At 37.0% G+C, this 66,295-nt stretch overlaps 2 protein-coding genes and 1 pseudogene across 2 annotated transcripts; all 3 read right to left on the bottom strand.

The window, feature by feature from the left end:
* Window positions 1-5,581: 5,581 nt before the first annotated feature.
* LOC136283468 (uncharacterized) lies at window positions 5,582-7,518 on the bottom strand. The gene is made up of 3 exons (XM_066172425.1): window positions 7,498-7,518; window positions 6,693-7,072; window positions 5,582-6,033 (listed from the first exon to the last, which is right to left on the bottom strand). The coding sequence occupies exons 1-3, from the start codon at window positions 7,516-7,518 to the stop codon at window positions 5,826-5,828; spliced, it is 609 nt and encodes a 202-aa protein (XP_066028522.1). The 3' UTR covers window positions 5,582-5,825.
* Window positions 7,519-7,804: 286 nt separating this feature from the next.
* Window positions 7,805-55,177, bottom strand: LOC131773922 (protein ELYS). The gene is made up of 44 exons (XM_059089892.2): window positions 54,637-55,177; window positions 49,784-49,995; window positions 47,332-47,403; window positions 46,613-46,721; window positions 45,715-45,769; window positions 45,230-45,385; window positions 44,924-45,032; window positions 44,534-44,590; window positions 43,143-43,281; window positions 42,616-42,712; window positions 40,995-41,088; window positions 40,407-40,468; window positions 37,798-37,923; window positions 36,899-36,986; window positions 34,738-34,827; window positions 34,242-34,382; window positions 33,985-34,034; window positions 29,600-29,654; window positions 29,251-29,275; window positions 28,837-28,914; window positions 26,797-26,914; window positions 25,680-25,736; window positions 25,300-25,356; window positions 24,944-25,036; window positions 22,469-22,559; window positions 20,982-21,081; window positions 20,329-20,356; window positions 20,143-20,209; window positions 18,963-19,012; window positions 18,165-18,296; window positions 17,221-17,356; window positions 16,109-16,217; window positions 15,799-15,882; window positions 15,224-15,299; window positions 14,508-14,566; window positions 13,844-13,916; window positions 13,625-13,693; window positions 13,378-13,489; window positions 11,957-12,011; window positions 11,662-11,697; window positions 10,867-11,030; window positions 10,239-10,403; window positions 9,638-9,734; window positions 7,805-7,850 (listed from the first exon to the last, which is right to left on the bottom strand). Exons 1-44 carry the CDS (start codon window positions 55,089-55,091, stop codon window positions 7,805-7,807), a joined length of 4,344 nt encoding a protein of 1,447 aa, XP_058945875.2. The 5' UTR covers window positions 55,092-55,177.
* A 6,276-nt stretch (window positions 55,178-61,453) lies between these two features.
* LOC136283467 (uncharacterized) lies at window positions 61,454-62,001 on the bottom strand (annotated as a pseudogene).
* Window positions 62,002-66,295: the final 4,294 nt, after the last annotated feature.

Here is a 66,295-nt window from a genome sequence, read left to right as displayed (position 1 = left end):
GATCTATTTGAGCTCTAGAAAGACCTTCTTTTTACTGAGCACGAGAGAGCGAACATGTCGAAAGAAGATGTTATATTAAAAGATTCAAAATCGCAGAATTTGGCGAAGAAGATCGTATGCTTGATAAACAAGGAAATGCAAATGATGGATATGATGATAATGATGATGGAAATACAGCAACACCTTTTAAAGCTGAGTATAGTTCTACCCCAGGATTATCCGGAGAACAGATTGAAATAACAACAATGAATAGAGATGAAGAAAAAGGGTAAAAAACTGCTCAAACATCTTTCATTGAGGGTAATTCACCTGAAAAATCAAGGATAAGAACGGCCCCAATAACACTTGAGCATATTTATGATGGATATGGTAAAAACAGAAGGGTTATTACCTTAAATATTCCTTCAGAAGGAAGATACAAAGGGAAAGTTGTTAATTATGGTCCTCTAGGTGGAACTCCCCCCCTTATTTACATTACAAGGAGACATATATCCAGATCCTCCGAAAGCAACAAAGAAAGATTCAGGTGAAACAAAAGAACAGTTGTATGCTAAGAAAGGTAAAAAAGTTGAAAAGAAACAGACGACTCTTCAAGAAGATTACAGGATTGTCAATGATGAGAATAAAGACCTAGCTATAAGATTACGAGCAAGAGAAAGGTTAACTGAAAATAGACAACAGCTTGATGATCTTTAGAATGAGAGAGAAGAACTCGAAGAGGGCTCTCCACTCACAGAGAGAGAGAGAGAGAGAGTGAGAAACATCTACAAGAAGTATGGCTTCACAGTTTCAGCTGTTATCCTAGCAGTTCGTACTACGATTGGGGGGATTGTGAGGGCATTGAAAGAAGTCCTGAAGTCTGTTATCAAAGGAGTTGGAAATGGGTTTGAGGCTATTGGAAGTAAGATCGCGGAAATTATCCTAGGTCTTATCGGTTCAATAGTCGACTTCGTGTTCAAGACTGCTGGATCAGTGATTAGCTTTCTTGGTGGAAATTCATGGGTACTGATGATGGGAGTTGTATTTTTCATAGTTGAACAAACACGTAGCAAGTTTTAAAAACAGAAACGATGAATCATGAACGCTGAAAATGCTGCTAATAAAAACAATGCGAAGTTACCGTATTACTTGACTATAAGCCGATCCCAGCTATAGGTCGAGACCCCAAACTTCCAATTTGTAAACTCAGCGGCATCATCACGAAAAGTTAAACCAAAACATTCGGCTATAAGTCGAGAACTATTTTAGAACACAATGTTCATAAAAAGACAGACTTCAAAAGAAACACACTGATTGTCATGAACATTTAGAAGGATCGAAAAGTATAAGAAAGTAAGATTGCAAAGCGTTAACCGATAATTAATTAATATTGATTTCGGCTATTGAACTGAAAGCGACAAATCATAGTTAACATGAATTTAATGTGATCCTATCGAGTCAATAAAACTTAGTGCACGGCACTGAGTAAACAATCTGAGTTTAGAAACCTTTCTCAAACAATTCCGTGTTCGCAATCGTTCATCAAAGTCAATCCGTCAAAAGCTCGTCGTATATCGTACAACCTCTCGTTCAAGCTTAAAATTGTAGCAGGTATGCGGTATCTCCAACGCGCTCGACGGCACAGAAGATGACGCCATCTACGCAGAAGAATTCGCTAATGCGGGAGGATGAGGAAATGGATGATGAATTCGATAACGACAAGGAAGACGACGAGCAGTAAGAACAGATCGCTTCAATTACAAACAAACGGCTCCTTTAGGAGCCACCACAAAATAAAAAAGTTTATGACCAACATACTGTACCCTGAGTTTATTTTCTTTATTTTCGCTCGGCTCATACGCGAATACGTGCCCATTCATTATCGTTCTAATATGTCGAAAACGTTTGTTTTAGGAAAAATCTCGGCTATAAGCCGAACCCCCTTCTGTAGCTTAGATTTTACCAAATATTAGCGTGAATTTGTGTGAAAATCGCTCGGCTTATAGCCAAATAAATACGGTAGTAAATTTAATGATTAGTTTGAAGTTAATTCTTCCTTGTTGATTGTATTTGATGGGTGAGAAGTTGGCCCTTTGATCTTTGAAGGCCCTCCATTCATGTACCTGACTCCTACTGATCTTAACTCCAAATGTGCTGATTTATTCACTTCGAGTTTCATATTAGCAGCTGCCTTCTTCAAACTGTTTTTGTATCCAGCTGTACTCTCAGTGTTCAGAGGAAGATTTGAAGGCGTGAGCGAAGTAATAGGAGATATTGCGAGATCCAATATGACTTTTGCTTTATCGATCGCGATTTGATATCTCTGAACACTTTTCAAAATGTCCGGATTTCTGATTGTATCTTCAGCCAACACGAAGAGCTCACGCTGAGCCTCTTTCGCACTCCCTGATGAACACAAGATTGATGATCTGACATTTACTTGAGTACCAAGAACGCAATAGACGAATGCTTCACGACTGATTCACTCTCGCTTGATCAGCTTGTGTCAGACCTCCTAACTAATCTGTAATGAAGAGGTCAAACTGATTTTTAACCTTCACCTTGTCATTACGTATGAAATATATCAGATTGCCTTTGATAGCCTCCTCTCCTTCAACGCTGAACTTTTTACCTCCTCCTGGATATGAGATTGAGATCTATGCTCGCACAGATTTTTTTGAATGAAGGTTTATTTTAATTATAATTAATTTAACTGAAAGTTAAATCACCTGAAAGGGGCGATTCCGGCTCTGTATTTCTCCCATCTCAAATAGAATATTTCTGACGTTAAATAGAAATGAAACATCAGAAATGATTTCACTTGGTCATCAAGGATTTCGAATGTTTGGAGATATACCTCACCTACTCGTTTGACATCAGAAGGCAAAGTTGAGCTGCTAAGACCACTATTTTTTCATATTAAGTTTTGCAAGCCATATCTTTGATTCTGCTCCTGAAATGAATTTTCTTTTACTTTCTGCGAATATCCCTCTGAATAAAGCTTTGAAATCTTAAGATGGAGTGACGAAAATCTTGAGCTCCTCATTCAAGGATTTTCCGAAAGATTTGGAATTTTAATTAAATAAAACTTCTGGTACCTCCTTTTCGTTGGCACCCTGGTACTGAGTTAGTGCAATGGTCTTTCGCCTTGCTTTCTTGCCAACGTTATGCTTTCCGAGGCCCAGCGACACATCGCAGGATTTGAACAATTGTGATCATCAACAATAAAATCTAATTGTATTTATACATGCGAAAGAAGACAAAGGGTGACTTTATTTTGTTTAAAAACCACACGTAATCACATTGTTCTCAAGTTTGGTCCTAATCATTGTGTTAGCGCTATTGCGATCAGTTTCGAGCTGCTTGTCTCAAAATTACCTCCAACTGGAGACCAAACTAGTTTCTAGTTCTTAGGAAAAGGATGGCAAGGAATAGAACAGTTTAGAGCAAGTTTTTAAACCAAGCTTTTGATCAGCGATCGTACCATTCAAAGTAGAATACATGTCTATGTCTTTAGAACAACGTGAGTACAGTTTTCTCGACGTTGAACCGGCATCCAGTTTTTAAGATAGTGTAAGAGTAACCCAACTTTGCTAAATATCTAGGTGGATATCTTATACTATGTCCATCTTTTAAGGGAGGACCGAAAGGCCTCTTGCCGATTTTGTAGAAAAAAAAGCCGAAGGAAGTAAAAAGAGCAATGGAAGTAGTGTGGCTAAGAGGCTAGGTTGCTGGACTTGTTATCTGGTTGTCCCTGGTTAAAGCCCTTACCCTGCAACCCAGGGGATTTGTTCTTGATTGCCCCAAATTGACCTCCTCGGCTGCGCTTTGTTTGGCGAACTGTTCTGCCTCTCGCCTCGCCTCTCGCTATTGTTTAAAAAAACCGCGTCCTAAAGCTTAAAGGATATTTATATGATTAAATCCACCCTCTCACGGGAAAACCTGAGGCCAACTGAATGCATATGACCCAGGTTTGGTTTAGACCTCATGTAAATAACCGGCCTGTTGTGCTGTTGTTGTTTTTTTTTTTTAATCTTTGTTTCTAGAATGTTTGTATTGGCCTTGAAAAGCCCGGCCCATTGGAGGAGTGGTTCATAAAGAAAATTTATAATAAAGTTCGGATACAATGCGCGTTGTCTTTGAGTGAGGGAACGTGCTCTACCACAGTACAAAACACGGAACTGAGCTGAAGCTGTCACGCCATCTACCAATTTTTTTCTATGTCGGACCAATTTCCGAAACTCTCCCCAGCTTTTTCCCGTTAGTGAAATTTCGAAACAAGCGAGCTTGCAAGTGGAATAGGACAACCAAATTAAGGTTTGTGAACATGCCAAACGCCGTGATTGATGTTCTAACGTGAGCAGAGACGAAAATCCTTCAAGAGAAAAGAAAGCGAATAGTCCGAGTTATGAAAGTTTTCCCGCTTAGTTAGATTGTAAGCTTACGTACGGTAATAAGAATCAAACACTGCTAACACTTGTAAAGTATATATAGTTTCTTGTTCAAAAACAAAACAGTACAAAACAGGAATAATGAGAAATGTCACAAACCTGGCAGAACTGTTAAGAATTCATACAAATCATGCTAAGGTCCATCGCGGCTAGCTCATCCTGGTGATCTTCGGTCATCGCAGCGAAGCAAGCCTCAGAAATTACATCAGCCTCCCTTCTCGTGAACAACTAAGAACTTGCCTTTATATCCTTTCAGATGCATTGAGTGGGAAGGCCACAGCAGTCACAGCAGCTGGGTTCTACGGTGCCGTCATCCCGAGCAATCTTCGTTTTCTGTCGTTTATTCATTAAACACACGCCTTGAGCAGTTTTTTCTTTTTCTCATTGTAATGTTGAAAAACTTGACTGTTTACATGAGCCACATTTCGGCCGAATTTCACTGAACATTGCACTTTCAGAGTCTATTTACTAAGACTTCAGGCAACAGAGTTAAATCTGACCTGCTGAACTATTTCAGCTTTTGAACTATTGCAGATTGTAAACTATGGTGGTTTGACATTATTGTTGTCAATAAATCAGATTGTTTGAACCATTCTAACAAGGATTCTGATTAGCTAATTGTGCCGTGCTTTATGAGTATAGAGCATGCTGACGACACTGTTGTTCGCTTCGTAAACTATTTCAGAGTCTATTTATTAAGACTTCAGGCAACTGTGTTAAATCTGACCTGCTGAACTATTTCAGCTTGTGAAGTATTGTAGATTATTAACTTTGGTGGTTTGACATTATTGTTGTCAATAAATCAGATTATTCGAACCATTCTAACAAGGATTCTGATTGGCTAATTGTGCCGTGCTTTATGAGAGTATAGAACATGCTGACGACACTGTTGTTCGCTTCGTAAACAAAAATTTTTTTGGAAAATTGAAAGTGATAGGTGGGGAATTTAATGGATGCTTCATTATAAACAAATAGAGAAGCTCTGTTCTGTTGTAAAGCACGCAAGAAGCCCTGAAGAGGTGGGGAAAAACACCCGACTACGTCTCGTGTTCCTCCCTACACTTCTTTCGTGCTCCGGCCGCTTCCTTCGTGCGTTACAACAGAACAGAGCAGAGCATAGTCAAGGCTTCTCTATTTAATAAATTAATATTTTTATTATCATTATTCAAAAACTAACGCTAATTATTTTCAAATACGGTATATTTATTGCAAAATATCATATTACCCTACTAAAACGTCAAACACATCTTTGCATTGACAAACAAAAACTCTCAACAAAGTCATAACGGGGTAGGTTAGTTAATGCACTCTACAGTATTGACTTGCAAATGGGAGCTGGAACACGAAAAGTGTCTCCTAAAATGTACTTTCTATCATCAGCACTGCATGAGCCAATTACAAATTAGTGTGAGGTAGTTTTGCAGCTCGTGTTGGTCTTCCGGGACACTTTCTTGATCGCAGAGTCATGGAATGCATTGGCAAACGTACAATTTTTTTGCGAGAGCTGCGTGGCAAAGAACTTGGCTGGGTTACGGGTGAGACAAAAGAGATCGGACTGTTGGATGGAGACTGGTAAGGTGTATATTGTCCAGACACTTCTCTTCTGCAAATAGAGAAAACTGTTAGGGAAGCTTAAAACAAGCCACTGCTCAATGAATTATTGTTAATATAACTTTCTATTTTGTTTCTCGATGATGGTATGTTCCATTCCCCCCATGCCAAAAACATAACATCGATGTGGTGTCCTTAACACAACCTTAACTTTAGCTTTATGTACCTGTATCTTATCAGCTAGTTTAGTGACCACCATGTCTTAAACGACAATGAGTACATCAAGATCTAACTTTTTACGAAGCGGAGTACGTTCAGCGACTGAGAAGCAACTACACATAAGCGCTTGTATGTTTTTGAACTTTGTTCCTAAAATTTGGCTTCAATTGTTCATCACTACCACCCGCAATTAGCCTACAAATAGTCAGACCAACTAAACAGAGCTGGACCCCTCTCTGACAAGGTATTGAAAGGTTTTCGATTGCCAATTTGTTCAAGGAAACTATATCACTGTTTCATCATCTTCACCTCTATATATTAACTATTAATTTTTCAGACAGGGTGCATAACAGGTAATATTGAAGAAAAAACTCCAATGATAAAATTAGCAGTACGTGTTGTATTGGTAACAACATGATTTCGAGTGCAATTTGGTGTTAATAAGCACGAACAAATTTTTCAAAGACAACAAAACAGCACGATAAAACTCACCCTCCAGATAAGTCAGATAAGTCTGACGGGTTCATTCCAAAAGACCTGCGTTTCGCCATAGAGCGTGTCAGTGGTGGTGAAAATATGTACTCCAGTGAGGGTTTTGCAGGTGTCTGAGCTAACGTGGCATCTGATTCTCCTTGTGTTCCCAATGTTTGAATAAGAGCAGGAGGAGAAAAAGTGTATGATAATTCACTAGCTTCCACTGGTGTTTGATACATTGCTGTTTCTTCTTGGTGCGAAGTAAAAAGTAACTGTTCCTCTAGGGCTTCAGGTGGCTGTGGTGATGAGTTGGAACTGGTGGGGGGCACTGTACGGTTGCCCTGTATTTCTTGTATGGGACTCACGGGTACTACATGGGTCTCTGGAGGAGTTAGTGTCTGCAATGATACAAAAATAGAGTGACAACCTTTAAAAAAATTCCTTGAAATCATTGGTCTGTTTTCGTAGAGACTAGAATTGGCACCAAAGTACGGTGTGCATAAATCAGTGACACGCAGGACATGTGACAATAACATCTCTAAGAGGTCGTGAAAAGCCGACTCAAATGGAATTTTGATTTTGAGCTATTATCCTTGACGGAAAGCGCTGGATAAGATAAGGCAATATCCACATAAATTGTGCTCAGTGAGGTTGGGTGAATATTTCTTTAAACTTTTTAGTTAAACTCTTCCCTTCTTGAAGAGCCGCAGCGGATGTATTTTTCTGCTAGTGTTGTTCTTGGCCTGATTGTCCAACCACAGCTTTGTGTTTTGGTGCGAACTTCAGTAACTTTACAACTTCAGTACCATCTTTCACTTGTCACGCATTCACTAAGTTGCGCCATGTTTAAAAGTTAATTAGTTTGATGAAGTTTATTCAAAACCTCTACACAGAAACATAACTTCATACATAACTCCTAATTGCTCTTATTAAGGCCAAAAAAGTAATTGATCTGATTGAGAGAAGGAACACCACAAAGCCACATGCAGAAAAATAGTGTTTGAGTTTGTGATTGTTTGTGACTATTGTGACTCAAGTAATGCGACACATAAAACAACACATGACGCATGTCTACTATATCAACAAAGTAAGGAAGTGTTTCAGACTGTAAGTATCTTGAAATCTGAAACTTACCATTTTTTTGGAGGAGAGTGCCGGTCATTGTCAGAACCAAGTCTAACGATATGGAAACAAAACAAAAAAACAGATAAGATACTCGTTTCAATATCTTGCTCAAGGGTAGTTCTTTTGTGCGACAAAAGCATATAGCATAAATGTTTCTTTCCTTAACGCTAAATTTACTGCATCAGGAATATGAACGACCTGATTAATAGATATCCCTAGATTATATCGTTTAAGTAAGCTATAACTACAAACAAACTGAACTAAGATCAAGACTGCTCGAGCAGCCTTTTTAAAAGAGCTGAACAGTCACAACATTTTAGCGGAGCCAAGGCTATCTGGTAAAGGAAATAACACCTTCAAAGGAGGCGCTTTGCTAAGTTTTGGATAGATTTTTGGACAAAGATTCTAGAATCTTTGGAATTTCCACCGGAATCTAGAGAAATTAGGACTATCAGCTGCTGACCCTAGAATTAAATGAGCAAATGAACGCCTCAAACAAATAAAGATTGTGTATGCGATCAATGCGAAAAAAAACATGAAAACAAAACATTCTGGTGCTATGTGACCGATTGACCCAATCAAATCCTATGTCAGCCCACTTGAAATAAATATAAAAACAAACTAATTGCTTAAGAGAATATTGCCCAATGTTCATAAGTAAAAAGTGATGCCAGTTTTCCAACGCAAGCTTGGCCACATAGGTCATATAATACTATTTATTATATAAACTACGGTGTTATACAAGGATTTCCAGCCCTGAGAAAACCCGTAACCCGCATATTGTTGTTTTTGTTATCGTGTTTCAAAGCATTTTTCCATCACGAGCCTTAGCGCCAACGGAATGTTCGATTGACGATTCTGCAATTTATTTTTATTTATTAATGAACTCGGCTTTTCTTGTCACTAAGAGGCTATTGTGTTTATATGATAAACAAAATTTATATACGAAATTATTCATCTCGTGTTCAACTTGACATCTCACTCGTGAGCTATCAAGTTGAACACTCGAAGAGAAAATCCCATATCTACGTGCACCCATGTATTATTCTCTATTTATCCAAGTGTTTGATAGACTGAGTGTGTTGACTTTGACATTTAGCAAACTTGAGGTTTAGGAAAATATTTAATTTAAGTGTTAACTGTCTTAACAGGTATGAAGAAGAAAACACGTCAGCTGCACTTCTTGAAATTAGCCAACACAAAAGCATCCAAGTTAAGTCTCGTGAAAAAGTTTCGCAATCATGCAAACTATAAAAACAGCAATCACGGCCAAGCAAAAAGGCAGTCGCATGCTTATCATTAAGAATATACTTTCTCCTAACACAAAATCCTACAAAAGTCTACGGGAAACATCACCTTATTGTGTCAGTTATTGGCGGTGAAAATAGTCCATTATAATTAAAATAGAAACTTAACCTACAAATATATGTGAGGCGTGGGTGGCCCAGTGGTCAGAGCACTGGACTCTGGGTCGGACGGCCCGGGTTCGAGTCCTGGATGGGGCACTACGTTGTGGCCTTAAGCAAGTCGCTTCACTCACCTTGCTTCGTCTTCTCGGATAAGACGTTAAGCCGGAGGTCCCGTCTCCTGCAGGGTTTGGGGTAGGAGACGTTAATTTCCCACGCACGAGATTACTGTGTGATGGATGTCCTCCCCTGGGTTGGGTTGGGTGGGTTTGTAACTTTGAGGGCCACAAGTTTATTAGCTACGCTATTATGTGTTACCCTCGTAAAATAAAGTCTTTATTATTATTATTATATTATTATTATATAACAAAAATACAATGCGTAAAATTTTGATAAATACTGACAAAAAAATCTTTATAAATCTTAACTTACAGGGGAGGAGAATCTGCTGTTTCCTTCACCGTAACAGATGTTACTTTCGCATAGTGGACTGCAGAAGAACCACGCTCTGCACTTCCACTTTCACTCTCTGCATGTTAAAGAAGAATTCAATGTTCGATTTATCATGGGCTGGGAGGAGGCAAAAGTATAGGGAGGTGTTGCCCCTCATTTGGAGTACGCTAATAAGGATTTTAAATTTGACACAGGATCTGAGCAAACCCTGAAGATGAGGTGCAATGCCAATATGCCTGAGTCAATAACAAGGTCAGAAGTTAGCATCAACCGCAGTAACTCATGTAATAGAAAATGATTTGACGTCGTTAAATTGTTCAGAGGTTAATCTTCGATTAGAACTTACAAAGTAACCTCTCTCCTTCAATATTTGCTTAATACTTCACATGAAGAGTTTGGTAGAATAAAATGAAACTTAAGCTGCTCTTTGCTGGGCAATTTATGAAAAAGACGAAAGTAAGTAAAAAAGAAAAGGGCCGAAATATGAGTGTGGTAAACTAAGTGAAACGTAGTGTCGGTTATTGTCTAGGGGAAAGAGCTGTAATTCTCTCTTCCCAACTTTATAACAAAGTTTGTTTACCAAGTACTGCATCACTGTCATCCAGCTCGTAACTGCTATAGTCCTCGTCATGAGTTTCTGTTTCCTCAGTGTCACTGTCTCCAGTGAATTCCATTACAGCCGCAGTTATCTGAAGCTCAGCTTCTCCTTGTGCTTCGTTTCCCTCAATTTCTATTTCTACTTCATCTACGGATTTAATTGAGATACTGAGGTAAGGTAAACAGCTCTAATTAATATAATAAATTGCCTGCATCATGGCAACGCCAAGCGCAGATTGGATTTAAAGCGGAATCTGATAGCATAAATGCTTCAAATGGTGCAAATTCGTCCAATAGGCATCAGGTGACTGACTTGAAGAACCCAACCGAGAAAAATTACATTTAATTCAGTGTGACATGAATTTGATACCAACTTGACACATAAGGGCAAGAATGTCAAGCTAAGGAAAAACATATTACATCTTACTATGTTACTTGTATTTAAGAACTTAAGCAGCATATGGTGTGTGATGTATGATGCATGATGTACTTGAACGATTTTGGAAGTTAAAAGAGGCTAAACGGCAAGGACCGTCCTAAGTGTCTGCGACTTAGTATTTGATAGTGTGACATTAATTATAAGAACAGGTTGACCTTCATGTTGGCGATACCTTGTGTTTTTGACTGTGAATCAGATGGCTGGAGTGGTGTAAAGTTCTGGGACAAATCATCCACAGCAATATCCTCATCATGTGTCATGCCAATGACATTACTTTGAGACGAGTCTACGGTTTCTTTGTTTGAAGGAAAAGATGTTGAAACATGCTTCACAGGACTGAAAAAACAAAAGAGGGAGGTAGTTAACTATCAACATTATTTTACAATGGCAGCTGACTTCAAATGTTGTTTACATTAGAATGTGATATTTTCTCAAAAGATAATGGGCACTTGGGCACTTCAGACAAGAAAAAATAATTTGATATGATGAAAAAAAGAGAACCTAAAATATCTTCTGGTTTACCCCCCCCCCCTCCCCTATAGGACAACACCGCTAAAATTGCTGGTCCAGATTGGTAGGTTTGTTACTCATCACGTTATTCCGCTCCTTTGACGACATCCTGTAATCAATGAAAACAGTCCAGCGGAGATGCGTAATGCACCTGTTTACCATAGCTTAGTTCAGCTAGGATGAATGAATTAATGAAATGATCTAAATTCATGATTTCTATAGAAAATAGCAAGATGAGGAGTCTCTTTCTTGCATACTAAGCATAACAAAAACATCTTGCAAACTAAGCATAATCCTATTAGTTTATATCATGTGTAAATTGTTAACAATAACAGTTCTGTTATCATGCGTCTATGCAAATCATTTTACATAAGCCCGTATTATTGAGACTATCGTTTGGTAGATAAAAACCTGTTTATCATTACATTTATGTTCAAATACACGTGCATGTTTGTACCTTATGGAAGGAGATGAAGCATTTTCACTGGCAAATCTGAGGAAAACAGCGGAGATTATTGGCCAAAGACTACGATTATCTTATGTAACTCACTGAACAGAGGAAATAAAAGACTTTTTGCACGGTTTCCGGGTAAACATGTTTCTAAAATCAAAGAGTAGCTACAGCTGATGACTAAAGAAAAGATAAGAGGTAAAGGTTTTGACTACTTATTATCCCAAGCTGTTAATCTTAATAATAACGGCCTCTGGGTAAGACCGCCAACACAAAATTATTGAATCAGTATTTTACCAACCTTATACGTCTGTTTGGAGTTGTTAAATCGTCATTCTGAATGACACCGTCAATAGCTAGAATAAAGAATTACTTAATTATTTTCATTCCATTTCGGCTCCTTTACCGTTTTTTCTTCTATCTATTTATTTTTGGCGACATACAACTTACACTAAGGAAAAAAACACACTAAATATTGGACCAAAGTGAAGAAAAGCGGTGCAGTATACCCTGTCTACCATAACACCACATGCACAGGCATCACTTCAGTAACAAACGGATAATCTGAACTAATGTGGATTGTGTCATGTATTTATTAAACATCTACGGCGATTGTCCAATGAGGAAATGGTGAACGTCATCAGACAAACGGATCACATCTATCGATTAACTTAGTAATTTGCTCAATGTTCAACCTCCAGCCCAATCCTTTTCGCTAACTGACTTTGAACAACTAGTTTACTAACTCTGAATGGAACCTTCTGTCATAAGATGTATACAACTACTGGCAACGACATATTTAGATCAGACTGCGGTTGTTTCAATAACACTTTGTTTTGATACAAGTGGAAAAGATACAAACTGAAATTGATTTGATACATTAACAAAGCCAACTTGATACACTTAGAAAGCCGTTTCATTACAACTTCATGCATTTCAATACAAACTAGTGAAGGATAAATTTGTATGTTTTGAACTGTCTACCAGTCCATCGTTTTTCTTGGTAGTTGTATTCAATGATTGCGATTGAAGACAAGCGAACCGAATAATTGCACTGAACACCATGCACCCTTTTGATAGCCACCTAAGGATCAAGATGGTAGGTGGGATACAATACTTAATTTGTTTGGTCACTTATACCGTTGGTTTCATGTGAAAGTAAGTACGCTTTTCAGAAGTACAAGTAAAATTTAGATAACAAATAAAACAGGGAGACATCACTCCGAATAAGCCGTTATTCATGTTGTTCCCGGACGGATCATGGCGCACTTGTTACGGGAGTTGTGCGAGTGTAATTCGAAACTTGCATGACATGTATTCGCATAACTTGTGAGAAATGCACTCTACGCTGCTTCTTAAGGTTACTTTTGGTTTATCCTTCAGACATCTAAGACCATCATAGCAAAACTGACCGACCAGTTTCCTTAAACCAGGTTAAACAATCGACTGAAAAGACCCCCCTTGACTCTACTGAAAACTCCCAGTGAGGTTGTCGCAAAATCGGTCTGTCACCGACAACAATCTTTTCCAGAACTACTCTTATCCGGACTATCGGACCACATTTAAACATTTATATCTATAACAGCTGAAGCGAATATAACAAGTTTGCTAGAATATATATTAATAACTGCTTTAAGAAGTGACTAGCCGAGAATACATAGATAAGCAGATCCCTGGAAGTGCATATAAACAGACCAGTAAATGGTACAAAATGGGACCAACCTTGAGTTTCGACAGACTTTGATAGCAGTGGATCAGAGGAGCCACGCCTGGTTGTTGGAGGAGAGGATGTAGGGGAGGGTTGAGGGGAGGGGCGACGCAATACTCTTGTTATCTACATGAACAAAAAATAGTTTTCAGAAGAAAGTTACTTTAGAAGCTTACAAGTAACGGGAGAAAACAGTGCCAGCTTTGCAAAACAATATTTGATTCTGTTACTTTACTAACGTTCTCTAACCGCAGTTATTACCTTTAAAATAGACTGTGGGGTAGCAATACTAACTCCTTCCGGTTTTCCCAAAGATGATCTTGCAGACGTCTGGCAAAAAGTGAGACAAGAGCTTACACGTGCATTAACTCATTTCACAAAATTACTCAGAGTATAGCAGAACATGTTTAAAAATTCAAACGAGAAATACATTAAGTGAACATGCTAAATTCAAATTCATTAAAAAAATATATATCTCACCGGGTTTAATTTCACGACTGGAGGAGTGGCCAACAACGAAAGAGCTTCAGCACCAGAGAAAAACTGCCGCCGACTTAAAAAAGAAATTAAACAAAACAAACGTCTTGAGAACAATACTAGGGGAAACAAAAATTGTACTGAAATTAGTTTACAATTGGGATGGCCGGAATGATTAGGTTTCAAAAAACTTGCATTCAGGATTTGCCAGCGTTCTTTCAGATATGGTCTCATTTTCTTTGAGAGAGAGAAATTCCTCTAGCCTCTCGTCCATAGGCCAATACCAGTTCAAAGCTAAAGAAATTTAGCACCTACACTCTACACCACACCTGTCCTTTTTATGTTCTTTCGCATAATCTTTTCTAGTAGTTGGGGTAATTTATATTAATACTTTTCTTTCTTATTTTCGAATCTGGTGAAAGATCTAGATAAATGAAATGTTATCATTCAAAAAGAGAGAAGACTAACTATTTTAGAAGTTTATAACATGAATTGTCATCATGTTCCCAACGCAGTTGGAACTAATTCCCTGATTCGACTTATTTAGTCCTTTAGAAACAGGACAAACCAGAGAAGCAAACAAAACAAAGTAGAAAAAACAAAAACCAATGAAACCAACAAACTAACAGAAAAGCTAAATTCCTCGGTAAAGGAGTATATATCATACCTTCTCTTATCCAGAAATGTTGGTGAGGATACTTGTTTTAAATAGTTTCCATTCTCAGACTAAGAAACAAGTAGATAGATGGAATTAAAGATGATTAAGTTATGGTGATGGCTACTTGAGAGAAATTGTTGACAAGTCAGTCAAGGAAAATCCATTATTTGTAAGGCGTGAACAGCATTAAAAATTACCAAATAAGAGAGTTGCTGAAGGTAAACCCCGAGAGCCCCTCTCACTTATTATTACCAACCATTACAACTGCAACAAAGATGAAGAAGAGTAATCGAGAAAGGTATGGGTTATCTCTCATTGAAAGTACATGGTAGTCCACCTGAAATAGTGAGGTAATTTCAACCTCAAAGAATGAATTTATGCTACTGATGCAATTATTGAACAGTCGACATTTTGTTCAAGAGATCTGTTTTGATGACTGAACACATTGTTTTGGAACTCTCTTCTTCAGGTTTCAGAGAGGGTCAAATTTTGGTAATTCTTTAATGTCCCTGAACAAATGTATTTGAGCTACTATGAGCCTAAAGAACCGTTACTTTGCTGCATATCGCAAGATCAATCATGTTCAATAAGACATGAAAAATATTGAATCCTCTATTGGTCTGTTAGACACCACAGCGATGAATTTGAATTTTGTATTGTAGTTACTCCTTCAAAAAATGCTTCAGTCCAGCTAGTTTGCCCATACATTTAAGTTTGGGAATTACCTTGTTACTTGCCAATGTATCCTCCATAGGTTGTTTATTTTCTGACGCGTAAAGAACCCCCACCTTATTTGAATCACTAGGAAAAGACATGCTTATTCTTAACAACCTTTTACAAAGAGAAAGTGAAATTCAATTATGAATAACTACTAAGAAGTCCCCATCCCTCATGATGCTTCAACACTGAAAGAAACATAACGTTATAATGCTAGTTTTTGAGATTTACACCTGTGAGCAACAGACTTTGTTTTGGACGCTATAATATCGAGAAAATCAGCATTTTAAGACAACAGAACAACAAAGCAAACATCCTAAAGATGGACACGTTTATTCAAACCTGTATACCTACATACTTTTTAGACACAAAAATTAAATTTTTAGTTTTGAACACTATGAAGTAGTTCCATCATTATTCAGAAGTTCTCTCTGACATAATTTTAGCACCCTCCTATTGGATAGACTAGACTTAAGACCCTTGCTTATTTTATTGTCCTGGTAAACGTAAAGCTCAGTCTTGTTCAGTGCTTTTCTAAACAGCCGACAGGGTATTGTCTAATATACCACGATCTGGGTGTTACCTGAAGCTGCTTTTTGTTCTTGGAGTCACTGAAGTACAGATGAAAGGTTCTGCTTCTTTCTGGGATGCAAGCTGTTCTGCTGATCTGCAAAGAGTTAGATTAACCATTGCTATGACAGAACAATGTGGCTGATGTCATTCGCTTTGGGTAAAACCGTGTCACAAATCACAAAAATTGAAGTTTCCTGTGTGAGTGTAAGGCTATTGAAACTCTTTCTGATGTTATCTTCCATGTGTAAAATAGACTAAAATATTGTCAAAAAACATAAAAATATTAGCTCAACGTCATACATGATAAATATCAGTGTTACCTTAATTCCTGCAGTTTGTTCATAGCTGAGCTCAAAATTACAGCACGAGAGATCGGATTGCCTTTGTCTACTTTGTGTACAACAGTCGACAGAGGTTTGGGTCGTGGAACTGCAAATGGCCAAACAATTACGGTAGAATGAGCACCTGTAAGTGACTGTTGCTTACAGTGTAGGCATGTGACTTCTTCGTAAAATTTTTTTTGGCCTGAGTAATTTTGAGCAGATAACTTTTAAGCCATATTACAACCTTGCTCATGGGCTCATGTATCACAGGTGCGTCCATTTTGAGAAAGAGTAATAATAAGGCCCATGCAAAACCCACACAAACCGCATTTCAATCGCAATAAACGAGCTGCATTTGTGAACTTCTTTCTTTAACCATTGACAAAATGATAATATGAACTTAAAATACCTTAAAATACTTTATACAAGTTTAGTTTCTTTGCAGTAATAGCCCTGCCTATTTCGATCCACAAGCTAGGACACACTCATATCTGAGTTATTTCTCGAACCTTTAACAAGACTCTCCCTATTCAATGAATCCGCCGAGGAAAACAAACTAATCAATCGGAAAGATTGCACTATGCCGTTTCAGTGAAGAACAAAAATAAAGTACGATGATTTGTGTAATGATGTGGTGTCACTCACAATTTTTCAACTGCATACTGCCAGCCCCTCTGTAATTTACTGTTGAGCACGTACTGTCATAGATGCGACTCAAATAACATCATCAACTTGATGATGGAATTACTGAATGTAAATTTTATAAGCATGGATGACCACAATCACTAAATACAGTAAAGAGAAGGTTGTCTCTCACGGCAGACAGCCAAGGAAACCAATTGCCGAAATGGAGGTGACTGACAACAAAAAACAACTGACCATGTCACCAAAATCCAAGCGATTATCAAATACAGGTGACCAAGTCAACCTCACTCCAAATTAAAACTGGCAGCATGCAGTCTAAATGTTGCAATCTACAACACAAGTGGCCACACGGATCTAGCAACTTATCAATCCAATTAAGTCATAAGTCGGCGCAAGTCATAAGGAGAAATAAATTAAAATTTTCCATAACGTTTGACAAAATGTATACTGTATACTGTGCGTACTTTCAGTCAAGGTCACATGTTGTTGAGACAATGTCTTTTCAGGTCCAAAGATAAGTTTGCGTTGTACTCTTGGTAAACATCTCAAATAAGCGTCAGCCAGGGCATTTCTCACTTTAGCTCTCTCATCTTGCTCAACCTAAAAATTAATACATCAGTAGAGGTAGATCAGTACTAAATGTAGTATGACTGAAAGCCACATTCAATTCAAGGGTTAAGTAGCAAAGCTGTAGATTTTGCAAAACAAGAAACCAAAACAAGAAACCAAGACTTATCTAAAGATAAAAAAAAAATTATAATAGCTAGGTATTTACAGTTTGTTTCACAACGTTTCGACCGCGTGGTTTCCTTCGGGTGATGAAGTAGACTTGTCATATGTCACCATTGGAAGCATTACACTGTGCGGATTTCAGTAATCAGTTCTTTTAGCGTTTGGCCATCACTCTGCTCTTCTGTTGTTTGTTGTGTTTCTATATTGTTAGCAAACTTGCTTCTGGAATTTATATTCCCTGACTTCTTAGAATGGCCTGTTTTACCACCGATGTGTATTAGCGATAATCATGGTCAATAAACTGTTCCCTTGGTATGCATGCAAGTGACTAAGACGTCTATGGTATACTGAATATATTCCTTCATGGGTTTTCCGCTCTCACCGAAATAAACCCGGCCATAATTGCATGGGCTCCCGAATGCGGTCTACGCGTAGTCCCCAAGTTAAAAACAGCGCATATGTTGCAAATTTTTGCGGACACGTTTCTAGCGAAGGTTGTGTTGATGTCGCAATCCACACAAGAACTGACTATATCGTGAGATAAACGCTAAACCAGCTACCATTATCATGTGATAACTAACCAAAACCCTTCCAAGACAATTAAATTTAATACAGATATAATAATATCCCTCTAAAATGCAAGAACGCAACACAAAAAGCTCCTACTATAACAAACCAATTTATCCTTTTTGAGGAGTTCATTTAGCCTGATTCCTTCCACATAACGTCCTTTTTGAAAGTAGTACATCACGAGCAGTTCCTTGGAATGTGGAAATGATTCTTCTTGAAGAAAATTTGCCAAGAAATCCTTACAAAACGAAAATTATCGCATCAATAGTACATACGCATGAGCCTGAATAAATTGATGGCATTTGTACTCATACAAGGTATACAGCAAAAACCTTTTAAACTTAGCATTCAAAATGTTTAAAGGTGGAAGAAGTGCTACATTAAGCATACAATAAAAAATGCGAGTGCCTCCTCCATTTTGACTCAAAGACAAAAATACATGTTCTCCACTCAATTCAAGGTGGCTTCCCTTGATTTATCACAGGCATGAGTCATACAAGTTCTTCTCTGTCTCATCCAGGTTGGAATGATGCCTCACGAACTCAGTCAAAATTGCATACCTTTTCAAAAAGGTTACCGTAGGTGTTGGAAAGAGAAAAAATTGTGAAGGAAAAAACACCAAAATTTCATTCAGTCTTTCCATTCAAAGTCGGGGTGGTGCTCAACTGAGACATCAGTCCGAATCACAAGTAAATGTTCTCTTAATTTGTTTACTGTGATGGAGACCTCTTCAGAGCTTTAACTAATTATTTATGGCTTTGGAGGTTGTTAAATTTGTTATCTCGGGAGTACATCTAAACTCCCGGCAAATCTCTGAGAATTTTCCACTCCCTATTATCATGAACAATCTCAATAAACTTGCACTCGTTTAAGCAGTGTAATATTGTACAAGCCATAAACAAACCTCCTCGGTAAACTCTAGAGGGAGCTGTAGGAGTCTGGTCATGTTTTGAGCTATTTAGAAAAAAATTTCAAAAAAGCAGATAACAATCACTTAAATGATATGACTCTAATTGTCAGGAATTATTTCCTTTTCAAAGTCAACTATTACTGTAAAAGGAAACCTGATGGAACTCTTTTCGACGGATCAAAGGGGTAAAAACAAAAACAGTTTTTATTGCGAACTAGGGATGATAGACTAGGAGTCCACGAACCAATCAGAATTCTGATCGGTTCCATCAATAGTCTTTAAGCTAATATTATCTTCATACAAGGACAACAGTTTAACAAGGGGAAACATTTTCTTTTCCGTAAAATATTTTGAAATCCTCTCATTTCAGAACGGTGCATGCTATTATCACTGTGCACATGGGCTGCGCATCATGGGTTCGCGCGTGGGTTAAAAAACTAAGCTCCTGCAATGATCACGCAAGAAACCAACATTTCCCATATTTGTAGCAATTCATTTGCCAGTGAAAAGCTTTGTCCTCTTTATTTTACAAGTCGAACTGGTCCTATCGTGACGCCTTTGGTCTAAACCAAACAATAAAACGTAGTGGACAATATGTCCCCATGAACATTTACAAAGGAAAGCTAAAACAAGGTATGACGACAAATTAAATGTCCTAAAATAGCTTAGAAAAACGAGCAGTTTACCCTATTTCTGATGACAACACACACAATTAATTTTGTACTCAGTTAAAAACTATTCAGACAGTAGGTTTGGTTGTGCAAGTGAGAGTAATCAGGGTTAAAACTTTCCCTAATTCAATTGTTAATTTAAAGCTGATTTTGTTGAAACAAATAGTCGATTCCAATAGAATTGGCTGGGAAATTTAATTTTCCTTCCCTTTCTTCAAATGTAACATCGGCACTATTTTCAGGTTTTAAACTTATTCATTGCGGAATGTCGTGTGGCTATCCCAAATTTTCTTTTTTGATTTTGATTTTGATAGTCCTTGATAAGATTTATTTTGTCTGCACAGTTACTGACATGGCAAGGTATTGACTTTACCTTATTTATGCCTATTTTACATTTAAATAATTGACCATTCCAGAGGGTGGTTCTAACACACATCAGCTGCTTAATAATCCCATCATTTACTTCATGTCAGAGGCTAAAAGAAAACAATTAGTATACTCACTCTGCTGACAGCTACTGAAGAAATGATAGAGCAACTCTTTGCACCTTCTCGCATTTTGATGACATTTCTGGAAATCAGCAAGCCAGATGTTAAAGGACACAATACGGAAATTTCTGTTCTGCACGATGATGTGCTCTTTTAAAAAGCATATACAAGGATCAAAATGAGTGTTACATGTAGTCTTACCTGAAAGTGATATGCCTCTATTACTTTTCTAAAAAAGGAAAAAAAGACGTCAACCTCATCCCATTGTGCTTTGTGAATAAGGTTCATTAGGCTCAACTTGGTTCATATATAAGTTGCCTTTGTCAAAACTACTGTTAATTTAAAGTGCATGTCACCCGCAGATTTTTTTATCTGGTTGAGAGTCAATTGTTCATGATATCGAGCCCCGTGTGAAACTTCTTAAGAGGACTTGGAAGGTTTTTCCGTTCGTATTTATGGCCCGAGGTTCCTTATGTTTCAGTAAGGACTGAAAAAAACGAGGTTAGTCAGTTACTTACATGTTTATTATATCACTGGTTCAATAAGAGGGAGAAGACTACAATTCAAACAAACTTTTGCATTTTGTGAGAGGCGCGGTCAAATACGGCCTGCCAAATCGACAAAACACGGCGCACATACTATTTGAGATACATGATAAAATATTAAAAATATGCAACATAGGCCACATATAATAAACATATATTGTAAAAAATTAAATATTCAATATATTAATTAATTAAATATATATATTAATATAATTTTAAAAAAGGCCATAATTCTGTCTCCCACTCAGACCCTCTCTCACTCTACATGAAGATTAAATCAATGTACCAAAAAATAACTGGAGATCTTACCCATTGGTCAATAATGCAGTGATATATAACATGACGTCACTGAACTCCTGAATAGTGGGAAATGTGACCTTCATGTAGTGCAATGCTTTTTGAGGCTCCCCTGAACATAAAGTCACAAAAACTTTAAAATTAAAGTACATGTATTAACTTGTTTAAAATTCCTCAAAACACCATTCCAGTAAAAGATTAATAAGCACACGTGTAAGAACACAAATTGTCAATTTTTCCTACAGAAATCCTTTCCCCCCCCCCCCCCCCACAAAATTGGCATAATTCTGTACATTACCAAAAATTTACTCTCTGTGCCTTGATAACGTATGAGTTCTCATTAACTACTGTAGTTGTGGGGCATGTGATTGAAAAGGTCCTAGAGTCACATCACCACAAGAAGAAAATTAAGAACACAGATTTGGCCTTTGTCTCCCAGTCAAATAGTCATGCATCGTGTTTCCTTTTAATCTATGACCAAGCTTAATATATAGATTTAGCCAAGCCTAAAAGCGGAGCTCGCATTTTTTTCCCGCAAGGGCACAACGCCTTGCCCCGGCCAGGACTAGAACCGGGTCGTCCGACTCGGAGCCCAGTACACTGACCACTGGACTACTGGACAAAGCCGTGGCGTTGGCGTGCCCGCGGTACAGTTGACCACGCATGTTTAAAGTAGCACCTTGTACAGTCGTACGGTCGTACATCCTAATTTTTTCGGCTAGATTTTGTATAATTAAGGGGCTACGCTCTGCGAGCTCCGCTATAATTAAGCATTTACAAAGAGTTCCCCCCATTACCATCCAAAGAAAAACAGAGAATGACACAAATGCACAAGCACAGTGATAGGACGTGCTAGTCAAAATGAAGTGAGTAAAATTACACTGTAGCTTCCAAAGGGTGTATCTGATGATATGCCTGGTTAAATCTTTTTCAGTCCGGTAGAAAAAAAAATTTTTTTAGTTCACAATGGCATGCACTTAATTTACTTGAATTGTCCTGTGTTGTCCACCTAGCCACCTCAAAGTCAACCGAAATGCCAGAGAGTTTTTTGACAAAACTCTTACATGTTGCTTTCTTGTTTGAGACAAAGTGCCTCTTCATTCAGGGGACAACAATGATTAATAACAAAAAAAAGAAAATAAAACTTGATAACTTGAAACCTGAGGAAGTGGTTTTGTAGCCTCATTTTTTTGTTTCCACAAATTTGCCTTTAGTTTGTTTCAGTTGCCTCATTCATTTCCATTATTACATTTTGGGTGATTAAACAATTTTGTTCATTTCAGGTTTTTGAGCATGCAGATCCAATTGAATAAAATAATGTATTTTCTAACTGTACTGGATGTATATCTCATGCATAGTCCGAGGTAATTCATTAGATATGGCTAAAAACAAAACTCCTAAGTTTGAAATTTTACATGTACTTTAGGACACTTTCTCAGATAACTTAACATGCATTATTGCGGTTGCCCTGTAATTGTCACAGCATTGCAATTTTTTACCTTGTGCAAGTAGAGTCCTGATAATAAAACTTCTCTGCCAGGGACCAAGTTCAGTTACTATTACTGGATCAAGTAAGGTTGTCACTGCAGCCTACAATTACAATAATTGCACTTGGTAAGTTGTTGCTCTGGTTAGAGGCTAAAGGATGTCCCAATATGATCAGTACATAACACCAAGGAAATGCTATTTCTGACGAATGAGCTTGGGTAGAAGGCTGAAATAAACATTTTGTCAGCACGAGACACTGCACGGCCTGGGTACCAGGCCAGTGCATCACGAGGTAGGAAACTAAAGGTATATAAGAAAGCGTAAGCATGTGATAGTCATCTGGGTCTCTTAATCAACCTTGGAGTCAGAGCTCCATTTAGTTCAATTTTAATGTTATAGTCAGCTAGTTTTGTTCTTGTCAAGCCTCCGTAGGCCTCTGGTCTACACAGATTTCCTGCTTTTTCTGGCCTCTGTTCTAATCATTCTTACATTGTTACTGGTTTCTCAGCTACATCTACTAGATGTATCCAATGTTTCTTTGTTTTGTTTTGTTTCTATACATGTCTTTAACTTAGGCTGTTTCATATAAGGTGCTTTTCAGTGGTTCTACTTCGGTGACATGTAGATTGGTACCATTGCTCTTAACTATAGACTCCTTACATCATGTTATTTGCATTTCCTTGGTAGCCTTGTTATTTTTTTTTTGGGCAGTTTTTTTAAGCCTAATTGGCATGTTTCGTTTGTATACCTTTACAAGAGGGGACTTTTTGGTTCAAATAGGGGACTCTCCATCCTAACTAGCATTTGTACGCCAGGTTTACTGGCATGTATGATTTGAACATATGAGAATTCTGTAGTGTACTTCTCAGCCTAACTGACAGTCTTATGAAAAACTTGTTGAATTGAAAGTTTGTTAGCCTATCTGGCCTGTACGATTTGTACATGTGTACATATTTGGGATTTTGGTTCAAAGTGGTGGACTTCCCAGCCTAACTAGTAGTCTTATGCAAAGCTTGTTGGAATTGTAAGTTTGTTAGCCTATCTGGCCTTACGATTTGTACATGTGTACATATTTGGGATTTTGGTTCAAAGTAGTGGACTTCCCAGCCTAACTGGCAGTCTTATGCAAAGCCTGTTGGATTGCAAGTTTATTAGCCTATCTGACCTTACGATTTATACATGTGTACAGATTTCGGATTTTGGTTCAAAGTAGTGGACTTCCCAGCCTAACTGGCAGTTTTATGCTAAGTTTGTTGGAATTGTAAGTTTGTTACTCTAATGGCATGTGTGATTAGTACACGTGAGTATATGAGAGATTTTGGTCCAAAGTAACGGCCTTCCAAGCCTAACTGATAGTTTTACGTTAAGTTTGTTTCATTTTCAATCAATCATGCCTACCTGGCATGATTGATTGTACTTGTAGTTTTAGTTTTAGATTTTAGTTCACAGTGGTGGATTTCTCAGCTTAGCTGGCAGTCGTATGGAAAGATTGTGCAGATAACAGCCAGTTTTGCATGGACATCATGTTAGTAGCTGTGGTAGCATGTTCTACCTCTTTAGGACGAACTGTCAAAGTTCACTCTCGACAATTTACTTTACCTTGTTCACATAAGCTCTTGCTGACATTGTAATGTCATACAGGCCTTCCCCAAATAAACTTATTTGTCAACAAGCTTTGCTGTTTACGTGCTGTTTAGTGGAGACTAAATTTAGATATACAGTGGAACTTCGTTGATATGATCACCAATGGGCCAAAACAAATTGACCCTATTAATGGGGTGGCTGTGTATCACCAGGGCAGGGTGAAATTTCTAAATTGCTTTGCAAGTTACCTTAGCGGATGTTAGTGTCAAGATTCATTCCCTTTGTCAGGGTTTTGATGAAAAAGGGAGGAGTTTTGTATACTTATTTTAAAAAAACCGGCTTTTTGAGTAAAAAATGACGGAGTTTGATAAAATCAACATGTCATGGTTGGTTTGGTTTTCGAGATTTAACACTAGTATGCGTATCAAAAGGGTGAAATTATAAAGAACTGTACTGTTTGGGATTTTAAAATGTGGCCGTTGGCCATGTTAATGGTGACCGAATTAACAAGATTTTTTTCAGCACGAAAATGTACAGGCCACTTTGCAGGGCCATAAAAGTGTCTGTAATTAAAAGGTGACTGCATTGCTGAATTGGCCGTAAGGCAGGGTTCCACTGTACAGTGTCATGTCAAATTTTTTTTCTCAGCTCCAAAACTTCCAAGAAGATGATTATTTAATTATTTTTTAAAAGGTCACCAGGAATTTTCATTAGGCTTGATAAACTTCTTAACTGAATTGAGATTGATTTTCCAATGACAAAAATCGTGCTTTCCAGAATAGTTTTTACTTGCCTGACAACCCACTGCATGTGGATCAGACAATCTCTCATTGATATTGTCAAATTTAAAAATCAACACTTATGTGTCCACTGCAAAGAAGCAGAACGAGATAAATCTTTACCTCAAAGTCTTGGTGATCAAGAAGCCAAAATCCTTGAATGAGTTTGATCAAATCCTCTGACATGCTGAATGCTTTGGCAAATTTGGTGGCCACCTGATACCCATACAAAAAAGAAAAAAATGTTTTATTGATAACATACGATCACTGTTATCATTCTATAAGGACCCTCATCGTGCTGACATGGCATTGCAAATAATTATGATTACATTCACTAAATCTGTAAACCAGAATAGCATCAAACCATGTCAAAAATAGTTATATCCAAGTATTTACAAACAAAGGGCATACAGTGTACGTATAATTCTATGGTAAAGAAAATCTTCAAATGCAAAAAAACAAAAAACAAAAAATTGTACCTCGTTACTTTGCAGTTCAGTATCCAGAAAACATAAGTCAAGCAACAGATAGAATACCTAAAAGCAGTTAAAGAATTACATACATTCATGTACAGATTAACTGTTGTAACAAATGTACAGTGCAGCCAAAATAACTACTTATTAACTAAAACATTTACAGTATAATCATAACATTATTATATAAACCAAGATTCCTCACAAATAGGAGCGTTTCATGTCCTAGTATATACGAGAAATTGCTTGATAATAGCAAGGTGCTGCTGCTGCAAATACAGAAAAAAATGAGGCTGAATCAAATAAACAAGTGATTGATTCATTTTCCACAGCCAAAAGTGATTTAAGTTAAGGAAAGTCATTTCCAAGTTATACATGAAGGATACAATGGCATGTTTCCATTTAGGATGCACCTTTTCAAGAAGGTAAAGACTGCACAGACTCTAAAAAGAAAATTTTTCAAAACTCTAACATAACTGCAGGTAAGAAAATAAATACAAAAATCAAACTAAGGAACGTAAAAAGACCCATTTAACAGTAAAAGTAGGCTTATCATTGTTGCACAGAAATTTTCAGCCATCTTTTGGTGACTTTTTGGTTGCTCTGCCTAATACAGTATTAGGCAACAGGTGTATGTGTAACTTTGTACCCTGTAGTTTTCCCAAATGAATAACAAGTTCAAAACAGATTTCGTTGCTTAACACCATGATAAGGGCTCATAATAGATGTTTACTTATTTTAAGTTTCAAGTTTCAAGACAATTGTTCCTACAAACTAAAAAACTGACATCTGCAAACACATCATTAAATCTTGAATGGGAGAATTCTTGACACCAAATCACATCAAGCTTAGAAAAGATTTTAGCCACAGAAAAGTGAACATTTAGAGTTAAAGGTATGTGCCTCTTCCCAAAATGCCTTCAATGTCAGACATATATAAATAGTGTTTATACTTTAACATATATATCACTTGTATACAGATTAAGAAATGAATATGAAAGCAATATTCAAAGTAATGAACACTACTTAAGCAGCAATGAAAATAAGGCCTGAAAAAAATCAAGGCCTGTACAGGATTTGAACTTATGACTTCTGCAATACTGGTGGGGTGCTCTGCCACCTAGGAGCTGGTCGTTATGTTGGTTTGCAATTTGTCATTATGAACCAACATAATGACCAGCTCCCACTTGGCTTGTTAGCTCAGTTGGTAGAGCAATGCATCGGTATTGCAGAGGTCATGGGTTCAAATCTCATACAGGCCTGAATTTTTTTCAGGCCTTGTTTTCAGTACTGCTTGAGTAGTGTTCATTACTGCCAAGATCTCTTTCTTACTCAGTAGAATTTCTGGAGCATACTTCTCTTTTAATGACCAATCATGCTCTATTGATTACCAAAAGTGCCCATGATAAAGAAAATGATGCCTTCTGTCAAGGCCACTCGGCAAACAGAAATTTTGCCCCAAATTCAGACAAAGATATGTACACTTTCTATGATAGGAACATACATGTAAACTGCTAGGTGGGTACTGCTGGCTACCTCCCTTAGATATCCACTGGCTCACTCCTTGACAGCCAAGTTGGTTAATGACTTTGTCTACCATCAAGCCGGCTGAGCCAGGGTGACTATGACATAATAGCAAAATTATTCTGACAGAATAACAAGAATGAGGTATAGAAGCTGAAAAGGAACAATTAAAAAATATTTTGCAAATCTGAAAACATTGCTTTTAAAAAGTTTGTCAAATCAAGAAATAAATTTCAAAGCCTGGTTTAATTCATAGATCCACAAATAACTTTCATGAAAATCAAAAATGGTTTACCATGCCAAAAATCTTTCAAAAATCCAGAAAATTTTTGCAAATTGAGAAAAATATTTTGTCACGTAACACTAGTGCCAGTAGTCAGCACTTTGTCAAAATACAGCACAGAGAAAAAAATTTCTCCTTGCTATTGCCTGAGGGAATATTTCTATTAACAAAAACAATTATATTTACAAATACTTATACTCCAGTATGTTGTTGTTTTATTTTTTTAATTGTTTTCTTGTGTAAAGCTGCAATTTTTAAAAACTGGATCATTGGATAATGCAAATCAAGAGATTTTGTTGACTTAGCCATCATAGGTTATGAGCTATTATACCAATCATGGTAACGGTTTTATTATTTTGGGGTGTTTGTAATAAAAGAATAATTCCATTTTTTCTTGTTGGATATGAGATGATTATCATCTCACATGCAATGCTGGCTTGTGGAATAATTGTTTAACCCTTTAACTCCCATGAGTGACTAAGGCAGAATTTCTCCTAATAATATCAATACAATATCAATCAGATAAGTGAAGAGAATAAAAAAATATATAAACTTGAGAATAATTAGTTGATCCAATACTAAATTCTTAGAACTAACATTCTAAGAATTTTATAGTTGATAGTAAGGAGAATTACAAATTTGAACTGGGAGTTAAAGGGTTAATAACTAACCATTAGCTCACAATAATTGTTTAGAGTTGAACATGGTAGCAGGAATTATCAAGCTGACATTTGTAGTTATTTACATTTATGCAAAATCTTTTGGTGGAAAACACAAGCAGAACCCTAAACTGTGCTATCAAGCAGAAGCTGTTTCCAAAATCCTACACTTACTATGTGCTTAGAAGTAAATGTCTGTATATTGACTGTGTCACATCACTGCTCTATGAGTGCTGGCACATGTCACCTTTTAAGTGTTCTGTACATAACTCCACATGGAGGTCTTTGTTTCAGTCCATTTCAATCACACATAAAGGATATACTGTGTTTATCCTCTTATAAGCTAAGCTTGGCTATGAGGTGAGACCCTCAAACTTGCAAGACTTAGTGATGGACTAAGCTCATTGACTAAAATCCTGAAAACTCTCAAATATAAGTCAAGACCCAACTTTCTTGTCTCATGTCAATTCCAATGAAAATTCAGCAGAGATTCAGTTTCAATTCTTTAATCATTGAAATTGACATAAAGTCCTATCTTCACCAGAGTTTCTTTGTTCATCTGTGCAAGCCAAAGCATTTTAGAGTCACAGGAATTAGGGGATGTATGCTTTTCTAAAACTGATCTGGTCATAAGTAAGAGATGTCTGTGAGGATTTTTAATTTCCTAGAGATTATTTTGAGAAAAACTATCAAAACCTTTCAGCTCATTCCTTGTAGGAAAAAAAGAGTTAAAAAACAGCTCAGCTTGTACAGTGTAGGCAAACAAACATGGTTGTCGTTGTGTAAATACTTGTCTAAAAGTATTTGGTAATGTAAACAGTTCATGTCTGTTAAAATTTTTGGCATTCTTGTAACCGTTCACAAAAAGGCTACTTTTACTAACTTGAAATTCCAGTATTAAGAAATAAGATAATGTTTTCTGGAAAGACTACAGAGACTTAACATTGAATCCACAAAGGTATCTCAGAAATTGCTGCAAACTAGTTCCTGAGTTGAATATAAATTCAAACATTCTCAGAGACTACTGTGTAAAAAAAGTGTAGTTACTGTTTAACCCAGTGATGAAAGATGTACGTACCTACTACAAAGGTTTTCCAAGTCTTTACGTCTGCTTTCACATGCTCTAGAAAGAGGCACAGCAGGGTAACAGTGTCCTCTGTATAAAAGTGATAATAATCTTTTACTATCTGTAAAGCTCCAAACCAAGTATGTGAGCCATCAAACCTTTCCAGTCTATTCTACCACTCCACAAATTGGCTTTCCTACATTACATGAGATCATCTATCTTCAAAAAAAAGGCTATCCTTATTCTAGTTCAGAAGGTTCTTTAACCTGCATGCATGTTTCCGTTAAAAAACTTAAAATCACTTTCTTGTAGAGATAGATCTCACAGTGAAAATGCACTGAAGTCACAACCTTCTAACAAATATACAACATCACAGCCTATTATGTAACCAACAACTAATTAAGGGAAATTGTCTATTTTCTGCACCTTTTACTTCCTGTAATTGAACCCTCTAAAAAGGAAGAAAAAAAACAACATAAACAAAAGACAAGAGGAAGATAAAATAAAGTCTAGTTAATTCAAACTTTAGGTCTTTAACTCTGAAATAGCAATCAAAGCATGTGGCCCATATGTAGTAGGCAATCATTTAATCGCAATTGTTCTATAACTTCATCTTCCAGTAGAAAGACTGTATCAAAAACATCAGCTGGTGACAAAATCTTAACAATGATTGAAAGCTTATCAAAACAGCCAGTCACCAGACAAATATCTGTGCTGTAGTCAATTAATCAATGGTTTTCTTCTTTAGCCACCACCCTAGTCTAAATATTCTGACCTGATTGTTCAGGTAATAAGCCTTGTCCAATGAGCCAAAGGACAACTTTAAGATACTGAAATAAATATAAAAAATTTAAGCCAACATATAAATAACAGCCTTGTGAAATATAAGGGAGTTTTTCAAAATTTATAAAAGGTGACTTACCATAATTACCTTTAAAAGACAATAATCACTTTGATTCATAATTATTAAACCCTGTATCTTCAGGTTAGAACAGGTGCTAGATAAGTTTATCTTTTAAAATCTTCTTAAAAGTTTGATGATGGGATGATGATGATAATGATAATGATAATGATAATGACAATGGTTCATTAGCATATCCATCAGAGGGGTGGCTCTTCTATGCTACAAACTAACTACCAACTAGTTAAAAATCTATCACTATTACAAAATTGTGCATACTGCATAATTAATTTTATATATAAGAATTATCTAAGGCTTCTATTTAAGGATTAACTTACATATTTACAAAGTGACTATGACTAACTAATATAATTATATACAAATACTAGCTAAGGCATTTAACAGTGACCATCAGCTTTTGTACTTAATGTGGCTGATTATTCTTGCAGGTGTATTGCCACTTTTGCTTGTGAAAGTTGTGGTGTGAAAGTTGTGTTGTGGTGTGGTGTTCACATGTGAAAGTTGTGGTGTACCATGGTATAACTAAATTGAGTACTGATGAGGATCACAAAGTGTGCTGGTGAACACACACCTCCAAGGGGAGATATAGAGGCTATTTTTCATGATTAATTCCATTTGCATTGAGATGCAACTGATAATCCTGGAGACTGTGAACACTGGCAAGCTTTTCAGTTGAGAACATTATTACTTTCATTTTTGTTGAGGTTTAGGCTCAGGTTGGATTCAGCTGACCAGGTAGAAAGCATGTCAAGGGCACATGGGAGTTGCTTTTCACAGGACATCAAGTCAGAGGGTCTTGCATGGTTATATATGGTAGTGTCATCTGTGTACTGGTATGATTTCACAGGTCTAAGGCAGTCAGATAAATCATTAATGTACAGATTGAATAGCACCAGCACCAGTCAAGTAGCTGGTTATCCTCTTAAATAGGACTTGGAGAATCCAAGATTATGGTGCTTCATAAGAACTGTCTCATACCAGACTGTGTCAAATGCCTTTGAAAAGTTGGCTAGGACGGCCATAGTAACCTTGCCCCTCTTCAAAGCTTTCACAATGTCATCCCTCATAGCCAGAAGTACAGTGGTGGTATTGTGTCCCTTTTTGTACCCACTCAAAGTGTCTTTAAGGACTGCCATGTTGTGACGGAAAATTTGTCATCTGATGTAAGACAAGACATTCGTAGACTTTTGATGACAACAGTAAGATAGGCCTGAGGTAGTTGTTTGATTTCCACTCCTTTGTCTTTGGAATGGCAGTGAACTTCTATTGCAATAGCTTATTGTATGGTACTTCAGAATATCAAATTAACAAATTGCAACGTGTTCAACACATGTGTGCTAGATTAATATGCAATGAAAGTAAATATTGTCACATTATTCCTTTGTTGATGGGGTTGCACTGGTTACCTATTAAGTTAAGAATTGAATTTAAGATCATATTAATTGTTTTTAAGATTTTTAATGGTTTAGCACAGTCTTATCTAAGTTATTTAATTACACGCAAGCCCAAGTCAAGATATAATTTAAGGAATTCCAGTGATAAGACCGTAGTCAGTTATCCTAGTTTTAAGTCTAAGGCAACACTTGGTGACTGGGCATTTATGTTTGCAGCACCTAAGCTATGGAATAATTTACCAAGGGATATAAGAGAATCTAGTTCTATTAATAGTTTTAAATCGAAGCTAAAGACATTTCTTTTCAAGAAAGCACTTTATAATTGATAAAGTTTTTATAGTTATTTATTCATTGATAGAGTTTTAAATAGAACATTTTAAGTAATAACTAGTTATATGTTATATATCTTATTTATTATGAGTCGCATTTAATTGTTATTTTGTACTCCAATTATCATCATCATTATTATTTTTATTTCATCATTAGTTTATTGTAATTATTATGTTACGGTGCATTTGAATATATATACATAGAATTTGCACCTTAGAAGTCAATAAATTATTATTATTATTATTATTATTATTAGTTCAAATCTGTCATTGTATGGCAATATGAGGTCAGAACAATAAATGGCTCCAAGCAAAACTCTGCTGTGTCTGTTGCTCCCCAGGATCTCCATCCACAGGTATTCCAGATTAGGGTATCACTTTTCCAGATCAGTATGTCTGTTGAACTTGTTGATTCCTTGATATATATGCCGATGCCCCCTCTCCTGGTGTTGTCCCTGCTCTTAAAGGCATGAATGAAGTTGAGGATGGTAACGTGTTGGAACAACAACTTGCTGTTTTTAAGCCAAGTCTCACTCATTGTGATAACATTAAGGGGGTAATGGTTGACAGTTAACAGCAGGTTGTTGAATATAGTCCCTTCACTGAGTACTGATGTGCATGACTCGTGAATTCTTACTGTTGTTCTTTAAAGTGTTGAGGTGCAGGTTTTCTATAGCCTCAGTGTCATCACTAAATGTCTCTGATATGTCTAATATATTTAAGCTGTAGTAGGGTGATGCTGAAATAAGGTACTTGGAACATATCCATTCATTTGGCAGAGATGAAATGAGGTGTTTAGTGTTACCCACTCCAGCACAGTGGGTGTGAGTGAGATCCATCCATTTGATGCAAAATAAATGTTTTTGATTTCTTTGAACGCACTTATTACACTGTAGACAGACAAGTGCTTTAGTACAAGGATGTGTCCATTCACTCTTGACTGTTGGCCCAGGATTCTCAGATATATCTCCAGCTCTCAATCAAAGTTGAAAAGTGGCAATGCTGTTTGAATAATATGGGATTTGTGACTTGGTTCTGTGGTGTTTACATGTATTTTTCAGACACTTCAACTTCAGTTTGGTTATGCAGATGATAGTAATAAAGTCACTCAAGTGTCAGTCTTGACATCAACTACTGTGATTTCGAAGTTCAGTTCTTCTGAGGGGCGGCCTTCCATTAGAGCAGATAACATGTATATGCAAAAACAATGTGGAATAGTTACTGCTTCTGACAGAAAGGAGCGATTCATTATAAAAAGGTGTAGTACTTGTAGCTTTTGTCAAGACCCTGGGTATGATTAGATTGACCATTATTCCAAAGCAGCATCCAACACATTCTTACAAGGTGTTAAGGTTGAAAAGATACTTGTTAACTCTCCAGGGATGTGTTGATCAAGCAGCATTCCTATGCAATTGCCCAAATGAACTTGATATTCAAAAGCAAATCCAAACCTATTTTCAGCCTGATAAAGTCCAGCATTGTCGAAATCCAGAGATTGCTTCTTGTGTTAGTCTGACCTCTTATGCATGTGTGTTTGCTGTTCTTCATGGTTAAGTGACAATCAAAACAGACAAAAATGACCAAGAACAAAGAGCACAGAGTCCCCCTGCCTCATGTCATGACTCACATCAGCAATTCCTGGATACACCATATTTCAGCAAACTGATTATTGCACAAACTATTTTCATTTCAAACAATATGTTATCAATGAAAACAATTTTGACAGTCAACTCAATTTGCAGCCTATCAGAGTCTGCCAGGGAAGTGGTATCAGAGTCTGCCAGGAAGTGATCAACAAGCAGTCACACTAGTACGAGAACAGTGGCCACTGTAATGTTGTCTCACTTTTGCAGCCTGCTTCTGATTGGCAAAAAATTAGGAACTGACATTGTGCAGGTGGCATGGGTTTGATCAGCAGGCTTCAAAATACTCCAGCATTCCTGCAAATTCACTTTATTGAAGCAAACCCATGGAGTCAGGTTTGGTGCTTCCACCACCAAGATTAAGAACAGTTTGAAGCCTATTTGTGATTACATTCTATTACCTATGTTGCACTCTGATTGGCTGCCCTACTGGCTATCTTTTCAGTAATAGATAGTGAGTGGCTAAGTATTGTGTGGTTGTGAACAAAATAAAATGAAAACATGAGCCTGACTTGTTGTTAAGTTTTGATTATCTAATAGACATTTTTTCTCAGACAATTAGATAAATCACCTGAATTGAATTATGTGATAGTTGATTTGGACTTCTCCCTTGTCAACCAATAGGCAATTGAAAACTCAACTTCAGAATTTATTTGTGAAATATCAGACAGTAGAAAATTGGAGAAAAGCTCTTCAATACAATCACAGTGCTGTGTTGGTATCTGAAAATCATTATTAGTTTGTAGTATATGGGTGGAGACCATACAGTCATGAAAACTTCCAGATGGTAAAATTGGACTTCAAGGGCACTTTTTCCCTATCTAATGTACCATTGTAAATGCACAACTGTGGGTGTAGTATGGAATACTTACCAGTGCAAGAGTTCCAACAACACTGTATCTTGCTTCCAAGTCCTTCAAACCTTCAATAACAAAGTATGGAGTTCCAAGTGTAATTAAAAGATTAAAATTAGAGCCAATTTATTGTCCAATCAATAAAGAAAGACACTTCTTTTCACTAGTGGTTCCTGAACTCCTCTATCAAACAACTTCCACTTCACCACTCAGAAAGGAATCTACAGTATGCTGTCACTTGGCAACATGTTCTTACAGAAGTTAAGAATCCTTACCCTGATAGGTAGTTGGAGCTGACTTGATTATCAGAGCCTGGAATACAGTTGTTAAATGGGCCAGCTGCACCTTCTGATTGTCTAACATTAAAAGCATCTGCTCATCAGGTGTGCCACCTCCTCCATCAAACAGTGGAACACCTTCAACAAAGTAACTTCACTGTTAGTTATTACATTAACTAACTTGGTGTTATTAGTTGATCAGTTGTCAAGGGCTATTGTCAGTAGGAGTATTTGACCATTCAGCTTCCATTTGCTTGCACCCTTTTACACACTTTAGTAATCCACTCAAAATTTTCATTAAGCAGATTCCTTTAGTTAGCAAAAGATCAAGCCTGACTTCTGACCACTAATTAAAAATTACCTACATGTATTACTTGGTTCAAACAAGACAAGATGAATTTTTTTTTCAAACAAATAGCATAAGGGTAAACTACAAAAAATCTGGACAACTTTCCCAATTTTTCCTAATAAAAGGGAAATTCACTATTCTTACAAAGCTGATCTAACTGGTCCTTTATGTCCACAACACGGTCCCATGCCCAATCCAGTATCAACTTCAAACTGCAGCCTGCATGAGTCACATCTGAAATCAATTCAAATAAGGCACCTAGTTTTTTTAAGAAAAAAAATTTTTTAATACAAACAAAGTGTGTCAGGCTTTAAACTGAAAAAATTGCTACTTGGTGAGTGAAATATCATGTTGGCTACTGAATGAAATGGCACAGCATTGAGTGTAATAATGGCAAGCAAGTGTCTCAAATTTTGGTTATTCATAAGTGGAATAAAGAGCTACAAAGTAAATAAATGAAGAGATCAAGGCAATGAAGTTCATGGCTATGAAGTTGCAGGATAAGCAAGCAGAATGGTTGACATGTGAGTGCAATGTTGTAAGATGGGAAGAAAGCCTAGAAGTATCCAACTACATTCACCATCTTAACAGAAGTAAAAAAGACTTGTTAAAAAAGACTGGTTCTTAGTGCTGCATTCCTTGAAAATCTTTCTGTTGCCATAAAGTTGAAAAATTTGGGGATAAAAAAGGCCTTTCTAAGATCAGATAAAGCAGCTTGCCACCACAATAGAAAGATAGTGCCCACCCTGCAAGGGCTCAGACATTGAAAGGGAACTGAACTCATGAGGTATGATTACTCTAAGACCCAGGCTGGAGAAGATATGCATGAGAGATTTCTTTGTTGTTTAAAAACGTCAAACAGAAGATACTGCACTGAAGGTCATGTTGTTGTTTGGTTCTGAAATATATATATATATATTATGTGGATTCCTGATGACTATGAACTCTACAAATCCTGCTAGAAAACAAGAAAGCATACTGAAAAGTGTGGAGCTCTCTTCTGAACATTTCCCTGGTCACTTTTGAAATCCTAAACACCATTAGAAGGCAAAATGTGAATAAATGTGAATGAATGTGAATGAGATGACCAATATTTATATGTACCGTAATTTCCGGTTGTTTACCTGCATGGCCAATTATTGCATACAGTGAAAAAAAGAGATAACAGATTACCCGCACTGATGGATAACCCGCACGTTATGTTATTCAACTTTTTTGGTGGCAAAAACGTGACATTAAGGTGATACATTTCAGTCTTTCAATTCAGACATGCGCACAATTCTTTGTCAATATTAGCTTATACTTTATTGATAAAATTATACAGTAAAAAACACTGGCGGCCCATACCCAAATCTTAACATTTCATACTTGACAGAATGTGAGTTCGTGGCCACATTTTGTGCAAGCGATTGTTCAGCACCATGTTGATTTGTCGAAAGAAAGCTGGGGCAAGTGTTAAAACTTGAATGATAAGTAAGTTCTGTTCAAAATCCATTAAAATCTTCATCCTCTGTGTCACTATTAAATAAGTCCATTAACTGCGCATCGAGTGCAGAATCCAGAATTGGAGTAGATGTTATTTGTTTGTCGTCACTGATGTTGGATGTCTGAGATGCATCATCGTCAGTGCCACTTGTTATTCCTGCTTTTCTAAAACCATTTTTGATGGACAAAAATTTTACTGCTTCCAAGCTCGCACAACCCAGTTGCAGACTTTGGCATGGGTGGCCCTCCTCATTTTTCTTGTTTCAGTAAAGGTATGGATTCCCTCTGACATCCACTTGCCACGTGCCAATAAAAATTTGTTTGTCATGCAACTAATTATGCGTGAAATAAACTCAAGTTGGCATCAGGTTTTCGTGCCGCTTTGTGGCACTTTTATTACAATAAAATTCATTTGAGAGGTGGAAACACAGGTAGGGGAGAAATTTTTTCAATTCAACTTCCAGAAGAATTTAAAATTGTCATGAAACCCGCACCTCCCTATTACCCGCAGTGGTGCACGTTTAATGCAAAATCAACAGATTACCTGCGGGTTAATGACTGGAAATTATGGTAGTAAGGGATACATTGAGAATCCAATATTATGCAATATTATTGAAGTAAATGACTGATTACAGCTTGATGTCACCCAAGAGGATGATAGTGACAGTGTTAGATTTTCATGACTAGGAATCACTGAGACAAATTTTGTCTCGCAGTTTCAGTGATTCAGTGATTATTATAATAACCACAGGTTTGGAGTATTTCATAGCCCTTATTTCTTCATGCCAAGAAATGAACTTAAATCAGTTATTCAACTTACTTCCTGTCCCCAGTTTCTGAATGCATAATGTGATGAAAGTCACCAAGCCATGCTCTAAGGCAACTGAAAGAAGAGCCTCGTAGTGAAACTGAAAAAAATCAACCAACATATGTAAATGTGCCAAGCTCTACACACCCTTGAGCTTCTCTACCAAACCTTCAAATATGACTCCATAGAACCTTTGGGAAAGAAACCCATCATGCCAAAAAATTAGTCCATAGGCTTATTTGATTGTTTTAATGCTATGCCACTCTTAACCTTGGAAAATGGCTTCTTTTAATTTCAGGCTCAAATTGATACCCCCTACCCCCTGAAACTTAGGAACTGAATTACAGGAAATATAGTTAGAGTATGTTGAGAAGTACAGTGACTGAGATCAACAGTCACCATCATCAGAGTCAAGTAACTGATGATGACCTAACTAATGTTTGCACATCAAGTGATCTGGTTTTATGTGGGATGCCTGTGGCAGACCATGTTAAAACTTTTGCTTGAAATCATGGAAATTAGCCACATACTTGTGCTGCCCAATAAATTTGAGCCCTGTTTACTGGTGTTAGAACTTGGATAGGCTATCACAAATAATATTTCATATTGTTGACTTTTTTTTTGCATTGTCTTCATTTTATGATTTCAGTGGAAACCCCACAAACTTGAACTCCCAAAGGGAAACAAAAAAAATAGTTAGAGTTAGCTGATGGTAAATGACTGAGAAATGGGTTCAAGGGAAATCAGATCTTGCTTGAGTTACTAAGGGGGTGGGGGTGTTAAGTTCACTGAGTTCAAGTTAGCAGGGTGCTACTGTATTTCCCATGTAAAACCAGATTGACAGTAGATAACAACCAGAAAACCCATGAAGTACAAAAACCATCATAATTATCGAACTAAATAATGCTTACAGTCTTGTCCTGTGGCTTGGAAAGGTCAAAATTTCTTGGGAGAAGACCAGCAACATAGCATGTATTGAAGTACTCATGAGCATCAGAGAGGCAACTGAATCCCTGCTTGCTTATGTTAGCAAGAATCTAAACAAAAATATATAGAGTGCATGAGAACTTTAGATTGGAATTTCAGCAAAAATAGGATTTGCCAAAGAGGATGTTACAAACACCATGATTTTCATTTTTTCTGTTTTTTTTTCTTTTCTTCACACTTATACATGTGTTGAAATATCTGTGGGAGTAGCCACTGTTTATGCATTGTGAGTTGTGGGCACCAGGTTGTGGGTAGCACTAGATTGGCAATGAGTTCTTAGTGAGGCAACAATGAGCTCTGATCTGAGTTAAACTATTTTATACCATTTACAACAGTTGAAACTTTGTTCCTCAGCAATTGCTAGCTGCATCTGTTTTACCCTGAGAGATCAATTGGTTTCTCCTATGCTAAACAAGAGGGACCTGGTGTAGGAGAACTTGACCAAGAGGCTTACAGGGTAGTTGCCTTTCAGCGTCATAGAAAAATTGTCAAATGTGAATTGACATTTAATTCTGTGCTTGAGATTGTGATCAGTTTTTCTTTAATAACCTCAATGAGCGGTATCCAGTCAAGTCGCCAACAGTTTGACCCACCAACACCAACTTGCTGACATATGAAATGGAGTAGAGACGTCTGTGAGTTGGTCTTCAATCCAGTACAACTAGTTAGAAGTTAAACATATATAAAAGTAAAAGATCTTTAGTGAAAAACAATTTCTTTTCTTCCAAAAAAGTTTATAAGGATCTCATGACAAATAAAGCAAGGTGAACATGGCCAATGACTGTGAAAGCTTCAGACGTGAACAAGTTATTGTGTGACAACACTGTAAAGAATCATCATGTCAATTGGTCAGATTTTTGAAAAAAAACTTGGCTTTCTAGATAAGATCTTCAGCAAAAAAAAATATCTTTATTTCCAACAAAGTTTATAAGGATCTCAAGGTGATTAAAGCAAGGTGAACATCACTTATGACCAAAAAAGCTTTAAATGCAAATGTGTTATTGTGTGACAACAACACTGTAAAGATTCATCATGTCAATCAGTCAGATTTTTTAAAAAAAACTTGGCTTTCTTGACAAGATCTTTAGTATTGTTTTTTATCAAAGATCTTGTCAAGAAAGCCAAGTATTTTTTTAAGAAATCCGACCGATTGACATGATGATTCTTTACAGTGTTGTTCTCACACAATAGGGCATTTGCATCTATAGCTTATTTGATCATTAGCGATGTTCACCTTGATTTATTCGCCTTGAGATCCCTATAAACTTTGTTGGATATAAAAAGAATTTTTTCTACCAAAGATCTTGTCTAGAAAGCCAAGTTTTTTCCAAGAAATCTGACCAATTGACATGATGATTCTTTACAGTGTTGTTGTCACACAATAACTCGTTCGTGTCTAAAGCTTTTTTGGTCATTGGTGATGTTTACTTTGCTCTATTCCCCTTGAGATCCTTATAAACTTTGTTGGAAGAAAAAAAATTGTTTTTTTACTAAAGATCTTTCACTTTTCTATATGTTTAACTTCTAATAAGTTGTACTGGATTGAAGACCAACACACCTATGCCTCTACTCGATTTTATACGTCGGCAAGTTGGTATTGGCTAGTTGAACCATCGGTGACTTGACTGCAATTCTGATGAGCAATCTACATTTTGAACCAATGACAACACAAGACCTAGTGCCACAAACCACAGCCAACAACCTGATACCCACAACCCACAAACAACAGCTACAGTACTCTCAACTTGCTTCCATGATTGTTCAGAATTTGTAATCTTAGAAAGAGGAAATCAATATACACTCTTTCATATAAAAGCACTTTCTCCTTTATGTGCTGAATCTATAGTACCTATATAATACACACTACAGTACCTTTTTTTTTCAATAAAAATAATAAGAGCTAATAACCTTCCATACAACTGCAGAAACACTAGGACAATTTGTAGCTAATACAATAGCAAAAATAAAACCTCCATGAAGGTTGCACAGGATAGAGTTCACACCAAAAGTAAAAGGAATTTTAAAAAATAGGACACCTGTTGGAAGACTACTTCATAGATGCCCTCAACAATCTCCCAACCATCAGTTACAGAGTCTGCCCTAAAGGAAGTTACTCCAAACAAATATGAAATCATTAAAGCCATGAAAGAAAAGGTAAAGCTCCACACCAAAACAACTTAAGAGCAGAGATTTCTAAAGGTGACTCTAAGCTTTCAAAAAAGATTCTGCAGACCTGCTTACAATGGTGATGGTGGCAGTGGAAGAACCAATTAAATTACTAGGAATAAAGATAAGGACATAACCAGCCACCAGAAAGGAAAATGGTTCCATTACCAAGACAGCAATACATTTGAAACCCAAAGGTTGGCACAAGCATGGTAGGACTACCTCTAATTAGCATTTTTTGACAGCTGAAATAAAACCCATAATCTGGCCAGTGGCAGACAGCAGTGGAAGACCATTGTTGCTGCCTCAAATGCCAGTAATGCCAATGGGAAAAATGAGCATCGAGTGAGTCAATACATCTTCTCACCTGACGTTGAACTCCCAGGAATTTGGAGTGCACAAGTCCTGTCTCCAACAAACAACAAGTGTCTGAAATAATAATACAAAAATCAAAAATTGTTTGGGATATTAGGAAACAAATAAGAGTTTTGAAAAGAAAAACAAAAACAAATTGTATACTAAATTGCATGAAAAATCAGCTAATGGAAGAAAGCATAGCAAGAAATAGGATATGTATCATCATTACTCCTGGTTAGGCCAACCCTATATTGTTTGATAAGTGTGTAATTCACTACATCAACATGTTCAAGAATTCCTCATTTCAATTGTTCATGTGTGTAAACAGAATTAACCATAGAAAGATGCAAGAATTTGACAAGGGTATGGAAAATGAAAAAGAAGTTTTTTGTCTTGTTGTGAGTCCTATGAGGAGTTGGACCTCAGACCTTTGAAATTAGCACTTCAATGCTCTACCACTGAGCCACAGAAACTCTTTGGTAAGCAAGGTCATCACAGGGTCCATATGTATTCTCATTTGCAGTTCACTGCAAGGTTGTCACTAAGTAGTTTTAGTGCATGAAAAATACCAGAACACCAAACAAAAGAAACTCCTAACCAAATTTTAGAGATGCTGGCCACATGTGCTCCTCAAGTGTTGATCCTGCAGTTGATACAAAGCTGCCCATGGACTTAGCATTTACAAACACATCCTTAAACACAAAAAAAGAAAACAAAAAAAAATGAACTGGGAGAGGTAATTAGCCTGAAGTAATGTAGTAATCTGGCAAACCTCACCCACTACCCTCTATTATTATCCTACCTGCACATAAAACACAAGAACCCGGCACTAAAAGGGATCAAGTGCCTTATACCCAGTACAGATGAGAATATTAAACAAATTCTCTTGCCATCTGCTGGTAAGTTAACCAGTTTTTGCATTGCAGTACAATTCAGAATAAGAAAGAAAGCAATTTGGCTATATTTAAGAAATCTTAGTCTAAAGATCTATCACAAAGTTACTTCCCACCTTCGCAGCTGTCCTTCGGGAAAAAATTTGTACATGCACTAGTTTCACTAAAAAACCTAGCACACTACATATCAGAAGAAAGCTTAATAACTGTAGATTACGATTAAAAAATGTAATATAAGAACCTTTCCTTTTAAGGAAGTGTCAGGAGCCGGTAAGGCATGAAAGGGCCAAAGGTTCTTCTATTAAATTCATTGGGTATTGCATGCTGCAGCATAAGCAAAATGGCTGTACAATCTTATTCAAAAGGCATCAATTGACGAAAGAGTGTCAGGCTTTTCAATATTCTGATTGGTTGTTGAGATATTGGCATCTAAAGTTGGAGTAGCTAAAAACATGCAAGGCATGTTGTGTCTGGACACCAAGGGACAAATATGTGAAAAATCAAAATTTCCTGACACACTTTCATTTTTCATTATTCCTGGAATGTTTTGGCAAAACTTGATGAAAATTGGTCAAATCTATATACCCTACAAATTTGCTCAAAGTGTTTGTATTCTTCTCAAAATCAAATGTGAGACTTTAGCTCATAAAGGTTTGCAAACAACTTGCACCACTCCAGGAGACTATCTTGCCTCCTGAAACTGCAAACCAATGGGACAACTGGACCTCCTCGAGTCAATGATGATGGATCTTGATTTCTCGGGAAGAGTAACCCATTGCAGACACATTTCTTTTTATCTCGATCACTCAGTAGAGCGTTGAGGTGGACGACACAATAATGAGCAAAGTTGCTAAAGGCAAAGGCAAAACCCATGACAAAAATGGAAAAATTATTTGAAAATACATTTTTCTAACTAACTAGGGTGCTTTGAAAGATTTCAGAATTTTTTATGGAAAGATTTGGTGGAATGCTATAATTCAGATTAGTCAAATAAAAGAAATATCAATTTTTTTCTGCCTCTGAAGGTGGGAAGTAACCTTAAAGGGATGCAGAAACTTTAATATCTACCATGATTAGCCTATAGCCTTTTCATGGAGCACATAATAGTTGTACAATACATTTATTTTGTTTTAAAGGATTAAAGGATTAAGTTGAGGGATCATTCATTACACTGCATGACAGATCAAAATTTTTAATAACAAAATGTTTAACCCCTTCTTCTTTCCATCTCATCCAAAATGAATGCCATAGCAAAGAGATGATAGAGACAACTCTGGGATTCAGAATGGTTCATTTGATAAGTCAAGTAGTGAATCAGTAACATACCACAATACCATCCGGTGATGCAGCATCTAAGATGTCAGCCAGCGAAAAGAAAGCAAAAAATGGACATGTTGGATCCTTACTACCAAACATAGCATCTCTGACCACAAGGAAATGAAATAGAAAGAAGCATTTATGATTTCAATGGAATAAATAAACATTCATAATACTTCTGTAACTTTGTAACACTTATAGAATCAAACTATATTTCACACTCATGATGACACTTTTTAAAGACCTAAAAAGAATTGAACTGTTCAATAAGGGCCTGGAAGTACTGTAAGCTGCAAAAATGCCTCTAAGAAGAAAATCAAGTGGATTCAAAGTTTGCATAAGCTTGTTTCCTGCTGAATGGCAGTAACCATATAAGTCTTAATTTCAGAAAAAGATCAAAAGATTTCAATTCCCTTCTTGTTGATAACATACAATGTACATAACAAGCCATGGGGTACTCCTATTTCATTTGTCCACCTCATGCCAGGTGGCTGTTCTACTAATCTTAAGCTGTAACCATATCAGATAACTCTAACCTAATGGACGGGGGCATTTGTGAATGGTACCAACAATTAATATCAAAGATCCCCAAATGACATGTGGGCCTGGATTGTGGATCCTGTGCAGGAGCTTCCCAAACACATACAGCCAGAGTAAGATCCCTGAAATGTTCCACTGAAACAAAGATATAATACAACTAACTCAGCCACCCCAAATTAAGCTAAAAAACACTTAATAATTGAGTGCACAGTAGTTTTACTCTTGAACCCATTCTACCTAGTCTAGTACCCCATTCACACCAGCAAAACATGTTTTGTTAAACTGGTTTTCATTGAATGAAAATTATAAACAGAGAACTGAAAAACTTGATTTTCCATTGGATTCAAGTACTTGCTAACTTGCATTTCCAATGTGCTACATTCAAGTCAAAAATATTCGGTTAAATAGTTTCTATGAAGAAAAAAAAAATTAAACTGTGTTTAACAAAACAACTTTTAAACATGTTTAAGCTTTGGTGTGAATGGGGCATAGGATTACATCTTAACTCACTCTAAAAAAAAGCTGGAAGTTTCATTTTTAATTAAGGCATTTGTGAGCTTGAGCTTGAGCTTGACATTTATGGCAAATAAAAAATTAATTTAAAATGTTCAGGTTTTAACCTGGTTTTCTTCTCTTTCGCTAATGCATATTCTCTAAATCAACCCAGTATCCTAGCACACTGAATGCCCTTTATCTGTCACAAAAAGAGTACAACAGTACTTAATTGACAACCCACTGGAACACTTACAAAAGGATCATATTCAAGACAGCTGTAACAAGAAATAAAAATGTTGCTGGCATTCTTAACATGTATCTTGATTTCAAAGGAACAACATTGGGAAAGAGAGAAAAGGTGGGAGGAGGGCTGGGTGAAGGAGAAAGCTGGTGCTTCATTTGGCAACAAACATACAACTGGGTAACATGATCAAGTCTGTTATCCTAACTCGAGCCCCCTATTCAGTGTGTGAGAACCTCCTTTCCTTTCCCTTTTGTAACCTCAGCTGGCTAGCAAAAGTTAAAATTGTTCCAAACAGTTCAGTGAAATTTTTGTATTTCAAGAATGCAAAGAAACTCAAACGTGTTGTAAAAGCAAAATGATTGCATAAAATAAACTTAGTTTTTTTAGGTGTGATTTATTTCCCTGGATAATTTGGTAGAAGATCAGAGGTTATGTAAGAACAGTTTATCATTATCTTCATGGTTAGGTAAATCTAGAAGTTTCCTCACTGTGAAAGTTATACTACAACTATGCCTGACTACCTCTCTCCAATTGATCTTAAAACTGTCTCCTTGACTCTTGTTTTACTTGAACACCTTTGTACATACATCAGTGAGAATAAAACCTCTACAAGTATTTCAAGAAAGCAAAAGACTAGGAAGATCTTACTCTCAGCACCTGCACTCTCATCCACCCTCAGACTGTCCAATGCACTGGAACCTTTTTCTAAAATAGAAAGAGAACTATTAAACATGTGACAATCATAAATGTCCAGTATATGTAGAAATGTGAAATTAAAATGCAAGAGTGCCATTAGATCAGTGGGAAAGTGTTATAACTTAGGGTTTATTCTATTGCCTTGGAATTGATTATTACCATGGTTTGGTAAATGTTGTGGCTCAAATTTGTCTTGATTCAAAATGTTTCATACAAGTTTAACTTGTCTTTCCTTTTGTTTCAGACGGTGATCATGAATACAAGACACAGGAAAATAGAAATCAAACTGGTATGAAAAATGTCACTCATAAAAGAAAGTAAAACTTGGAAGTCTCTCCCTACCTAAAGTGTAACAGCACACAATTTTACTTCCCACCGATGTAGCATCAGCAAGATGATGAACATCAGAAGTAAGCTGATGTTCAAATCTCCGACCAACACCACCAAGTTCCTAATGGGAAACAATTACACAGAATTCACTATCTTGTAAAGACACATTCTAGTGAAAAAAAATCATACTCTGTTACCCTCCAACTGATACACCAATCATCAGTGACAAATCAAACCTACCTAAAGAGTGACCATCATGATTGTCACCAGTCATCAAATCTTACTAAAGTTCTAAGGAAACTCTTGGACTGTACGTACCTTGTAGATCACCCCATAACCTGTCAGTATATCTCTTGAGGCAAAAACCAATTGATATAAAGTCAGTGTTGCTGGAGTCTCTGGACAGTTTTCTAATACAAGTGGACCACGAGCTACCCATAAGTAACAGCAATAACGTGGATCATTTTCTGGCTCCTATTGGTGGCAAATTAAAAAGAAAATAAACAAAAACAAAAAAAAACAAACACAAATAGAAAACTCAATTACAGGCCTTTTGCATCACATTGTGACAAGACATCCTTTTCATAAACATAAAAAACATAAACAGATCTAGGAAAAGAAAAAGCATGTCACCCTGTATTTCTATATCTGAGGAAATTCACATGTTTAAAAAACATATTTTAAGGCAATCTGGGATGAGTGAATCAAATAACAAATTGTACTTTCCCCTATTGACGTTATTTTGTTTATGAAAAATTAAAAAAATAAAATAAAATAAAATCTAACATCACTAGATAATGCACCTGGTACATGAAGTGTGTGACAGCTGAATAATACTGCCCAACCTGGCTACTGTAACTAGAACCAAAACAAAAACGAACAATTTCACAACAAAGACCACTAAATACTGCAAGAAGCTAAATAATGTAACAGATTACTTACTTCAAGTTCATTAAAAACACAGTGAAAACAGGCATCAGTTAGAACCTGGAATAAATGACTATTCCAGTGAAGTAAGGCTGCAAGCTCAACATTATTCAAAGTTTCCAATAAGTTGCCTAAAACCATAACTTTGTCACCAGTATTAAAATTTAACTACCATAAAAAAACCAAAAATCAATCTGAAAGAATGTTAAATCAATGGAAAATTTTTATAAATCAAACTTTGTCTTTTTTGTTTTACTTTATTTTGTTTTTAAAAGCCTTGAATTTCTTTACTCCTCCTTTTTCTTCCTTCAGCAGATTTCATTGAACTCCTCACCTTCATATTTTTTGCATGACAGGGGTTGCATCATATTTTCCTTGGAAATTTTGTGCTGGACATTGGAGTGTAACTGCCTAAAATTGATTCATTTGCCCAAGGTATGCATTTACAGCTGTGATCAGTCACATGGCTTTTGGATATTTGTGCAACAACCAAAATTAGTTATAAGAAAAAGACAAAAGGGGAGTAATTGTATGAAAAGGTTTATTTCACATTTAGTTCAGACCATTAGTTGCACTATGCTGCACAATTGTCACACAAAATCTGACAAATGGTTAATTTGTTAACAGCAAATTTCATTCAATTTCTGATAGTCAAAATAGAAAGATTGGTCATGAGAGGTCAGTTGGAGCAGTTAAGAACTAGTACTTAAGTTATACTTACCATGTACAGTATATAGCATAATTAGAGAAAAATCATAGAACAACTTAGCTTACACATGTGATAGAGTTTCCATATTCCACATTTGAAAGCAGCCAAAGTTGAATCCCACAACCAAGGTGCTTGTTTGTCTTACATACTTGACTGCTGTCACAAACACATCACCTGACCCAAACAAAACATCAATACTTCAATAATATTTATTCATATTTTCTACCTTTTTTTGTTTTGTTACAGCCAATTGGACTCATCAGGGCATTCTAAGATGTACGTTTCTTTTTACAGGATTGTATATAAATTCACTGTTCATAATCTGGGAAATTCTAACAGAAAGCTCAAAATACCATAAATGGTTCTAACAGAAAGCTCGCTATTTTTGCCAATTACTGCCAATGATTGCAACTGAAGAAAGTTAAAAGTTTGTCAAAAATGTTTGAAAGTAAACACCGCCAGGAAGAAATGATCCCCTGGGGTACAATTATGATCAACAAAGACCAAAGGCCATTCAACCTTGTTTGTACTTAAATAGATACAAAGATATTTCTTCTAAACAGCTGTTAAATGACATTTTAAAAAAATGTGCTTTTAAACATATTTTTTGTTAAATTCATGTTTATGTTACTTGCCCACTCTGAAGAAGTTTCTTTCAAGAAATGTTTCACTTTATTTAATAGGTAACACATGTAGGAGGGAAATGGTGCATGTTTGACTATTAGGATGGCAATAGTACCTATTGAAAGAAAGCTTCACTTTTTTCTAGCCCATTTTAACATACCTGAAAACAAGCTTTTTAACTCAGTAAAGTCACAACTCACATATGAAAATCTTCCAAAGGTGTGGCAACAACCTGAGATGAAATGAAAGTTAAGTCATGATAGAGCAATAAAATAACCATCATCTTTGCTATGAACTATGTGTAGTAATCTAATGCAGGCAAGGTGAACTAGTGAGTAAGATACATGCCTACATTGAAACATGTGTCAGGAGAGTCCACTTACAAGTAACATATCAATATGGGTCAGGCAGATTGAGCTGAAAAAGTCAATGAGTTACTCCTAAATGCAATAGAGTGAAAAATTAGAAACCTCTTAAATGAAGCTGTTTTGGGTAGATAGAATAAGACCAAAATATATTAAAGTTAACATAGCAACCAGCTAGATAATCACACATGGTTTGATGCTACTCTGGTTTACAGATTTAATGAATGTAACCAAAGAAGTTACAATTCATTGACCCAACATTGCGACACTCCTGTCTAGTGCCTTCATCAGGGGTGATCTAAACGCTGCAACAAGAGGTCCTTTTATATGATCACTATTTAGCTGCCTTTTTTCTGACGAGGTGTAAAATAGGCTTCAGGAAGTAAGCCACCATCATCACGATTTAAAGGAGCATGGGTGGAGTTAATATGCCAAGCTTCCAAACAAAGGCACTGGTGATAATTTTAGACTTATCCCACTCAATTATATGGTTAGTTAAGCATGTGTGCTCTGATAGAGCTGAATTTTCTTTTTTGCCAAAGAAAACTGCTTTTTGATGCTCTTTCAAACGTGTAGCAAATTTACGTTTGGTCTGTCTGATGTATTCGTTGTCACAGTCATTACAAGGAATAGAATAAGTGGGGTTGGTTCATTGTTCTTTAATGACAGGATCCTTAGGTTTGGCAAAAATTTGCCCCAAAGTCTGAAAAGGTTTTTGAGCAACTTTAACATTATGGCTATTAAAAATTCTCTTGATGGGTTCCATAACACCCTGAATGTAGGGAATAACAACACAACCAGTCGCTGGTTTACCTAGAAGCACTCCTGTACCAGTAGCACTCCTGATGAAAGGGAACCAGCGACTGGTTGTGTTGTTATTCCCTACATTCAGGGTGTTATGGAACCATCAAGAGAATTTTGAATACCCACAATGTTAAAGTTGCTCAAAACCCTTTTCAGACTTTGGGGCAAATTTTTGCCAAACCAAACTGCTCTGTAATCTCCCTGAAAGCTACATGCATGATTCTGCTTTACTTGAAGCACTTGCTGACTAAAAAAACATTTTTAAGTAGATAGTGGAAAGGGGACAAGAAATTTGAGACTTGGGCCCGTGTCTACTTCATGCTGAATGACTGCTTAATGAAAGGTCTGCGTATGACAGCATTTCCTTGAACTGCATCACACTTAATGGACCTTTTGTCCTTAAAGTTTACCAGTTCAGAGCTCATGACAATCTCTAAAGAACAGTTCTCATACAAGATGTTATTTTTCATTGCCAGTATGGAATAAAGAACAGGGATTTGAACCCATGCTGTTTGACCCATGGATTAGGTTCTGATGTTTCAACACTCTTGAATATGGATGTTTTTCCCATGTCACAAACATGGGAAAAATAAGACCATATACTAAACTTCACCTGAGAAGTCCCCTGCATAGTATTATGATCAACAAAGACCACATATTGAACATATAAACAGTCATACTAATAAAAGAAATGGTAACTTTAGAGCTTCACATTGAAACAAGAAAGGTATTTACTAATTAGTTCTTTGAATCCATCCTCACCTTTAGCACACAAATTTTCATCATAGAACTAATTTTTCAAAGTTTATTCCAAACATTGTTAACAGAAAAAAAAGGACAGCTAATTAGTGAATGTATAAAAGGACCTCTTGATGCAGCATTTAGATCACCCCTGATGAAGGCACTAGACAGGAGTGTCAAAAGGTTGGGTCTATGAATTGTAACTTCTCAGTCACATTCATTAAATCTTTAAACCAGAGTAGCATCAAACTATGTCCAAAAAAAATCAATTTTTAGTCACAAACCCAACACTATTGAGAATTGTTTCAATTGTTTACTAGATCTGATGTGAAAAGCCAGCCATAGGAGCAGTCAAAGATCATTGACCGAGTGTTTTAATCAGATAACCAGTGCCTGTGTAGAAATGCTGGTGAGAGAGATGACAAAACATGACTGAATTTTAAACTGAGGCTTTTGAACAGTAAGCCCAAATAATGGTACAGCCCACTGAGCACAGTAACTTAACAAAAATTTCACTTGTCTCACATACAAGAGGCAGTTAAGGTTATTTACTTATTTATTACTGGGGGAAAAATACTGATTAGCTATTTTTACATTCTAATGAACTCTAGCTTTACGACATACCTATACATGTTTCAAGGCTACAATGCATATGCATTTGGTTTCAAAATGTACAACAACTTGTCCAATAGTTTGACATACCTCCCACTTCAATTCCTAAATGGCTTTCATTGGTCCTGGCAGTATTTCTGAGTTGAGCCAAATCACATGCTAAAGGATCAACTACTTCAATAGGGCTTGTGCGCCACTCATCAAACTGTTCATCTTCGTCATCAAGGCGAAGATCCACTAAATAACAGTGCCCTTGTTCAGTACCAACAGCTGCAATACCAAACAGCAGCCTCAACTGGGGACTGAAATTATAGCAAGAAGTTTAAATGATGAATCCCAAATCTATACATTACCAAAAAGAGCCCTGCCAAATGCAGAAACATTGACTTCTTGTTGGCATGTTGGCCACATGTTAATTTGCCCTCATCATTTTCAAGCACTTAGATTTTAGAAAAAAGAAGAGACACACCATGGTACTTATTAAGTAACAGTTTTGTGCTCTTCATAATTTGCATAATCTGTAATTATTCCATAGGGATTACAGCTGCATAATGTTCTGCTATGATCTTGCACCTAAAGAACTCATTATATTGGCCACAAGGCTGACTGGCATATAATACTGACACAATTATTCTTGCATCTTCTGACTTAAGTGGATGATTTAGGATAATCTTGGTGTATTTACAGGGTAAGATGAAAATAATGCAAGCTACATGTATTTTTCAGGTTTACTGACAACTATTCTTTCTTGGGAATCACCTTAAGGAGGTTCCATATGGTTTTTTGACTGCTCGGGATCTGGGTGCAAACATAGCATGAGTTTTAAGAGTGTTAACATGCAAAAAAACATGGCAGCTCGATACAATTGTACTATTGTTATCTGAAAAGATGTCTTAAAAACAGTTTAACACAATACACTTTTTGTGTGATGGAATCTAGGGTTTCCAGCAACTACACCTGTAATATTCATGGGCCTTCTATGCCTGAAAGAGAGGTCAAACAAGAAGAAACACCATGGGAAAAATTGCCAAAAGGTGACAGATTGTGACAAATTGTAAAGTTTACACACACTCAGATATACATCTTGGCGAAGTTCTATCCATAACATAATATTTTGAGACAAAGAAAATAGGGATCTTTCAAGCAAGATTCATTGTGTTTCCCTTCAGTGGAAAGTCCCAAGATTTGCTAGACCATTAAACATATTTGTGCCCTTGCTGGTGCCCATTGACAAACAAATTCATCAGGCCAAATTTGAGGTGGAAGAAAATACAAAATTGCAAATAGCGAGGAAACTGCCTTTATAACCCCAATTTTTTCAGGTCTTAAATGATTGGCAGGACAAGATTTCACTGAAGAAAATTGAAGAAAATCAAAGCTGAGCCAAATTACCACTGGCAAGTGCCTCCCCTAGTGGAGTCTTAGCTTAATAACAAAAATCATTTTGATAATATTTACTACGGCAAACAATAGCCTGAACCTTGCTCATTACCCTCTTAATGGCTTTTAGTGACCAAGAAAAGCAAAACATAAAAATTTTCTAGACAAACATAATGCTGGTGGGCATGCCAACATTAAGCAAAAACCCTATGGAGCCACCTTAATGACAAAGCATAATAAGGTCCCTAAAACAGTTGAACCTCAATTATCCAGACCTCTTTTTTAATTTTTTTTTCTGTTATCTGGACTCACTTCTCTGGTTCCATTTTTTCATGAATATTAGTTAGTCTCATTCGAGATCTGTACCCAACTTTTCCCATCAAACAAAGCACATGAACTGAAACAATGTTGATGCCATTCATTAATGCAGCTTCCAAGAATAATAGAACTATCATTGTGAACATGTTGATGCAGCTTCAAATAAACTGATTAATGTCAGCATTTTAGATAGTTATATGTTGTTGCCATAAAACATTTTTGTAAATACTTTGACAAATTTTGGCAATGATGTTAAATGATTTAGAATATACTTTAATTCAAGCGTAATATTCATTAAATGATACCTAGTGTTATTTTTGGCACATTAATATTCATATTTAGAACTATTCACCAAAGTGGAGGTGGCTTGTGATGGATATTTACAAAGAAGCAAAGCATAAATATCCATTGCTGACTGCCTTCACTCATGTGAATAGTTGTTTTAGTTTATACTAGACAGTGAGAAAATATGGCAGAAAAAGATGATTTTAAATAATTCATTCCTGCAATGAATACAAATTTTGGGGTGCAAATCCTGCGCAAATCAGCTTTCAAATAGCCAATCAGAGTGCCCTTGATGCCATCCATTGTTTAAGTATAGACCAATTTCGACTGCCATTTTTGCATGTGTATAGGCTGCCCTTTTTTCTCATATAAATTTTGCACAAAATTGGGGGTGTGGCTTATACACGGTATAACTTAAATCTTTATGTTTAAATGGAAACCCCTTTTAAAGTTTTCACGTAATTTTTCATGTATAGCCAGAACACGTTTGCACGCAAAGAAGTACACTGAGGTAGCAATTGCATGTCCCATGTGCTAATTGTTTGAATTCGATTTGAGATTCACAATGAAAGCAAAATCTAAGGACATCAAACACTGCATAGAAAACGCAACATAAACTTTCATATGTGATAAAGTTGAGTCTGCCGCTATCTTTGATTCATTCAGTAATCTTAGCAACCTATAACAATCCACATGTAAGAGGCCACATGCCACCATTTATTTCTCTGCGTGTGCAAGTCGTGTTCATTTTATATGTTTCCTGAGAGGTCCCACTTAATGCTAATATATAAATGGAGGGATAATAGAAATAAACAACCAATTAAAACAATTATCTTTGTTCTAAATGGTAATCTTGATCCTAGTCTGTGCATCAAAGACACCTTGTTAACAAGGTTTTTTACTCTGATCATTGATCACATTACAAAATGTCTGAAAAAGGATCACCTCATGTTTCCTACACTGCTGGCTTTAAGTTGAAGGTTGTGTTGTTTACAAAACAAAATGGGAATAGTGCTGCTGGAAGGAGTTTTTCAGTCAATGAAAAGTGTGTGTGGAGATGGAGGTCACAGAAGGAGAACCTCAAGAAAATGCCTTGCAGTAAACGAGCCAGGTGGGGAAAAGTGCCCAATTTCCTGAACTTGAAGAAGACCTTGCTGCATGGATTACTTCAAAGAGACAAGAAGGAGTTGCAGTATCTACAACTGTAATCTGATTAAAAGCCAAGGCCCTGCCTGTGAAAAAGATATTGCAGCTGACACATTCAAGACATCACAAAGCTGGTGTTACAAGTTTCTTGCCCGCAACAGCTTCTCTATTCGCTGTAGGACCACAGTGGCCCAGAAACTTCATGAGAACTTTGAAGACAAGCTCATCAACTTCCAACAGTTCATTTTATGAAAGCGGCAATGCTATGACTATGATCTAAGCATGACTGGAAATGCAGATCAAATATCACTAACATTTGACATTACATCAAACATGCCAGTTTCTTCCAGCGGAATCAAGTCCATGCCGATTATCAGCACAGGACACAAGAAGGACCCTTTCACCATGATGTTAGCTTGTAGAGGAGATGGCTCTAAACTCCCCCTTATGTTGTTTTCAAGAGGAAGACCCTGCCAAAGAAACTCAAGTTCCCTGATGGTGTGCTTGTAAGAGGAAGACCCTGCCAAAGAAAGTCAAGTTCCCTGATGGTATGCTTGTAAGATACCACAAAAAGGGTTGGATGGACAAGGCCAAAGACTGGTTGACCTCTATTTGGGCTAAAGTTGGAGGTCTCTCAAAGCATAGGTCCCTCCTTGTGGGAGGGCGCTAATTATGACCAAAGTGGTGGGAATGGATATTGTCTGAGGAGCACACATTGACAGCCAGTAGCAGAAAGCAGAAGGTTGAGCTGGATGTGATCTGCACATGGATCAAAGAAGCTTGGGATGAGATACCTTAGCAACTGATTAGGAAGTCCTTCCTAAAATGCAGCATCACGAATGCCCTGGATGGCAGCGAGGAAGATTTCTTGTGACAAGATGAAGAGGAGGATGCTGTGGACAGTGAACTACTACCTGAGGATGACAGCAAACTTTACTATGCTGACAAAAATGAAGTGGCTGAAGCGGAGATTGATGAAGCTTCCTATCTGGCATTGTTTGGCAAGAGTGACGATGAAAATGACTTTTGAAGGATTTTAAAGCTGGTGAACATTGAACTGAACTTTACCTTTTTCTAACTTTAAGACCATTTTAAAGATATGAATAGCCATTGTTGTTTGCATTTGTAATTTTTGTTCCATCGATGGCATGCTATGTTAGATTATTCATTATGATGAAGTTTGTGATATAAACAAATATATCTTGGTGGTATGTAGCACTTGCCAGGTCTTTTGTCCTTTCAAGAAAACATGAAATTTTTTTTTTTTTCAAGAAAACATGGTCAAAAGTTGGGCTGCAGTTTATACATGAGTGTGGCCTATACACATGCGAATACGGTATTTGGACTTTTGATCATTCAGACAATTCTGCTCAGTCATCACCGGTCCGGATAATCAAGGTTTGACTGTAACAGGAACAATCCTTGGCTAACCGGCAGAATACCCTGCAGAATTCTTCCAATCCTTAGACAGTTAACATCCAGACAGGAAAAACATTAGAGTTAATAATCGATAATAAAAAGAAACCTTGCGATCGATTTCCATCATTTTATTTGTCGATTGATTAAACTCGATTTCAATCGACATTGATCGACTTTTGAAATGATCGACATGTTACGTCCTGCTGTAAACTAATAAAGGGGGTACGATTCTAAAGAAACCGCGGTGCTGCGTCGGTTGGGGAGTGTAACAAGATATTTTGTCTTATCAACTAAGTTGATAAGGTAAATTGGCCACCGTAAAGAGGTTTAAAGCTGACGTTTCGAGCGTTAGCCCTAGGTCAGAGTGAAGCATAATTTGTACACTGTAAACTAACCTGAGAGCATGTGGAGCTGCTTGAGCTCCCCCAGAGCTGGTAACGCTTTCAACTACGGTGACAGGGTACGGAACCTCAATAGCTTTGATCACCCGCGACAGCAAAGGATCAAAAATGACCAAAACTCCTGCACCGCCACTTGATAAGTCCTTTAGCCCTACCAAAAGCTTTGTACCGTCTTCGATATGAAGTTCGTTGACTGAAGAAATGGACAGAAAGCGCTGCCGTTGTGGGCTCCAACCAAACCGACAGCACGCTTGTCTCTCACCATTTATGGTATTTATGACTTCCAAAGTAGCACCACGAGCGAGCCACGCAAACTTTCCAGCTCCCAGAACGCCTCCCAAGATGTAACTTTGTGCATCATTGACGACATCGGGTCTTTCCAAACCTTCTGTGGTCACGATGGAGTAATCTAGCGGCGTTATCGAGTTTGGAGAGCACGCACGCTTCATTGGTACAGACAGCTGTTTCTACTCTCTCTGAGAATCGTAATTGTTCACGTTTTTCTACGTTCTCCCTTACGACCTATTGAAAATGGCGGTCGATGCGACTACTCTCGTTCTCAGGGCTACTCATTGTAAAAACCTCGTTCCCAGGTCTTTTCTCCTCTCTGCTTGAGAACTCGGGACGGTGAAAAACGTACGTACCCGTACCCGGCGAAACCCTTACAGTTGAATATGTACCTCAAGAATAATATCTTGAGAACAAGTTTTCAACCAAGGGCATTATCCTTCAATTTGTAATACATTTTTTTCGAAAAAAAATATTTGAAGGGTAATGAACGCGATAGCCCTTAGCTCTCCATTTAGCGCTGTCACTCAATCCCTAGTGATCAAAGGATCCCATCTAACAGGGCTGTTGAGTTCTTAGTATTCTTCAAGGTCAGCTATTTCGATGTCTCCTTGTATTTTTGTGCTGTTACTATTTTTCTTTTGTATGTGTATGTGTTTTTAAGTACTTCTACTTTTCACTTTTAACAAGGTGGTTTTGCTCTTTTAATTGGGCTAAGAGGTGGAGGGAAGTTTTTGTGCACTCTGCGTCAGGATAAAACTTGGTCTGGTGTCTCTGTACCCACCTTATTGAGGTGTCCCCTGTATACATGTTTATATTTGGAAAGGGAGGAGAAGACAAAGTTTGGGATTTCGTGTAGGTTGAGCCTAATCCATTATGGGTGTCTAGAATGATAGAACTTACCTTGTTTCAAGGAATCAAGATATTTTTAATAATCAAAGTTACAAAATTAAGTCGGTTATTTACTCAAAGAGTTTTTTTTATATCCCAGAGATTCACTGCTGCTAAGATACTTGTCCTAATTCGTAATAAATATCTGATAACATTACTAAGGTTAGTGAAGCAAGAGCAAAACTTCCTACACACACACACACGCACGCACGCACTCATGGTAAGCAAGTCACACAGTTATGATTTTTCACAGACTCAGAGCTAATCGAAAAGCACAAGGGTTTATCATTTTCTTAAAACGCAAAATTCCTAACAACTGAAAAAACCCTCCTTCCGTGCGTGTCTCAAATCGATCGGCTGCAGCTGCACTGTTAACATGCGAAGCAACCCACTTGAAACTGCTGACTGATCACGCTTTCCAAGACGTGTCACAACAAATGAACATTTTTCTTCACAAATCACATACTTAAGTGTGAGAATTAACTTTGGATGACAATTTTCTGACGTCTACAAGCGATTATTTTTATGTCCACGACAAGTCAAAAGAGGATGGCACGTTACGTGCCCCAGTCTCTTGTTTAATTCTCTTTTAGTGTTCTGGGTATTGTCGGAGGGGATACTAAAAACACTAGTGTTTTGGGGATACCCAAAACTCGGGGATCGACATTGTCTGTTCCTTGCTCTCGAAAACTGTGCTTATCTCGGAATGGATCATGACTGTAGGCAAATATCCGTGCATATTTTCGCGCCAAATTAAGGCTGTTGTGTTTATTATCCTTCGAATAATTTTACAATGTGAGGGAAAATATTAACAAACAGCCTACTGTTTGTTGTGTGGAATGTTTACTTTCTCAGTGTTCTCTGATTCGACTTTATGAACAAAGAAACAAGTCCCTTCTTCCGTAACAGAAGTTAAACGCTCTCTCATCTTTAATCAAATTTTAAGCAAAGACTTTTATTGTCATGGACGTAGGGTTTGAAAATTGGGAAATATCACTTGGGGCATACCGTTATGATTCGATTTAGCACCCGGGGCGCTTATTTCCCTTTGACATCTCAAGGGAGGGCGCTAATTAGGAACAAGGTGCTTATTTCTCTTCGGGACACAACAGAATGTGAAACAAAACTTTGATGTTTATTTGACTGGGATAAAAGAGACTGGAAAACAGCCTTGTTTTCCTTGGATCCTTCCTTGCTAGAACGATTAGCCAAGCAATCGTTTTCAAAATTTTTAGGACGGGATGTTTTGTGTTAAGGAACGGTGCACTCACGGCGACATGATAGCTGAGAAACTGAGACGAAGACCACTTCTTGTCGTGAGGCTTTTAGTAAGAAATTAAAGGAAGATGGACCGTGGTTGATCTCAATATATATATGTACTCTAAAAGTGCTATTACCGAAACAGAAGAGAATTAGGGGCGCTTATCGGAATGAGGGTGCTTATTGAGTAGGAGCGTTTTTTAGAATAGGGGTAATTATTAGCAAAAAAGAATTTCGATGGATGGCGCTTATTACAAAGAGGGCCCTTATTGGAAGGAGGGCGCGAAATCGAATCATTATGGTCTCCTTTTTAGCTGGGCATATTCAGCTATATGATGCATTTAGGCCAATCGCGCTTGTGCACAAGTATTTGATGGATTATAACGCAGGCTACCCCCTCCCTCCCTCTAACTTACGTCAGATTTCTCTAACATTTCACTGGTACCTTTAAATGGATGATGATATGCACTGTGAGAGCTAAGTAACTCCCACAATAACATAATAAAATGACCTAGCAAGGTCTCAAACCCATACCTCCCAACCCAGAGTCCAGGCACAGCGTCTCCCACTCTATTTGTACTGCTTTTTTTTTTACCTTCCACTAAACCTTCGCCTACTCATGTTTTAAGAAGAATTTTGGGTAGTTAAAAGCTTGCAACAGAAGCTGGTCAGTTTATAGACTTCATAAATATGGTAGACAGAAAAAGCGGGTTCTGGCGCATTTTGAAATCAACCTTGATTTTAAAGACAAATCATGAAGCTAATCGTGAAATCAAGGTTGACTTGAAATCAACTTTGATTTAAAAAAAAACAGCTTTTGCGCATTTTGAAGTCAACCTTGATTTTAAAGGCAACCTAAATTATTCACAAGTAAAAAAATTTTCAGAAGTTTGACAGTGTCTCACTCGTGAGTTCTGAAGAGGGTGTGAATATTGTCATCTTAAACGATCCTCTTGTCGCGCCATCGGCGTCGCTGAAAGAGCAATCTTGTTGATTCTCAAATATCAATGTTGTGTCTTCTCGCAAAGAAGTTGTGGTGTGCCTTGCTTTGTTCTTCTATCAAAAGAGTATCTTTGTTAATGAGAAGAGTGTGACAGTCTGAGTTCAGTCCTTCATGAAAACGATGTCCAACTATTTTTGTGTAATTCCCCAACACGAATACTGCCTCTGTTGCAGGAATTGCAGAAAAACTGTGAAGCTTCACACCATTACACCACGAAGAAGTATTGAAATTTGAATCGTTGTCAGTTTCTTTCACCCAAGGACAGCTGATAATTTTCCATATCCCAGAAGCTGTTGGGTTTGTTTTTGGATCAATATCCATTGCTTTTAAAACAGAACCTCACCCTTTAACATTTCTATTGTTTTTAAAACAGACCCTCACCCTTTAACATAATGGTGAAATAACCAAAACTCTTCTCTGTTTGATTTAGGACAGCAAAAATATAGAGACGATGTGAAAGAGAAGAGAAAACATTTGAAAGGGACATCGAATATTTTGTCTTCAGTGAAAGAGAAAAAGTGTCCTCCATTGTTTTTTTAGAGTAGATATTCTCGGTCTTTGTAGTAAAATTTTTCTGTTTTGCGTTGCGTGGTTGTTCAATCCTGATTGACCGGAAGCAGTGACAAATTTTTTTTTTATGAAAAATTTCACTGTTGAAGTTGTGGTCTGTGTGATACCAGCATGTTTCTTTTTCTCGAATGAATGTTTGCATATTCTAACAAGAAAGTGAATAAATCGATTGTTTTTGTTTTTTCATCTACATACTCTTTGTTTGCTGCGTCTTTAATGTTAATTCGATTGGCAAGATTGACTCCTGAATTCCTTCAGGAGGAAACTCAGCTCTTCTCGAACGAATCCACGCTTTGGACCATCTTTCAGAGAGTAGAAAACTGGCTCTCCTTTATTCACAATTGATTTCTCGATACCACAGACCTTCAGACACCAGATTGGACCTGTTGCTCTCCTTTGACCACCTTTCATCTCATCAGCGGCATGGAGATATCTCACATTCATTGAAGAGTCGAATCTCGTCTCCTTCAAGCCAACAGGCCTTGAATAATTCGTTGAACTCTTTGCGTAAACCGACTTGTCTTTAGTGGTATCCACAGGTTTCTTTCCAGTCAACCTGGTCACTTCACTATTCAAAGCCAAAACAACTTCTGGAAGCCTCTTCCACCCATGAATTAACGCCCAGAATCAACCTGAAGAACTTTAGGCCATCTTTTGGTCCTGGCTTATAGATTATTTGAAAAGCCTTCCAAACCTCAGAAGAATCTTTTGGGGTAAGAGGTTCAGCAGCCTTGAATCTGCTTGCAACATTAACAATTGTCAATACATACTTGTTGAATTTCTTCCCTCACGAAAGTCTGTCATGAGGGAGGAAAAGAAGATCGGCCAGATGAACTACGTTTGGAGATTCAACATCAAAAGTTGGTCTCGGGATATGTTTTGGTGTAGGCAAATAAATCTGCCAAATGGCTTGCTTCATCAGCCAAAGCTTTGCATTATCTTCAGATACTCCAGCTTCTTTAGCCAACTTCTTAACTACAGCCAATCCCTTCCATAATCCTTTTGGGCTGTAATAGACTCTTGAAAGTTTCCTTTCCATTTTTATTATAGTTCGCAATAGAGTGAGTAACGGCCAATTCCAAAGCCTAAGCCATTTCCCCGACATAGATCATCTCACTTTGTTTTCGTTATTTCGAGGTTGAAAGGTTGAAAAGTTGTTGTTCCCTTAGATCAAGATCTTGATTATGCATTTTATTGTAAAGTTTCAAAGCATAGTCTGCATCAAGAAATCCTGTTTTGCCTGCTCCTTGACTCTGTCATTAGTTGCAATCCAATCGGAGAGCTTTATTCGATTTTCTTGATACTTTTCATAGGCCGCTTGGTACTTCTCCACTGCGAGATCATGTATATTCTTCTCTTCTTCAACACTATTCTGGTCTCCACTCAAATACTTTGCGAGAGAGCTTCCACCAACAAATACAGTTGCATTGATAAGCGTTCCTCCGATCATTATTGCTCTCCTTGCCATTTTATTTATCTTCAACATTATTTCGAGAATCGCCAACAAGTATTCATCATGAAACTTTTGACAGTGTTCTTCTTCTATCTCGTTGATGTAGAATACTAAGGCAGTCTCAATGATTGTGTAGACTGCTGCGAACTTGATTGCATTCATAAGTTGTACATAGCCCGAACATTTTAAGATGGTAAAATCTTTTGTTATTCAAAGCACCATTTTGCCGCAATTGATGCAGCGATAACGACAGTGAACTTAACATAGTTCATGAAACTTGAACTCGGATCAGAGGTCATCGGTCCCTTGATAACTTTCTTCGCAATCCATTCGACTCCAGAAGCCAATCAAGTCAAGGTAACTGAATCCCTCAATGTTTTCACAGGCCTATTATCAGGTATTTTATTTGGTAAACAGAAAAGAAGAAAAAAACAATCCGTTGACTTTACTCTTACAGGAATCTGTGGTTGTGTGTTTTGCTGCATTTCCCTTAGCTGTGCTAGTTTTGGTTTATTAACGAGAGCCATCTACTCTTTTCTTTTATAGTACAGTCCAACCAGTAAATAACAACATTTGCTACTGAAAGAATTTCTGTGAGTGAGAATGATGCTGATGGTTCTGGTACCGGCTCTGGTTGTAATCCATCGGGTTGCTTTAAACCTCCTTTCGTCTTCTTTTCTTTTCTCACTCTGTTATTGTTTTCAGCAAGTTTTTTGCTAGCTGCGACACGCCCTGGGTCTTTATTTAGCTTTGTCTTATTTTTTCAGTTGAAGTCACCTGTTGAGCCGGCGCTTCTTAAGGTTCTTTACCATCCGGTTTATTTGTGGATACATAATTTTAAGTTCTTGCGCAAGTTCTTACATAATTTCTAACACAAGTTATTATCAAGTACTTACACAAGTTCTTATTCAAGCGTTTGATAAGACGTGAATCAGTTTCTTCACAAGTACTGTCTATTTCTTTATCATAGACCGATGACCAAATTCTCCTGTGCCTTGCACTGAACGCTAAACTCACGAGTTCATCCATCCTTTGCTTCATATCTCTCGAAGCAGTGCAATCAGTGAGAATGATCAGTGTATTTGTTCCCTCATACAAATAACTATTAATCTTGAGCCAATTATCAATCTGGTCTTGGAGTGGAGTTAAGAAAGGTAAGGCCTTATCATTTTCTCCGAAACAGTCATATGTAATGTTGTGAGTGAATGTTTTACAGAGGAGAACGATGTAATAAAACTTTCGTCGGAAGGTGGTGCTCAAGAGATCGACTAGGAATCTTGTCTTTTCTGAATTTCTAGGTCCGAACATTAATGCATTAAATGAAATGTGATCAGGATTAATTTTTTTTATTGATCTAATTGATTGTGACCACGAGAAAAAGTTGGTGTCTTATCTTCTCTTATTACTTTCTTATCATCATTAGCACTCAAAGCTGTCTTGTTGATTGACTCATGCTTATGCGACCTGATCACATTCATTTTCCTCCTTTGCATGTTTCCGCTGAGTGAACACTCCCTATAGTCGTCGTGAGTTATACTCTTGATACTCTTGTTTATTACAACCTTTTTAATCCCTTTGCACTTCTTCTCCTCTTTTCCCTCAAACTTCTAGTAACTGTAGAGTTTTGCTCCCAATCTAACAGACTCTTCAATGACCTTTCCACCAGCTTCATCTTTCATCATTCCCACCACCTTTTTGTTGCGGCCAGTTGGTATCCCTGACACGTGATCTTCAAAGTAATTACTTGAGTCCAACTTATCTCCAACATCTTTATTTATATCCTTGTAGAAGTCTTCGGTTTCGATCTGGTAGGCAAGACTGTCAGTGTCTGAATTTTCAATTAGTTGTAGTAAGAGTCGTACAACAACCTTTTTCTGATATCGAAGATGCTCATTCCACAATAGACCGGTTTATCGAACACTAGCTTAGTTCGCTTCATGTGGATTGCAATGAGATCTTCATTGAATATGGTCAGTTGCTTGAAGTTTGGTTTTGCTGAAAGCCTCTGTGCTTCCTTGCGTTTGCTAACTAATCTCACATCCATCCGATTCCTGATGTTTTCCATAGTTTTTCCGAAAACAGAATTGTTCATCAGCTCAAAGAAACCTTTTTTGAATTCATTTGTTGTTTTCGCATGAAGGTTTGTGTTGAGCTCAAGGCTCTTCTTTGAAGCTTATTCCACTATGAATATTTTTGATCCTCAAACTAAGGTATAAATATTGTTTGAGGTTCTTATGATGAATGACATATTTCTCCTTGTCATTGAGATTAAGAACCAGCTTCTCAACTTTATTGATCATAAGCCCCTGGAGAGCAAGTGGGTAGTCGTTAAGCGAGTCATGAGGCTCTTTTGGATACTCAAGATCTACCTCAAGAATGCAAGGAATATTTCTCCAGTTGTCAAAGTCAGGCATGTACTCGAAACCTCTAATAGGAAGAGGCTTACACATTGCCCATCCATAAATATTGTTTGCATTAAGAGAGGTTGTTTTTCGTTGCCTTTGTTTTATCATGAGCTTCACTCATAAATGGATTAGTTGCCCGTGCAGAGCGATTTGAGGTCCTTGAGATTCTTCCCCGAATTCTTTTTTCCATCATCAGCAGCATGTCTGGACCTCTCAATGGCTCAAGCTCAACGTTTGTCACCTTCAATGCAACATCCTAAGCCAATTCAGGAGGAGTGAAATACCGTCAAGACAGACGTTTTTGAACTCTTCGAACAAGAACAAATCTGCAAGCAAGAGAACATCCGTTTTGAGTTAATGGTCATAATAATCAATTATCGTCTTCATTTTGAACTCATTCCAGACATTCCATGCGTGCTCTTAATATTCGTCAGACATATTATAGTCATTCAGCTTTGAGTACAATGCTTTTTTTGGCGGTAGCTCCGTTTCATCAAACTTAGTGATACTGTCCATGTAGTCATAAGGGTACACACCCTTTCTTGAGACCAACTCGATTTTGTACTTGTATACCTTCTCAGTTTCCTTCAGCCTATCAAGCCTCAAATTACAAACCAATTTATCGAGAAGAAGAAGCCTCAAACTTGAAGCTGTCGATAAAGCGAAGCTAATTCTTAATGTCAACTTCTTTACCTTCTTTGTTGATGAAAGAGCCAACATCGAGATCTTTGCTGAAGCTGGTGTACTTTTCCTCATTATTTGGAATACACTGATGTTTCCTTCAGTCTTACCGAGAGTCTTAACGAATAAATGAGAGTCATAACCAGCCAAGTTGTGGAAGATGACAGGAGCAAACTTCGGCTTCTTGAATTGTAGGTTGTATATGTAGTGAGCTGCTCCACGATACTTCCCTGTGAAATGGCAGTGGTCTCTCACTTTATCGTTTATAAGTGAACCCTTGCAAATCCCGCAGTGCGCAACATTGTTGAACTCATCTTTATCGCTTAAGATTCTTTGCAAATAACGAGTTCCTTATGAATATTCTTGATGTTCTCTTCGAGCATTTCAACAAATATCTAATATGCACTACCCTTATCTGGCCTCTCCATCCTGACTGCCTCATTTCTTGAACAATGCTCTTTACGGTATGCAAGCTTTTCTTTGCTTGAGAAGTGGTTCAGACAGCTGAGGTAATATTCTTTCACTTTCTTATCCTCGGAGGTTTGACTCGATAGCGGTCTGCTAATGCTTTTTATCAGACATTCGTGTACAATTAATACGAGAAGAGGATTGATATATTTCCTATTTTTTTCCCTTTGCTGATCCTCAATCGATGAAAACACTTTCATAACCAAGCACTTTTACTGCAATATTTTCATTCTGCTTTTCAAACTTGCTTATATCAGTCAGCTTCATAAGTTAGTTGATACCGCTCCAATTAAGCTGCTCAGGTTGTGCTCTGAGGAGTTGTGTGAACCTTCGAGGGTCTTTCTCAACCGGATTAAGCACTCCTGTTATGCACCACTTGAAAACTAATTATCTGCATTTTTTCATATTCACGACTGTTTTCTTACTTTTATTGAATTCTGGGAGTTCAATGTAAGAGCTGCCGTTTAACCGTCTGTATTCCGCAAGATGGATGTCAAAAGATGTCACTCTTTGAAATCTCCAGTTGCTTCCTCCTTGAATAACATTCTGAATACTTTCTTGAATCTATTGAACTGTCAAATTCTTCAGATTCATCTGTTACTTCCAGATTTTCGATTACGCAGCTTTGGATTCAGAAGTTCTCACACTCATTGAATAATTCTTTTCCAACCATCTCAATATTCAAAATCATCATGACTCTTTTGTTCTAAGATTCTCTCTAATTCGCCTCAGAACTTCAGCTTTTGCTGTTTGTATAAATAGTCTCGGTCCAAAACCTGAGTTGAATTCCTATTAATCTCTTTGATTTATCTGATTTTTCTATCTCGCTCTCCTTCTTCTGGACTTGATATTTTGATTTTTGGAAAAACTTTCGGAGTCGCCTTCGGTCTATTTCTTAATCCAAGCATCTCCTTGACTTCTCTGATTTCATTGCTTCTTTTTTGTTCACATTCATTAAGTTGCGGCTTAACAGGGACATATCTTGTTGGTGTCAGAAGTGGAGCATTAATATTTGGAACTGGATAGACAAGAATTTTGCTTTTCTAAGTCTTGGATATTTTTTGAGTACGAGCCGTTTTGCCTCAGCTCTTAAGTCTGGAACATTTTTTTTTCCATATTTTTTATATTGCACAAAATTTTTATTTTTAATTTCGCACACATTATTAAAATGGAAACGAATTTAATTATAATACGCGCGAAAGAGTTCAGAGAAGTTGTTAAAAGCTACGGAGTAAAATACAGAAAGGAGATTCCAAGCAAAAAATTGATGTTGTTAATCTTGAGAGTTTTTACCAGACAAAAATTAAAAAGATAAAGACATTTTTACAAAGACGGAAGTTTCCAGCGTCTTTTAAATGGGTATTCAATAGCGTCAACAATTATTCGCTTATTGTTTATTCCTTCAGCGAGGCGACTGCCACTTATTCTTAATAAATCCATAGATTATTTCCGTGTTCTGAATGTGAATAGTTTGGCATCTGAGTCTTAAATGAAAATGTATGGCTTTGATGCGATCCTATCATCAACATTCTCAATGCCAAGTGATTCTTGCAGCTCTCTTTGTCTGATCGTTTTTCCTCGAGCCATTTCCATCAGCTTGAAATGATTGATCTTGACAAAAGGTTATCTTTTTCAAACAATAAGATCAATGAGTCATTTTTCTCAAATTTGAGCAATACTTCAGACCTTATGGTGCCGCAAAGAAGCGTAATTAAAAAAATTATCTTACTTTCAAATCTGATTCTTCGAGGCCTGCCACTCCGCGGCTTACCGTTTTGGGGCTCGCCTCTTTCTGGGCTTCTTTCGACAATGAAAAAATATCTCCCATTTTTAATATTAAGAAAAATAAAATTAACTTTTGATTTTCTTTCAAATTCACTCCAATCGTTGTTCCGACTGCGAGTACAATAGGAGTGACTGTGGATCCATACCCCTTGAAGATGTTTTTCACTCTCTCTCTTCGTCAAGTGCCTTCTTCGAGTTCTTCTCTCTCATTCTCAAGATCATCAATCCGCTCTTTATTTTCTATTTTCCTTTCTCTTGCTCTTTCTTTTATAGCTTGGTCTTCATTCTCCTCATCGGCAGTCCCCCGATCCTCCTGAATAGACTTCTGCAGCTCGTCAATTTCGTTATCCTTCTGAGCAATCAAAACCTCTCGCTCTAGGACAAGTGAGGTTTTTATTTGTTTTGGGAGTGATGGATTCAACGTTTGCTTTTTTTGTACCACTTTTTTCACTATACAAGGGATATGTCTTCTTTCCCTGACCAAACATTTTTTACGTGCAGCCTTCCTCCTTTGCAATAAAAGAGGATCAGTATCTCCAAAATCATCTATTTTAAACAAAATATCTATTATTTTAAATGAAATTCAGTGAAAAAGTAGTAATATTAAGGCTCATCATGATGTTGATATATCATTCAACTTAGCAATAAAAAAAATCAAAGAAAATGATATAGAATACATTTTCAGTGGATATAAGATAATTAACAATAATAAAGAGTTAGATATAAAGAAATTTTTATCAGAAACATCAAACGTTTTAAAAAAGTTTTAAGTCTTCAGTTTCGAAAATAAAAGTGTGTTTATATTTCTATTTCAAAATGTAAGTTTAAAGATGAGCTGAATCAAGTACT

The sequence above is a fragment of the Pocillopora verrucosa genome, chromosome 9, assembly GCF_036669915.1.
Source record: "Pocillopora verrucosa isolate sample1 chromosome 9, ASM3666991v2, whole genome shotgun sequence".
Classification (NCBI taxonomy): Eukaryota; Metazoa; Cnidaria; class Anthozoa; order Scleractinia; family Pocilloporidae; genus Pocillopora; species Pocillopora verrucosa.
This window is presented reverse-complemented; position numbering and strand designations above follow the sequence as displayed.

Coding starts and splice junctions, on each gene's coding strand:
- LOC136283468 (XM_066172425.1), bottom strand. CDS start 7,518: ATGGCGCAACTTAGTGAATGC. Junction 7,073..7,497: donor TGGCGCAACTTAGTGAATGC/GTGACAAGTGAA, acceptor GTATCATTGCAG/ACACTAACTCCTCCAGAGAC. Junction 6,034..6,692: donor TTATCTGACTTATCTGGAGG/GTGAGTTTTATC, acceptor CTCTATTTGCAG/AAGAGAAGTGTCTGGACAAT.
- LOC131773922 (XM_059089892.2), bottom strand. CDS start 55,091: ATGAAGCGTGCGTGCTCTCCAAACTCGATAACGCCGCTAGATTACTCC. Junction 18,297..18,962: donor CTCTAGAGTTTACCGAGGAG/GTTTGTTTATGG, acceptor TCGTTTTGTAAG/GATTTCTTGGCAAATTTTCT. Junction 11,031..11,661: donor GCTTCATCTCCTTCCATAAG/GTACAAACATGC, acceptor TTGTTTTTTCAG/TCCTGTGAAGCATGTTTCAA.